General features: G+C 43.3%; 1 protein-coding gene and 3 long non-coding RNA genes across 5 annotated transcripts; 2 read left to right on the forward strand and 2 right to left on the reverse strand.

Annotated features, from left to right (window-relative positions):
* The first annotated feature begins 1,120 nt into the window (after positions 1 to 1,120).
* On the forward strand, positions 1,121 to 6,227 carry LOC115385323 (uncharacterized). Its single transcript, XR_003931117.1, has 2 exons — positions 1,121 to 5,573; positions 5,780 to 6,227. It is a non-coding gene; the product is annotated as an uncharacterized LOC115385323 (long non-coding RNA).
* A 7,570-nt stretch (positions 6,228 to 13,797) lies between these two features.
* Positions 13,798 to 15,339, forward strand: LOC115385322 (uncharacterized). The gene is made up of 2 exons (XR_003931116.1): positions 13,798 to 15,045; positions 15,123 to 15,339. It is a non-coding gene; the product is annotated as an uncharacterized LOC115385322 (long non-coding RNA).
* A 2,139-nt stretch (positions 15,340 to 17,478) lies between these two features.
* On the reverse strand, positions 17,479 to 20,302 carry LOC115385320 (uncharacterized). Of its 2 annotated transcripts, none has more exons than XR_003931113.1 (3): positions 20,075 to 20,302; positions 19,754 to 19,873; positions 17,479 to 17,872 (listed from the first exon to the last, which is right to left on the reverse strand). It is a non-coding gene; the product is annotated as an uncharacterized LOC115385320 (long non-coding RNA). The 2 variants fall into 2 exon arrangements; XR_003931112.1 differs by having other exon boundaries at positions 17,481 to 17,875.
* Positions 20,303 to 33,591: 13,289 nt separating this feature from the next.
* Positions 33,592 to 41,472, reverse strand: LOC115385315 (GTPase IMAP family member 7-like). Its single transcript, XM_030087293.1, has 3 exons — positions 41,370 to 41,472; positions 40,761 to 40,899; positions 33,592 to 34,695 (listed from the first exon to the last, which is right to left on the reverse strand). Exons 2-3 carry the CDS (start codon positions 40,804 to 40,806, stop codon positions 33,704 to 33,706), a joined length of 1,038 nt encoding a protein of 345 aa, XP_029943153.1. The 5' UTR covers positions 40,807 to 40,899; positions 41,370 to 41,472; the 3' UTR covers positions 33,592 to 33,703.
* Positions 41,473 to 72,089: the final 30,617 nt, after the last annotated feature.

The raw sequence follows: 72,089 nt of genomic DNA on the forward strand, positions 1-72,089 counted from the left end.
TTCGCGGATCACATGCCGGTCACATGATCTGGTCACATGACCAGACAGCCGCTCGCGCTGTGCGCTCGTAGCTAAGCTACTCGGTTCAAACAGGACGTCAACCATGAAGCTCCAGGTCCATTCTCCACCTCTAACCTGTCAGTCACCATAACCACACAGTTTGTCCTCCAGTCCCCTGCCTGCTACGTGAGGAGAAGCGGCGCTGCCGGCACGAAAAAAACTGCAAATCGTCGCGGCGCAGCCGGCATCGCTGCACTACGATTCCCAGAATGCCTTGGGACCGGTCACATGACCAGACAGCCGCTAAGCGCTGCGCGCTTGTAGCTAAGCTACTCGGACGTCAAACATGAAGCTCCCAGGTACATTATCCACCATCGTGATTGAAAAAAAAGAAAGACGCTTTTGGCCAAGTTGGTAAGCAGCTTACAGTCAAGTCCGCACCGACCAACTCGGTCACTCGAGAGCCCCCCCTCCCGTGAGGCCGACTTGGCTTGATGCCGACTTGGCTTGATGCCGAGTTGGCTTGATGCCGAGTTGACTGTATCCCGGGGCGGTGCCGAGTTGGCCGGGGCCGACTTGGAGTGGTGCCGACCTGACTGTATCCCCCCCTCCCGCACCCGTGAAAACTCTCTGCTTTCCCACGTTGACGTCACACAGTGAAGATGGCTCCGCTGAGCCCCCTCCCCCCCCCCGCAGGCATTCGGCAATCAGCGTTGCCGCTTTTTGTGACTCCGATCACAGAGATAAACTTTAACCATCGTCTGAAAGCAACAATCAAACAAGAGCAAGAGCCTGAAGGGTCTATGCTTGGTGAGTTTCTAACAGGAAAAGACGTTTTTGCGTGTCCTTGTGTGTAGAGAAGCGAGAGCTAAAGAGCTAAAGCTAGCCAGCGTATTTGTTTTGAAGCGCTGATTGATTGTAGTACGCTGTCAGTCAAAGTCCACAGGGGGAGAGGCGGGATTTTCAGTGAAACGGAGCGTTTTCTCTTCCGGGTTTCAGAATTAGCCCCAGAAAATCTTTTATTTCACACAAAATTACTTTAACTTAGCGCCAAAAATAAACTATTACCATGTTAATGCCATTTCTAGGGTTTGGACTTGCTAAAAAAGCATGATACAGCCCCTTTAATAAATATAATTTTTTGAATCATTTGTGTCGTTAGTGTTTAACAGTTATGAATGGAATGTCGATCTCTTCTGTCCAAGAACTCCAGAATCCTTCAGGTTTTACTGTTAAAATTTGGTAATTATTAATAATCTAATTATTAATCCAAATTAATAGTTGAACCAAGTTAATGAGACTGATTACAACAAAGTGACTATCTTTTCCTACGAGACGTAGGTGGTGCCCTGAGGTTTTCTGATGAAATCAGATCCAAAATTCTTTAATTATCTTTGATAAACATGAATTATTACTGATAGCCAAATTCATTAAGTTGAAATCACAACATTATTGGTGCGGCTTGTGTGAGCCAGAAGAACCTTAATGCTGTGAACCCCAACACCTGTTTAAAGGTCAAGTATGTGGAGAAATGCACCACACCCTCTTATGAAACAATAATTGTTTTGTTCAAGTCAGTAAACCAGTAAACCTATAAACCAAACAGAGTCTGAGTAAAACAAAAGCTGCAAGTCACACTGACTTGAGCAACCAGGAAACACAGAAGGGATTTTCTTTCAATCTCAACAACTGAAATCTCTTTTTGACAACGTACATGGTCAGTTCTATTCTATTCTATTCTATTCTATTCTATTCTATTCTATTCTATTCTATTCTATTCTATTCTATTCCATATCTGCAATAATGCTCAAATGAAAGACAAAGCTTCTAATGTGTCAGTCTTAAAAAAATGAAAGTCATTCTTCACTGGGTTAAAATATCTGATAGCAAACATGCATCAGTGAACATTTACTTCAAACTGCTAAATGTTCGCCTCCATTATAAGACCAGAGCACAATTAATCCTCTAGTTCTGTTACAAAAACGAGCTGTGCGGATCATCCACAAGGTGGGTTTTTTAGAACACACACATCATTTGTTTACTCAATCAAAGTTGTTTAAATTCAATGATCTCGTAAAATATAACACATCAATCATTATTTTTAAAGCTTTCAATAAATTATTACCAACCAATCTTCAACGCTTCTTTATAATTCGAGAGCAAACACATGATTTGAGAGGTTATGCTAATTTTACATTACCCAAAGTTCGAACTACTCGTAAAAGATTTTGTGTGTCTGTGTGTGGGGTGGAACTCTGGAACAGTTTGAACTTACAGCACAAGCAATGCCAAAATATTAATAGATTTAAACTGTATCATAAACACCAGATCTGGTCTAAATATAGGTACAGCATGTTGTAACTCACCTTGTCATTTACAGTTATTGATCACTGTGTTATTCTGTACCATAATACGTTCTCCTTCTGTCGTTTTACATGCCGGCCATTTTCCATGCTGGTTTATTGTCTATATTAATGTTCCATTACCTTCAACTGTATTCTGTTCTTTCACCTTGCTCAATTTCTGGAAGCCTGTCCATTCTAGTATCTGTCCAGTTCTGCTATTAGTCCATTACCATTGCTGGTATTTGTCCATTCTGGTATTCTGTCCATCACAATTGCTGGTTTTTGTCAATTACCATTGCTGGTATTGTCTAATTGTTTGTCTATTGTTTATTATGTTTTGTCTTGTAACATAACTATGCTGCTCATAGTGTTTCCATAGATGAGCTTGGGGGTATTAAATAAGTTTTCTTCCTCCTACTCCCTTTTTCAGGCATTCTATGTTTATGTTATCATATTGGAATTTTTTCATTTTTTCATTGTTATAAATCACCTGAAATGAATGAATAAAAAAAAAAATAAATAAATCATGGATGACGGAGGTCATTGTGGGCAGTGATAAGTTGGCGGTTGTAACTTTCCATTACAAAATATTACGAAATCATCACTTTCTTTACTGAAATACTTGGAAACTGCAAAAACACCTAAGTAGTCACAACATTTACTTTAACTTCAGCTGCTTTTCGAATTCAGTAAAATTATATTTTCATTTTCATCGTAAAAACACTGCTCTTTACTGATGTACTACAATTTAACATGTCATTGGCAACAATCTGAATATGACTTTTGAGATGGATTGCATCTGAAAGTAGACATCGTGTAACTTGGTGTTTGTGTGAAGCAGATGTCTTATCTCTTCAATCCATCGTCCCAAATTCTGGATGTCCTGGATAAACTTGCCTTGTCAGTGGTTAAGTAGAAGCAAACATACACTTTGGTAAATACACTGAATCAACTCTATTTTTAAATAAAAGTGGAAAGCAATGAAATGTACGCAGAATTTTTCACTTTATTTCTTGTGCTTTTTAAAATATATCTTGAACTTGGTTTTGTAATGAGAATTGTGAAGGAAATGTTATTTGAACACACACACACCAACACAAAATGTCTATTTTCAAACGGCGTATATTGTGGGAAAGAAGGACTCATAAGTTAAGATTTGCCAGAAATATTGTAGAACATTTATAAAATTTGAAAGATAAATTACACATTACAAAACAAAAGGAAAGCTACAAATGTATCTATGGTTCTATGAATCCCGGATGACGGCCAGAGCGCTCTGTCACTCAGAAACTTTCTACTTCATCCCTCCCTCCAGGAGGCGGTGTTAAAAGCACTGAATTCATAGTCAGGAGGAAACCCAGAGACCAATCTCACTGAGAAGCCTCTGCAGAGCCAAGGACCACGGTGGATGGGGAGTGGCGGCATTCATGCTCTTACAACCCAGAAAAAAAAGTGCTGGTGTTCCCCAGGAGGCAGCAGCATATATGTCGTCTTTGATTGGAGTGTGGGCACCGCTCCAGTGGGGTGACAGCACAGACCCGATGGTAGAGAGAAGTTCGCCACCTGATAAGAATGGTGAAAGGTATCCAGAATTCAGTGGGATAAACAGTGCTTGAAAAGGGCAGAGTCTCCATCAGGGCCTCCATAACAGCCCAAAAGCTGTTTGGAGGCACCAATTCGTGTGGTACGGTCAATATAGCATCCCAGGCCTCTGGCTGGTCACAAGAGTTCCTCCAGGTCTCCAGCAACCCTTGATGGAGAGCCATGTCATGGCAGAGCAGGATTACTATTGCAACAACACATCATCAGTAGGGTCAAACTAACCTGTCTCACGACGGTCTAAACCCAGCTCACCTTCCCTATTAGTGGGTGAACAATCCAACGCCTGGTGAATTCTGATAGGAAGAGCCGACATCGAAGGATCAAAAAGCGACGTCACTATGAACGCTTGGCCGCCACAACCCAGTTATCCCTGTGGCATTTTACAGGCTGAATAGACTGTAGACCAGACACCACCTTTGTGAAAAGGGCAACGTTCGGTCTTATGCTGCGTTCACACCGGATGCGAGTAGCGCGGCGAGTGCGGCCGATTTACATAGAAAATATATGGTTTTCGCGCGGTAAGGAAGCGGCGAGCGGTGACGCGGCGAGAATTCAGCGAATTGAGCGGCGGCCGCTCCGCCGCTCTACTCACGCGGATCGCGCGGCGGCCGCGCAAACCGCTCTACTCGCGCCGCTCAAAGTTGGAAAAGCTGAACTTTTGAGGGAATTCGCGAGCGGCGAACCAATCACATTGCCGCTCTATATGACGTCGTTTATGACGAACCGGAGCACCCGCGAAACACCAGAAATGGATGATAAACTGATTACAGCGGTCTGCGCTCGCCCTGAGCTTTACGACCCTTCGTCGTATTTTTATCGGGACAGGAATAAAAAGGAGCTTGCTTGGAGGAAGATTAGTGAGGAGGTCGGGTCCCCGGGTAAGTTTTGTTCACTTTTTACGTGAGTGCGCCTTGTAAATGTGTGTAGCTACTCAAAATCTGGTTAGCACAATGTTAGCTACAATGCTACTGCTCGTTCTCCGTTCACTAGTCAATGTGTGTTTATTCAGCTGAAGTATACAAAAAGCGGTGGAAAAACCTGAGGGACACGTACACCAAAGAGAGCAGGAAGGAGAAAGAGAGGAGGAGAAGCGGTGCAGCAGCAGAGTCAGCACAGAGGTGGAAGTACCTTGCTGTCCTGTCTTTCCTCGAGCCCTTCATCACCCCCCGGGAAACATCGGGCAACATGTCCCAGGGAGGGGCCGAGGGGGGTCAGGCAGCAGGGTACAGCCCAGAGCCGCAGGAAGAAGCAGCAGCAGCAGCAGCAGGGCTGTCAGGTGCAGGTCGGTGGTAATGACAAGGAAAAAGAGCAGATATGAAATGGTAGAGAAAAAAAATGCTTTGTCTGCCCAGTTTGCTGCCTTTTTTTTAATAATAATTGTCGGAATTATCATTATTTCTGTCTTTATTATTATTTTTAATTCGTTATTGATGATATTGGTAGTAGTATAACAGTAATTTTAGTAATTTAAGTATAGAAGTGCACATTGCATGTGGCGTGAAATCATTTTAACTTTTTTCATGACAGAATCAGACACTGAGCCTGATGCCCTGCCTGGCCCAGAGTCCCCCGCTGCTGCTGCTGCTTCCACCTCTGTGCTGACTGACCCCGCTGCTGCAGCTGCAGGTGAGCATGCATCCAAAGAAATGTTTCATTACTTGAATTTAGGTATTTTACCAAACTTCTCATCTGCCTTCTTGATTTTGCTTGTGATTTGCTAAAGAAGTCCTTAACAACTTTATAAACAGAATGTGTGCAGGTTTATTGTTTATTTCGTATTTTTGTGAAGCTTGTTTCTGCTTTTAACATTCTCATTGCTTTGTTTTTTTTAGGCCCACCAAAGAAGAGGCAAAGAAGGAGGCCCCAGTTCTCTCCAGGGCCGTCCGAGTATGAATGCCGGATCATGGAGGAACTGAGGGCCAGCAGGGAGGCGCGATTGTCTAGTCCAATGACACCTGATGACCACTTCCTGCTTTCTTTGGGGCCTCTCCTGCAAAAAGTGCCACCTCATCTCAAAGACTTTGTAAAATTTCAAATTCACAAATTACTTTATGAGAACAGCACTGTAACGCTGAATTTGGAACCATTGGAGCCGTCAGAGTGATTTTTCACTAAACGAGGTGACATCTTTTGCAGGAGAGGAAAGACTTCTTTACGTGTCTCTCATTTTTTCCACCGCACCTCCTCCAAGCAAGCTCCTTTTCATTCCTGTCCCATGTTTAAATATGTAAATAGTTTTCTGTGTAATAATAATTCAAATTAAATATTCTTTTGTATCAAGACTTGGTTTGGTACTTCAAGAACAGCATTTTTATGGTTGGTTTAAAAGGTTTACCTTTCAAAATACTAATCTTTTAAACACAAAGGAAGGATGGACAAAAGGTAAAGTTGCTTTGAATGTTTTATTAATTTCACCTTATTAGACGTGATGATCTTGAAGACAGCAGTGGAGTCAGTAATTACCTGCAAAAAGGAAGAGACGTGAAAAGAACAACGGTACATGCAGCATAACCATGTGCTTAGAAAACATGACATTATAGCTTTTTATGTCAAATATTAATTAGTGAATATACATTTTTAAAGTCAGACAGCAATAAATAGACAGAGACTGCCTGCTCTTTATTTGTTTTGGGTGGCTCTTAAAAGAACCGTTGTGGGTCAGTCGTGTGGAGGACTGACTACTCCGCTGGCTGCCACGGCACAGATCCCTCCTGGCTGAAGTGGGCCATGAACACCTCCCTCGTTGCCATCGCCTCTCTGGTGGAATTGTTGGCTCCCACCCGCCTCACACCTGGGAGTGGTTCTTCACCTTGGGCTGGAGCTCTCCTCAAAGCAGGTGTTGGCCCACGCATCCTCATGAAGTTGTGGAGAACACATGTGGCCTTCACGCACTTCTCCACAACTTCTGGGAGGACCTCCAGTTCACGGCGAAACATCCTCCACTGTGCAGACCAAATCCCGAAAGCATCCTCCACCATCAGCCTGGCCCGGGAGAGACGATAATTGAAGATGCGCTGCTCACGGGAAAGGTCGCCACGTCCAGGGAAGGGGCGCATTAAATTCCTGCGCAGCGGAAAGGCCTCATCTGCGACAAAGACATGTGGCTGGGGTCCTCTGTGTTCAGCTCCAGGTAGGGGCCGGTCACCAGGCAGATCCAGCGTGCCCTCACGCAGAGCCTGACCAAAGGCAGAGTTGGCCAGGGTCCCTCCATCGCTCGATCTGCCGTACCCACCAACATCGATGACTCTGAATCTGTAATGGGCGTCCACTACAGCGAGGAGGACTATGGAGTAGCCCCCCTTGGAGTTATAAAAGAGCGACCCTGAGTTGGGAGGTGCCTTTATTTTGACATGCTTCCCATCCAGAGCGCCACAGCACAGAGGGAAGTTCCACCGCACCTCGAACTCCTCTGCAATGGACCTCCACTCCTCAGCTCCAGGCACAGCCATGAACTCCTCCACCAGGCCGTCCCAGATGGCTGCCACCACATCTGGGACGATGGTGGAGACAGTGGAGACCCCCACCCTGAAGCTGTCAGCGATGGTCCGGTAGGAGTCACCAGTGGAGAGGAACCTGGAAGTAAACAACAGATTCATTATAACAAACTGATAGAAATAATAAAATATGTTTCATCTTGGGCCTGTGTAGCAACTGAGACCTAGTTTAAATGTAATTTAAAATCCAATAGGTGGCGGTGTTGCACTGTATGTAATTTTATCTTGCGTTTATTTGTATGCTGTATTTAGAAAGAGTCACGGTAAATATTGTTTGTTTTTGCATATTAATTGAAGTATTTTGATAAGAATTAAATTTATACTTGTATTTATTTATTTGAAAGGGGGAAAATTGTATTTAACCGTTCGAGTTTCACTTTCGGGTGATGACATGTCAGCGGAGTGTCCGCATCTGATCAGCTGATGGCGGAAGATTGCCTCACGGTGGAAAGTTTATTATTATTATTTTTAGTAGGGATGTGCGATACCACTTTTTTTCAGACCGATACCAAGTACGAGTACTTCATCTTCAGTACTCACCGATACCGATACTTGCATACCGATACTTTATATACATAAAATGTAAAATAATGCAATGAGATTATTTTTGAAAATGAATTTTATTTCCAATAAAAAGGCAGCCCAGCCACTACGTTTAAGTCCAAAATAATAGTCTGAAAAATAAAACAAGCAACTCTGAGTTTGCACTTATTTAAATGAAATTAAGTGCAAGATAAAACAATTTCTCTGAGTTTTACACTTTACATAAACTAAGGTTTTTAAATGTACTAATTTTAATGATTTTTTTATGAACTAAAGTCAAAGATAGAAAAACCCCTGAGTTTAAAGAGTCGCTCGTGTTCTTTGTGCTGCTCTCGGATCTCTGCTCTTCAGTTTCTCGGTCTTCTGCAGTTTTCCGTCGAGTTGCTGCCGGAGTTTTCTTTTTTTCCAGCACAACAGCGTCAGACTCTCGTCCACAAGCTTCGCCCTGAGGTGTTTAAACAAATTACTAGTGCTAAATGAACAACATCGCGCACCTCCTTTAGCAATTTTAGCATTGCAGAGTTAGCATTCTGCAAAGCTCGGCTCGTTTTCACTTGTATAAAAGAATTTTCACACCGGCGGAGTTTTGGTGAGACGAGCAGCCGTTCTGGATTCATCCTGTTGTCTCTGCTCTGGATGAGACTCATGGAGAAGTCAGCCCGCTGCAGTGTAGCCCTGCGCCTGTCAGCGCTCCAGAGAGGAGCTTCTTCCTCCTTCATGTTTGTCGGCAGCTTGCATCCCATTCGGTTGCACTACCGCCAACTGCTGGTGAGGAGGGCTTACTACGCGTGGGGTTTTCTTGCCGTGAGTATCGGCGGCTGGCATCGGTAGCCTTCACGAGTACCCGATACCTTGAAATAAGGCCAGTATCGGCCCGATACCGATACCTGGTATCGGTACTCGCACATCCCTAATTTTTAGTATAAACTATTTGTGTTAAAAGCACATTTTTCAGAAAAAAAATATATTAAACACAACGCAGGAAATTTCTCAGTTGAAAGGAATCAGACTTTTGACAAAAGACACATCAAAAGGCTCAAATATGAACGTATTAAGAGCAGAATTGGGACTTTTCATGTAGTGAATGGTTTAAATTATACTTTGATCTCTGAACTGTATTTCAAAGCAATTAAATAATAACCTGGTTTAATCCTGGTTTTGCGCACTTACCGCAGACAGATGGAAAGGCGCTCATCAGGTGGAATAGAGCGCCTGTAGTTGGTGTCCTGGTACGTGATGCGAGCGCCGATGCGGGACAGCAGCTCGTCAAACTGGGCCCGGGAGAGACGGAAGTACCGCTGAAAGCGTCCTTCATCCTGGCGCAGCTCCTGGAGTAAATGGTGAAACTCACCATACTCTGAACGCCTTTCCAAAATATGATGAATCCAGACACGTCGCCTGGACTCACGACGACGACGTTGTCGGGCTTTATTTAGCAAATAAAGAAAAGCCAATGTCTCGATCTCATCCGCCATTGTCGAAAAGACCGCCGGCAACAGAGACGCGAATTCAGTGGCAGCCGCTGTTGGGTCACAAAATGCACACGCGGCCAACCAGGGGCGGATCGCGCGGATCTCGCCGCGCTACTCGCTGCCGGTGTGAACGAAGCATTAGAGTAAATGATTATGATTACGTTGTTTTCGCGAGCTCAGCTGGCATGAAGTGCTTCGGCTGTGGACAGGAGGGACACACCATCAGGGCCTGCCCGGCCGCGTCTGCTCCATTTGGTTCAGCAGGACCTGGCTCTCCGGACTCCGGCTCTGCTGGGTTTGGCTCGGCGGAGGCGGGCCTGGCGGGACCGGGTTCCGGGGGACCCGGTGCTGCCGCCGCGGCCGCGGCCGCTCCGGCCCCGGCGCCGCGGGCCAACGCCTGGGGGGTCCCCCCACCGGCGGCGGCTCCGCGCTCCGGGCTCCCGGGGGACGCGGCGGCCGGGGCTCAGTCCGAGCGGCCGACTGCGGCTCCTCGGACCTTCCCGAGGAGGCGATCTGTCGTGGCCCCACAGGAGAGCACCGAGCACGGGGTGAGTAGTGTAAACACACCGGGTGAAGCTGCGGGTGGCGGCAGGGGGGAGGAGAGAGAGTCTGCCGGGTGGAGGGACACCGACAATAATGTAAATAACACTGCGGAGGTGGAGGGGAAAAAAGAAAAAATACAGGAAAAAATAGTGGGTGAGGGAGGGGAGGAGAAGCAAGGTGAGGTGGAGGGACAGGTGGAGGAGGCTCCGGGTGAGACAGTGGTGGAGGAGCGGGTGGAAAGGGAGAAGGGAGGAAAAGCGATGGAGGAGGAGGGGAAGCAGGCAGGAGCGCCTCCTGGGCTGAACAGGTGGAGGAGGCAGAGATGGAGGAGGATAGAACGGACAGGGTAAAACCATGTAAAAGAAAGAAAAAAGGCAATAATGCAGATGCGAAGAAAAGTTGTGTGGAGGAGCGGCTGTCAGACAGTGACAGTGAGTGTGTGTCAGACAGCAGTGACGTTTCTTTTAGCAGCTCACAGAAAAACAGGTCTTCATACAGCGCAGACAAACTTAAAATGTTTTTACACCAGACCAAAAACCAGCACAGGGTGAAGGTGGGGGATCATTTCCCTGACCTGAATGGTTTTATTTTATCAGCCAGGCTCCATATGAGCAACAGACAGGAGTCTGGCCTCACGGATCAAGAATGCTACCATTTAAAAAAGCTGGTGCCAAAAGCCAAGAAACAATTAAATGATGAAGGTGGTAGCCAAGCATTTTTTTAATTAATTTATTTGTTCTTATCCTGGTTTTAGACATCTCATTTATCATGGATGTTTTTAAGCTGGGTGTTTTAAACATAAATGGAGCCAGAGATCTGAGAAAGAGACAGTCAGTTTATGAGACAGCCACACTTAAGAAGATCGACGTCCTGTTCCTTCAAGAAACGCACAGTGATTTTAACATTGAGGCTGAATGGAGGAGGGAATGGAGGGGGGAGGCCATCTTAAGCCACCTTACTCCTCTCAGTGGAGGAGTGGGCCTCCTCTTCTCCAGGGCTTTTAACCCCAACTCCCTGGAGGTCCAGCATTGTGTACAGGGGAGGCTGCTTTTAGTTAAAGCTCAGTTCCACCATTTTAAACTTGTATTTATTAACATTTATGCTCCAACAGCTGGTGCAGAGAGGAAGCAGTTTTTCCTCAAACTGTCTGAGGTGGTAAGTGGGTGTGGGTCGGAGGACTATTTGTTTGTGGGGGGGGATTTTAACTGCACGGAAGACGCGACTTTGGATCGCAATCATGCAGAGCCTCATCCAGCCTCTCAGCACGTCTTGAAGCAGCTGGTCCACTCTCAGGGCGTTGTGGACGTTTGGAGAAGGATGCATCCTGACTGTCGGCAGTACACCTGGTCCCACTGTAGAGAGAGCAGGGTCTCCTCAGCCAGGCTGGATCGTATTTATTGTTTTAAGCATCATGTTAATGTTTTTAGGAGGTGTGATATTTTACCGGTTGGTTTTACTGATCATTGTCTACTTTTAAGCAGTATTTTTATCAGGGATGTCAGACCAAGGAGTGCTTACTGGCATTTTAACTCTGTTTTAACCTTTGATAGAAGTTTTAGGGAGGCTTTAATGTTTTTTTGGCAGGGTTTTAGACAGAGGAAGGGAGATTTTAGCAGTCTTAGGCAGTGGTGGGACCATGGTAAGACGCAGATCAAACTCCTGTGTCAACAGCACACCCTCAATGTCACAAGTGATATCACCAGGTCTATGAAGGATCTGGAGACCGAGATAGTGGAACTGGAACATTTAAGTGAGTCCACAGGAAATCGAGGTGACTTTGAAAACCTCAAAAGGAAAAAAATGGCTTTAGCCGACCTGCTGAACGTTAAAGTGCAGGGCGCACTGGTTCGGTCCCGGTACCAGACCATCACAGGGATGGATGCTCCCTCTAGCTTCTTCTTTAGCCTGGAGAAAAAGGCCGGACAGGGGAGAGTGATCCACGCACTGCTTTCAGACACGGGGGAGGAGATCACCGAACCAGGCCAGATACGGAGGACGGCGGTGGGCTTCTACTCCTCCCTGTATGGGAGTGAGTTCAAGGAGGAGCAGGAGCTCCTAGAGGGGTTCCTGAGGGGACTGCCTCGGGTCTCTGAGGAGACCAACACTGAACTGGAGGCCTGCCTGGACATGCAGGAGCTGCGGGCAGCGCTGCAGGCGATGCCAACGGGCAGGTCTCCTGGGATCGACGGGCTCACCGCCAAGTTCTACAAGGCCTTCTGGGACATCCTGGGTACGGATGTCCTGGACGTCCACAACGAGTGTCTGGCCTCTGGTTCCTTGCCAGTGTCCTGCAGGAGAGCAGTCCTCACACTGCTCCCCAAGAAGGGGAACCTGCAGGACATCAAGAACTGGCGCCCCGTGTCCTTGCTCTGTGTGGATTACAAACTCCTGTCCAAGGTCTTGGCCTCCAGGCTGGGGAGGGCTATGGAGCAGGTCATCCACCGGGATCAGACCAACTGTGTCCCCGGCAGGTCCATGGTGGACAACATCCACCTGATTCGGGATGTTTTGGAAGTCTCTAGTTCTTTGGACATCGATGCTGGTCAGATTTCAGTAGACCAGGAAAAGGCTTTTGACCGAGTTGAACACAGCTTCCTTTGGAGGGTCATGGAAAGTTTTGGGTTCAGCGCTGGTTTCATAGCTAAGATCCAGGTGCTGTACAGGGACATTGAGAGTGTGCTGAAGATCAACGGCAGTCTGTGTGCTCCTTTTAGGGTGTGTAGAGGTGTCAGGCAGGGCTGTGCTCTGTCTGGGATGCTCGATGCGCTCTCCCTGGAGCCCCTCCTCTCTAAGCTATGTTCCAGTCTGCAGGGTCTGCTTTTACCGGGTTTTAGTGAAAGCATGATTTTATCGGCCTATGCAGACGATCTTATTGTTTTTATAAGGAATCAAGGGGACGTAGATATTTTAGTTAATATTATTAAAGATTTTAATGTGGCATCCGCAGCAAGGGTCAGCTGGGGGAAGAGCGAGGCCCTTGCTGTCGGCAGGTGGCATGGCGGTCTCCCAGTTCTTCCCCAAAATTTAACATGGAGGAGGGAGGGCCTCAAATATCTGGGAATTTATGTTGGAAAGGAACATTTTGTTCAGAAGAACTGGGAGACCGTCATGGAAAAGGTGGAGGCTAAGCTCTCCAAGTGGAGGTGGCTCCTCCCGAAAATGTCACTTCGGGGCAGAGTCTTGGTTTTAAATAATCTGGTTTCATCCCAGCTGTGGCATCGGCTCACCAGTGCAGACCCTCCTCCAGGTCTCCTGGCTCAAATTCAAAGGAAAATGATCGATTTCTTCTGGGATGGTCTGCACTGGGTGCCACAGGGGGTGCTGTTTTTAGACAGAGAGGAGGGGGGCCAGGGCCTGGTCCACTTGGCCAGCCGGACCGCCACTTTTAGACTCCAGTTCCTGCAGAGGTACCTCGCAGGACCGGCGGATCTGGTGTGGAGAGGCGTGGCCAGCTGCATCCTGAGGCGGGCCAATAAGTTGGGGTTGGATAATGTTCTGTTTTTGACTGATCCCAAATTTCTAAATCTCAAGGGGCTGCCTCCGTTTTACCAGAGTTTATTTAAATGTTGGGCCTTATTTTCACGCAGAAGGTGCCTGAAAGCCGACTCTCTGCACTGGCTGTTGAAAGAACCTCTGATCCACGGATCCAGACTGGACATCAGCGGAGCCTCGACCCCCGGCCTCACCGGAAGGCTGATCCAGTCTGGGACCCTCACCGTGGGCTCGCTGCTGGGGATGCAGTCCATCCGGGTGTCCCAGGGGCTCCTGGAGAAGTGGAGGAGTGCACTGACGCCCAGAGACAGGAGCCTGCTGAGGAGGTACAGCCAAGGAGAACTCTCCCCGGATGCTGAGGACCCCTTCCCCGAGGTCCTGCTGAGCCTGGAGCTGGGGGACCTGTCCGGCCCCCTCCTGAAGACCACACAGCCTGAAAGACTGTCCTTGCACAAAGCAGACAAGAAAATTTTTTACAGGAACTGTGTGAAGAGCATCCACAAGGGTGGACTGAGCAACAGGCCCCCCACTGTGTGGTCACAGAGACCGGGACAGGCTGGACCTGCACCCGGCCCACAGTGGAGGATTTTATACAAGCCCCCCTTTGAGAAAACGGACTGGAGACCTCCAGTGGAGGATTTTACACGGTGCCATCGCCTCCAATGCTTTTATCTCTGTCCTCAACCCTGCTGTTTTAAACACATGCCCCTTCTGCCATCAGAGAGAGACTATTTATCACGTTTTTACTGAGTGCAAGAGGCTCACAGGCTTCTTCACTCTTTTAACGGCAGTTTTTAGTCTTTTTAGTGTTGCTTTTACTGAGAGAACTTTTATTATGGGAGCTGGCTACAAACAAAAAGAAAAAAACAAGTGGCAGCTCCTTAATTTTATCTCAGGGGAAGCTAAGATGGCGATTTATGTCAGCAGAAGGAACAAGGTTGAGGGCAGAGAAGGACAGGATGTCAGAGAGGTGTGGCAGGTCAACGTCAAATCCAGACTCTGGCTCGAATACCGGTTTTTTAAACAAAACAATGATTTAAATGCTTTTAAAGAGGTCTGGTGTTTTAAGGACATTCTGTGCTGTATGGACAACAATCAACTTCATTTTGCACATTTTTTAATTTGAAAGCATGAATGGTTTTTAAGAGTCTGACACACACTGTATTACTGTGAACTGTGCAAATAAAAGTGTCTTTAAAAATCAAAAAAAAAAATCTCTCTCTCTCTCTCTCTCTCTCTCTCTCTCTCTCTCTCTCTCTCTCTCTCTCTCTCTCTCTCTCTCTCTCTCTCTCTCTCTCTCTCTCTCTCTCTCTCTCTCTCTCTCTCTCTCTCTCTCTCTCTCTCTCTCTCTCTCTCTCTCTCTCTCTCTCTCTCTCTCTCTCTCTCTCTCTCTCCCCCTCCCCCCTTCTACCTGTCGGTGAGCAGGCTGTGTGGGCAGCTCCTCAGCTGATTGGAGTCTCCTGTCCAGAGTGGCTTCATCTGTTTCTCGTGCTCAGCTGTCTATTTAAGCTGGCTGCAGTCCACACTCTGACACTGGATCGCTGAACTCCCTGAGTCAGTTAGTACCAGAGTTTCTGTGTGTCTAGCCTTCTGTTCATGCTGCAACTGACTCCGTTCCTTCTCTGCTGCAGCCTGGACCTCCTCTGTCTATCCCCTTGCCTGCCACCTGCTCACCTGGCTGCCCTGGAGCTCGGTACCCCCCGGACTCGTCTCCCAGACTGTTACCCCACCAGGCTGCTAGAGTCTCAGAACCGTCCACAGCTGCTGGGAAAGCAGCACCTCGTCTCCTCGGCCTCGGAGTCGGCCCTCGGACCGGATCTGTTAATTAATAAACCTGATAAACCCTGACTTCCTGTTCTGGTTTGTCTTTCTGCATCTGAGCCTTCGTCTCACCCTCCGTGACATTTACAAATATGCTTTTCTGACAATGTTTATTTTGGCTCAAATAAACGTAGACAAAAGACAAAGCAATGCCTGGGGAGGACTGTTCATGCTGTGACCTGCACACATAGGAAATTGAAGTTTTTCACATCCTGACTCCATGTGGTACCATATCTCAATATCTCTTTTTAAAAGAATTGGAGGGCTTGAATTTCTCTTAAGTTAGGTTAGGTTAGATTAGGTTAAGATTTGTTTTCAAAGTTAGTCCTTGTGCATTCTGCGATGAATCAAATGAATCTTTAGAACACTGATTTTTTCCTGTCCTCTTTCTAAAACATTTTGGGATGATGTTAAAGATTGGATTTCTACGGTGGCCCTGAGGTGCAAAACACAACGGCAAATGAGAAAACACAACACAAAAAGACAAAACACAACGCCAAATCAGAAAACACAACACAAAAAGAGAAAACACCACACAAAAAGACAAAACACAACGCCAAATCAGAAAACACAACACAAAAAGACAAAACACAACACAAAAAGACAAAACACAACGCCAAATCAGAAAACACAACACAAAAAGACAAAACACAACACAAAAAGACAAAACACAACGCCAAATCAGAAAACACAACACAAAAAGAGAAAACACAACACAAAAAGAGAAAACACAACGCCAAATCATAAAACACAACACAAAAAGACAAAACACAACGCCAAATCAGAAAACACAACACAAAAACAGAAAACACAACGCCAAATCAGAAAACACAACACAAAAAGAGAAAACACAACGGCAAATCAGAAAACACAACGCCAAATCAGAAAACACAACACAAAAAGAGAAAACAACGGCAAAAGAGAAAACGGAAATCGGGTGACATCAGTCTTCTTCTTCTAATGATTTCCGGCGGGCTGTACGCTTGTTTAGTGCAATGCTGCCCCTTCAGGTTAAGTACTGGGTGACATCAGTCGTCGCTGATTGGACGAAAGAACTGGTCCGTCCTTTGAACCGGAAAGAGTCACAGTTCGCCACTAATCCAATGCCTCGGATCCTTAAGATGCAGTAAAAAACGCCTGTTTTTTTAATAAAATGCCGTAAAAAACGTGCGTTTTAAATCAGCAAGACGCGCAATTTTTACGTCGTTTTATAAGATGTTAATGAGCTCTGCCCTCTGAAAAACACAGCCAATAAGTCGAATTTTTCTGAAGCCAATCAGCAGAGAGCACAGCGACGCCAAAACAATGGATCCAAGACATTGCCAGCTCCTCTGCTAGAATAAATGACTGAAATTCAGAGGGTTAAAATATCGATTTGCACGAATTATAATCACCATGGCTGAAAACGCTGTGCTGAAAACGTGTGGGTAGTACAAAAAAACAAAACAACCCTTGATCATCACATTTTCAAAATGTATTAAGTCCATATCTGTACATACTTCTATATATTATAGCTCCAGTTATATTTTAGTAGTAGTTGTGTTATATTTTAGATCTGTTGTATATCAAGTTCAATGTTTTCTTCTTTTTGATTACGATTATTCTTTATTTGCAAATGTCCTCATTTATTTGCACCAGTTTGTTCTACGAGCCTCCATAACTAAATGTCTTCATGGTGAGATAAATACAGTCTATTCTGTTCTATATGAGGCACAGATCTGCTCATAACTGGGTAAAATTCATAAATTTTTTTTCTGACAGACAAAACAGTTTGCTGTTAAAGGTTTAGTTTCAAACCAGTCCTAGGAATTGTGCAGAGACTACATGCTTGTCAACATGAGGCCAGCTCAGAAGAGTTGGTTGATGACAGAATTGTTTTATAAGGCTGTACTTGGTGACAGTGTTGTTTAAAGCTGTAACAGGGTAATATTAAATCAGTATTGGCTTCTCCCTACATGTAGATGATACTGGCTCCACCTTACCTTTCGCTCTTCAACTGCAGTCAGACTGAAGTGTGTTTCCATAAAGCACCGTTACTGTAACGTGTCGCAGTGCAGAATTGTCTGGATTGAAGTTCATGATAATCACCATGTAAAATATTCAAAACACCACCCTGTGCATCCCTTACAAATTGAGTTATTTCATTTCCATTCAGCACCACTACTTAGAAAGAAATGCCAAATGCAAAAACACTGCTGTGCTTGTGTTGAGCAAGAACCAGTGAATTCAGACACATATGGGTGTGAAAACAGTTTTTATTGGAAAGGACATCAACACCACTAGTTGTTGAGTTACTCCTGTGGGTTCTCGGGGTCTGGACCTGCAGAGAGACCCGCTGCAGGGACATCTGAATGCCTGGCTCTGCTGCTGCTGAGAGGCCAAATCAGCCTGATTCAGCCTCACTGCACTGCTTCATCTTCAAGGAACTGCAGGTTCAGACGCCGCTCCTCCTGCTGCTCCTCCTGATGGACATGCCGTTCATCACGCTGCAGCTCCCAGCTCACCTGAAGCCTGAATTTCTCTCAGGGGCTCCGTCAGGTCTGGGTGGTGCTCCAGCCTCCTCCTGGGTAAAAAGCAAAGGGGGAAATAGAGCAGTTCAGCAAGGCACTGCCACACACACCCTGCCTCCACCCATCAGACCCTGTGGTAGCAGGTGGTGGAGACGATTTTGGACAGTAAAGGCCTCAGTATACTCCCCCGTCGCCACCACGGCGTTCCTACGCCGGCAACCCTACGCCGCTACTGAACATATCTTGCTCCTGCGTCAAGGGAACGCCCTCCTCTGCCAAGCCGCTAGCAGTCACAACAACAATGCGGCTTCCGTAGCTCCGGCTTTACCTAGACATCGATCTATAGACATAGATTTCTAGACGTACGTATCTAGACATGCGTGCATTTACCGAACATATATCCGCATGTATGACATATCTGGTGACAACGGGCTGTGGTGGAGGAGAGGCTGAGCAGACCGTGATGAAATATTGGTAAAACTAATGAGCTTTTGGACGATTAAAGCCGTTTGAGGAGCGGCTATACACATAGCCCCGTCTGCTAACAGTGCTAACACTGCTAACAGTATGGGGATGTGCGCCACTCAATTTTGGATCTCAATTTCTCCCGAAGCACTGTTCGGATCAGAAAAGCATTTCGGGTGAGTTCTACTTTATTCTATAAACAACGCGAAAGCGGACCAATCACAGCCCTCGACGTTCACGTCACCACGCGTCGAAACGACGCGAAGTCACAATTTTCGGGAGGCGCACGTCAAGCCCCGACGTAGGCCGACGTAGCCCGTCGTAGGACTACGACGTCTACGTCGTAGGAACGACGTAGCGGCGACGGGGAAGTATACTGAGGCCTTAACATTGCTGGATGTAATTCCCAGGGTGTAAATGCAGAGTGTGGCCTATCAGCTGACTGCTCTGCACTTCTGTAATGGATTAAATATTATCTATTGTCGTTTGTCCAGCAGTTTTTGCTACTTCACCAGTTTGTGTTCACTGTAAAGGCCTCAGTATACTTCCCCGTCTCCGCTACGTCGTTCCTACGACGTAGACGTCGTAGCCCTACGACGGGCTACGTCGGGCTACGTCGGGGCTTGACGTGCGCCTCCCGATAATTGTGACTTCGCGTCGTTTCGACACGTGGTGACGTGAACGTCGAGGGCTGTGATTGGTCCGCTTTCGCGTTCTTTATAGAATAAAGTAGAACTCACCCGAAATGCTTTTCTGATCCGAACAGTGCTTCGGGAGAAATTGAGATCCAAAATTGAGCGGCGCACATCCCTATACTGTTAGCAGTGTTAGCACTGTTAGCAGACGGGGCTATGTGTATAGCCGCTCCTCAAACGGCTTTAATCGTCCAAAAGCTCATTAGTTTCACCAATATTTCATCACAGTCCGCTCATGCCTCTCCTCCACGACAGCTCGGTGTCGCCAGATATGTCATATATGCAGATATATGTTCGGTAAATGCATGCGTGTCTAGATACGTACGTCTAGAAATCTATTTCTATAGATCTATGTCTAGGTAAAGCCGGAGCTACGGAAGCCGCATTGTTGTTGTGACTGCTAGCGGCTTGGCAGAGGAGGGCGTTCCCTTGACGCAGGAGCAAGATATGTTCAGTAGCGGCGTAGGGTTGTCGGCGTAGGAACGCCGTAGCGGCGACGGGGGAGTATACTGAGGCTTTAACACTGGACGAGGAGAGCTGTTCAGCGTAAACATCCACAGTTCAGAGCAACTGGAGCTGCAGAAACAGCAGCATAGATTTATTTCACTACTCTGCATCAATAGTACTGCACACTGGGCCCTGTATCCAGCTGGAGCAGCAGTGGTGAACGTATCAATGTGATACTTGATAGAATTCTACTTGATAGAATACCAGTATAGATGCTGAATCGTTTCCTGCATTACCTACAGCATGAACAAGGCTGTTGCTCACCTCCCAGCTGCTGGGGTTTCATAACACAGGAGAGTCCGGCTGGAGGTGGATGCTCCATCCTGACAACGTTGCATCTCTCTCCTCCACCCCTGGGCCCAGAGGAGGACGACTCCTGTCCTCCTGCAGAAACGTTACACAAACCACATGAAACACCACAATGCTACATGGCTGGGTGCAAAGCTATCTAGCCTAGCCGCGTGCTAATGCTAACCAGCTAGCGCGCTGCGTGGATACACTTTTAAGACAAAAACCTCAGATTTCAGTGGTGGATAGCAGCATGGTAACACTGGTGGTTGTACAGTTCAGAGTATTAAAACTTACCATCAGCTCCATCTCAGCCGCAGTCCACACAGCCTCTCCTCCGTTTCTTGCATTTTGCGCGGTGCTGACCGGGTCTGGAGCCGATAGAGAGCAGCCGCTCGGAGACGACGGTGTTTTTTTCCCCTTTTTTCCCCATTTGCGGTGATTTCCCCCCCCCCCCTTTTTTTTCCATTTCTAACGGCACCGTTCGGTTCCGTTGAACCTCCTCTGCAGTGATGGAAAGCAGCCGCTGCTTCTCCGGGGAAGACCGGTGTTCAGTAGACTTTTTGGAAAGGTTTGCGTTGCTGTCGCGGTGAGACCGGTGGAACAGATCGTCACAGATGGCTCGCTGCGTCGCGGGCTAGAACGCCGCATATCCGATCCGAACTGACCAGACCTGAACCGTACCGAAGCTGTGGAAAAGGGGCTTCAGTGGCGAACTGTGACTCTTTCCGGTTCAAAGGACGGACCAGTTCTTTCGTCCAATCAGCGACGACTGATGTCACCCACTACTTAACCTGAAGGGGCAGCAATAGGTGCATTCGACATGAGAAAGCCAGAGGCAGACTTTTGAGACTTTCGAGCCGCCCCGCCCACATTTGGCCCGGCGTCACTGACACGTAGGACCTACGTAGGGCATCGAAAACTCGCGAGATCGGTCACAGAGGTAGCCGCTGTGAGCTGCTCCAGAGCAACTCACCACGGCTACCTGGCCCACCTCTCTGCTTCATACAGGCAGGGGATTGGACCCGAGCCCACTCGTCATCAGTTTGATGACAACACGCTTTATTTGCATAAATAAACACCCAGTCCCGGCTCCAGCCCAGTGTAGACGGGGGTCGGGGGGGCGGCGGCTTAAACCCCGGGGGGGGGGGGGGGGGCGACGCATCGGTGCCGAAAAAGTAACGGAGCAACACAAAAACAGAATCCACAGATCAGAGGCGCTGTATGATCATTAACCACACTGCTAAAAAGCACAAATAGTAAAAAAACAAATGATAAAATAAGCAGCTCTCACCTTCAGCAGAGCTGCAGTCTCCTCTTTTTTTGACTTTTGAATAGCACAACACTTCATATTGATCTGAGCAAGCCAGCAGAGTTTGCTGTTGTTTTTTAAGGACACAATAGACTGAAAACTTAATGTTTTTAATGAAATACTATATTTTGACTGAGGGGGCGAGGCAGTCTGCCCCCCCTTGACGCCTGGTCCGCACTTGCAGCAGCACGCAAGTGTCACATGTAACTTAAAATTATTTTGTTTTTTTAAATTTTATTTATTTCAGTTAACTGAATATGAATTAACACAATGTGACACACAAAAGAAATTATGAATTCTTTTGTTTTTAATAAGAAAAATAAATTACCCCTCTGACAGCCAGGGAGGGGTGTGGGGGGGGGGGCAAGGAGGCACAGGCGGCCCCCCTAATTGACACCCCGGACGACCGGCCTGTAAACACCCCCCACTGTGGGAGTCATGAGAAACACGACCATGGAGAACATCGCGTTGTCCGAGTTGGAGGCTGACTGATAACTCCGCCCCACGGCTGCGCCGTCTGCTTCGTCTAGCTCCGTCTACCTCTGGCTTTGCCATCGTGAACGCACCTATTGCGCTAAACAAGCGTACAGCCTGCCGGAAATCATTAGAAGAAGTCTGATGTCACCCGATTTCCGTTTTCTCTTTTGCCGTTGTGTTTTGTCTTTTTGTGTTGTGTTTTCTGATTTGGCGTTGTGTTTTGTCTTTTTGTGTTGTGTTTTCTGATTTGGCGTTGTGTTTTCTCTTTTTTTGTTGTGTTTTCTGATTTGGCGTTGTGTTTTCTGTTTTTGTGTTGTGTTTTCTGATTTGGCGTTGTGTTTTGTCTTTTTGTGTTGTGTTTTCTGATTTGGCGTTGTGTTTTCTGATTTGCTGTTGTGTTTTCTGATTTGCCGTTGTGTTTTGTCTTTTTGTGTTGTGTTTTGTCTTTTTGTGTTGTGTTTTCTGATTTGGCGTTGCGTTTTCTGTTTTTGTGTTGTGTTTTCTGATTTGGCGTTGTGTTTTGTCTTTTTGTGTTGTGTTTTCTGATTTGGCGTTGTGTTTTCTGATTTGCTGTTGGGTTTTCTGATTTGCCGTTGTGTTTTCTCTTTTTGTGTTGTGTTTTCTGATTTGGCGTTGTGTTTTATCTTTTTGTGTTGTGTTTTCTGATTTGCCGTTGTGTTTTCTCTTTTTGTGTTGTGTTTTCTGATTTGGCGTTGTGTTTTCTGTTTTTTTGTTGTGTTTTCTGATTTGGCGTTGTGTTTTCTGATTTGCTGTTGTGTTTTCTGATTTGCCGTTGTGTTTTGTCTTTTTGTGTTGTGTTTTCTGATTAGCTGTTGTGTTTTCTGTTTTTGTGTTGTGTTTTCTGATTTGGCGTTGTGTTTTGTCTTTTTGTGTTGTGTTTTCTGATTTGCTGTTGTGTTTTCTGATTTGCCGTTGTGTTTTCTCTTTTTGTGTTGTGTTTTCTGATTTGGCGTTGTGTTTTCTCTTTTTGTGTTGTGTTTTGTCTTTTTGTGTTGTGTTTTCTGATTTGGCGTTGTGTTTTGTCTTTTTGTGTTGTGTTTTGTCTTTTTGTGTTGTGTTTTCTGATTTGGCGTTGTGTTTTCTGATTTGCTGTTGTGTTTTCTGATTTGCCGTTGTGTTTTCTCTTTTTGTGTTGTGTTTTCTGATTTGGCGTTGTGTTTTCTGTTTTTGTGTTGTGTTTTCTGATTTAGCGTTGTGTTTTGTCTTTTTGTGTTGTGTTTTCTGATTTGGCGTTGTGTTTTCTGATTTGCTGTTGTGTTTTCTGATTTGCCGTTGTGTTTTCTCTTTTTGTGTTGTGTTTTCTGATTTGCCGTTGTGTTTTGTCTTTTTGTGTTGTGTTTTCTGATTTGGCGTTGTGTTTTGTCTTTTTGTGTTGTGTTTTGTCTTTTTGTGTTGTGTTTTCTGATTTGGCGTTGTGTTTTCTGATTTGCTGTTGTGTTTTCTGATTTGCCGTTGTGTTTTCTCTTTTTGTGTTGTGTTTTCTGATTTGGCGTTGTGTTTTATCTTTTTGTGTTGTGTTTTCTGATTTGCCGTTGTGTTTTCTCTTTTTGTGTTGTGTTTTCTGATTTTGCGTTGTGTTTTCTGATTTGCCGTTGTGTTTTGTCTTTTTGTGTTGTGTTTTCTGATTTGGCGTTGTGTTTTCTGTTTTTGTGTTGTGTTTTCTGATTTGGCGTTGTGTTTTCTGATTTGCTGTTGTGTTTTCTGATTTGCCGTTGTGTTTTGTCTTTTTGTGTTGTGTTTTCTGATTTGGCATTGTGTTTTCTGTTTTTGTGTTGTGTTTTCTGATTTGCCGTTGTGTTTTCTGATTTGGCGTTGTGTTTTCTGTTTTTGTGTTGTGTTTTCTGATTTGGCGTTGTGTTTTCTGATTTGCTGTTGTGTTTTCTGATTTGCCGTTGTGTTTTCTCTTTTTGTGTTGTGTTTTCTGATTTGGCGTTGTGTTTTCTGTTTTTGTGTTGTGTTTTCTGATTTAGCGTTGTGTTTTGTCTTTTTGTGTTGTGTTTTCTGATTTGGCATTGTGTTTTCTGATTTGCTGTTGTGTTTTCTGATTTGCCGTTGTGTTTTCTGTTTTTGTGTTGTGTTTTCTGATTTGCCGTTGTGTTTTGTCTTTTTGTGTTGTGTTTTCTGATTTGGCGTTGTGTTTTCTGTTTTTGTGTTGTGTTTTCTGATTTGGCGTTGTGTTTTGTCTTTTTGTGTTGTGTTTTCTGATTTGGCGTTGTGTTTTCTGATTTGCTGTTGTGTTTTCTGATTTGCCGTTGTGTTTTCTCTTTTTGTGTTGTGTTTTCTGATTTGGCGTTGTGTTTTCTCTTTTTGTGTTGTGTTTTCTGATTTGCGGTTGTGTTTTCTCTTTTTGAGTTGTGTTTTCTGATTTGGCGTTGTGTTTTCTGTTTTTGTGTTGTGTTTTCTGATTTAGCGTTGTGTTTTGTCTTTTTGTGTTGTGTTTTCTGATTTGGCGTTGTGTTTTCTGATTTGCTGTTGTGTTTTCTGATTTGCCGTTGTGTTTTCTCTTTTTGTGTTGTGTTTTCTGATTTGCATTCGTATTTTCTCATTTGCCGTTGTGTTTTGCACCTCAGGGCCACCGTAGATTTCTCTTAAGATTGATGACATTAAGAATTTGAACCTCACTGATATTTTATATGACAAAACGTATGCAGACACAGCTTGATCCACTGTTATTAATGTAATTCTTTTGTTGGGAAAATATCATTTACATTGTAATAAATTAAAGATCAAAAAACCCTAATTTCAAAAATCAGTTTGACCTTTATTTTTTGTATCTCAAAAGGATGTCGGGTGCTGTTTCCAAAAAAAATATGCCGAGATATGTCATGTTTTCTTCTGATTTAATTTCAACATAGAAGACCCAACAGTGTACATTTAACTGATGTTGACTTTTGTTGATTTGCTTGTGCCATGTCAGATTGTTTGCACCCCTACCCCCCCCCACCCCCCCACTTTGTAATTCTTATCTCTTTGCTTGTGTTCCTTTCTTGATTGTTTTAGCGATTGCCTCCACAAGAGTTTGTACATGTTTGTTTTTTTGATTAAAAAGATAAAATAAAACACTGCAAATTCTTGTCCAGTTAGTGGTGGTATACACCTTAAAGCTGTTTGTAATCCACCAAAATAAAAGAAGCAGTTTGAAAAAGGTGTTTCAGGTGTACCAATCTGCAGCAGTGAAAGCAGCACCGCAGAGAGGAATAAGGAGGCTGTGCCATAGTCTTCCTTTATGAAAGCTTCACTGAATTCTCTTCTATTACTGACCAAAAGGACTTGCTGGTTCAGGTGTCTGTTCCTGATGCATGAGCTCAATCAGTTTGTGTTGAAAAATGTTTGTAAAACTGGAAATGTATTTGGTTGGACACTGCATGGTCAGGTTATTACCAAATGATGCTCCATACAGGTCAAAATGCCCGTCCAGCCTATTTTTTTTGAGCCTGTAGAATGTTTGAGGTTATGTGGAGATTATTCTGGACAGTATTTGATATTGTGGCAACAACAATAAATATGTATTTATATAAAGCAAGCATATTTGTCCACTCCCATGTTGAAGAGAGTGTTAAGAACTTGAACATTTTCCCTTTAATGTACATTTAGAATAGATTAAAAAAAACACACAGAGAGAACAACAGCATAGCAGGCAGCTGTTTGTGGGATAAAACATTCTTAAAAAAGTCAACATGTTTGAGCTCAATTTTATTTTATATTTTAAAATATTGAGAGTATGAGCAGAGACAGAATACACCATGACCATCATACAAGTCATTGTATCCATTTACAGTACATACTTGTGTATCTGTGTGTTTATTTACACAGAATAAGATGATGACATGAAAAGCCAACAGCATTGTACATTCTGAAAATATTCCCTCATGTTTCTCAAATACCATGCCATTTTACCTTTCAGTTTTATCAAAATGTGTTTTTATTGTCACATTGAGCAAAAACAAAAAAACAACACAATATTTGATTTAAAAAAAAATAAACCTTACACATTTCCTTCTCAAAAAAAAAAAAAAGAAAGAAAAAGCAAAACCATACTAAAAAACAAGACAACATAATATTGTTTAACATTCACACATATATTTCTACTGTTGGAATTGTGCAAATTAATTTTATTTCTAATGTTCTTATTCTAATACTTGCTTGTTAAAATATGATATTCGAGGGGAAAAGTACAATAACATGAATGCAATAAGCGTGCTTGTGTAGGTTTTGATAAACTCTAATCATAACACTGAGAACAGCACACGGAGTCCTGGGAAGTGTTTTCGTCTGAGCTCTTGCAGATAACACCTGGGGGAGTGAAGGACGGAATGTCGGAGCCTGAGATGCAGAAGCTGGGACTGACTGACCTACGAGCCTGGGAGTGAGAATGGCATGATGGGACGAACTACGGAAAACTACTGAGAGCCACAGCTTGAGAACCCCACCTGTGAGTGAGGGATCAAAAATACACACACAGACACACACAGACAGCGCCTTTTGCCTGCTGGATGCTACTTTCAGGTAGATCAGGGACTCAAAGACCAGAATTCTGTCTCAGGGAAACAACATCTTGCTGTAAGAAACTCACACAGTAAAAGCCAGAAGTCATAAGGTCATTATTGTGCACCTTGGTTTTGGGATCTTAAAAGGCTCTGTGGAATCGAGGCCTGATTGGAGGGGAAGCCTCAGCCGGAGCGGCACCGTGGAGACAAGCAGAAGATTTTCACCTCGACAGATGTTGGTAAATTGTCATGAACGCTGTGCTGTTAGACCCAGATGCAGAGGGACCAGAACCAGGGACGACGTTTGCACAGGTTTATTTAGTACAGGAGATCCAAGAGAGCTGCAGCCTGGCAGCAGCAAAGCAGGTTGGCTCGAGGTGAGGTCAAAGCGAGAAAATATCCTTCACAGAGCTTGATGGAGCAGGAAGGCCCTTCTGCAGCAGCACAGGGGCCTGGAGAAGATAACAATCTGGCACAGAGCAGGTCGCAGGGAGAGGTTTATATAGGCAGGCGGAGTGGCAGTCCCCAGGTGAAGGCAATCAGCCATCAGATGGACCCAGGGAGACTGAGACTGCCCGCTGCCTGCCTGAACAGAATCCTGACATAAATGTGGTTATCTGCCACCGTTTGGCTTCTCTGTAATGATTTTCAGAGATCAGAGAATTCCTTTGTCCTTCAGACATTATTCTCAATCGAGGCTCTGAGCTCCTACTGTTGATCAATGATGTGTGATTCACATCTGGACAGCTGTGGTGTTCTGTGAGCCAAACCAAACTCAGCTCTGCTCAGCATATTAAATGATTTTGAAAGATTCTTTCATGATCTGCTTCTGTCAAATTCAAGTTATTTCCATCTAACATTAATTGAAACTGTGATCCTTGATAACTGTAATTTACTCCACAGAGTCAGTACAGTTTGAGCTTCTACATCAATATTTCTATATTCAGTTTGAGGCTGTGAGCTGTGACTGAACACAGTGAAAACTGCTGAAGCTAAGGCCACAAGCACTGTTCAGAAGAGAAAAGTGAAGTCATGTATTACATTCATAAAGCAGTAGAGAGAGATGTTGAAAAGATCAGTCTGGTCTGGACCTGCGGACTGAGTGACGACTACGTTTCTGGAGAAAGTGTTCACCTAGTTTCAGGGTCTTAATCAGGTAAACACCAAAAAAGAATCTATATTTCTATTTCTTTCTATTTTTTATCTTCTGTTTTTTCTTGCTCATTTGTAATATGTCATCTTGAATCTGTGGGAGACTGTTTCCGGACCTTGTCCATTGTTTTCAGCATGGCCTCCCCCGGGCTTTCAGCTTCCTCGGCTGCTTCACATCCTGGCCTAACTCCTCTCATCAATCCCTGTGCAGCAGCCATGGCCATTGAGCGTCGTCCTCTGGCTGTCGAGGTCAGAGCTGGAAGCTGTTCTGAATCAGCTGTGAGCAGATCGAGCACACCCAGGAATGCTCCAGTCAACATACCTGCTCCAATACCTGCAAACAGGATCAGCAACCTGTCAGACCTTCAGCCCTGCCTCGAATCTCTTCCTGTGACAAACTGACTGATGAACTCATGATCATTATTTCTTCTTTCTGGATTTCTCTGTGCACATTTTGCAGCATCTCATTGGTGTAGCACCCTCCGTTGTTTGCCTCAAAAATCTGATCTATGGTCTTGAGTATCTCTGCCACTTGGATCTGGTTGCTCCTGCAGTTGCCCTCTTCCCCTCTTTTCCAGTATTTATTGTCCACAACGTGACACCGGCCTCTGCATTTCATCACCAGGTTGTTCAGAGCCACATTTTTACAGACAAAGTCATCAATCTCCTCCCCCTCTGGGAGCTGGTCGCCATGAGTGAAGACGACTGAAGAGTACTGCAGAGCCTCTTCAGAGAAGTGTTGGCAGATGTCTCTGATGAGCTCTTCCTCCTGCTTGGTGAATCTCTCCACCTTCATCAAAATGAGAAACACATGAGGTCCAGGAGCACACTGTGTGATACAGCTGATCACGGCGGCCTTCATCTGGTCCTCGGAGCTTTCAGTCCCAAAGAAACCAGGGGTTTCTATCAGAGTGATGCTTCTGCCGTCCACACATTTGGTTTTTTCTTGACATTGTTTTGTCCCAGAGGAGGAAAAGTGACTCGGGGGGGAAACATTCTTCTCCCTAAATGGTGATAGCCACGCTGCTTTTCCCAGCGCCCGTTTTTCCCAGCAGGACAATCCTCCTTGAAGTCATCACTTTAAGTTAAAAGAAAAAAAAAAAAAACCAAAACAAAACATTGATTTGTTTTGCTGTATGTTTTTTTCTGAATTTTTTTCTGGAAACAACTTACTGTGTTAGTGTAATGTGGAGCTGCTATAAAAACCAAGGCCCCGTTTAGAGTTTCTCAACTGACACTGAAGCATTTTTATCTTTCTTTGTCAACATCAGTGTAGCGTTATAAAATAATACAATATAATATAATATAATATAATATAATATAATATAATATAATATAATATAATATAAAGGCTGTGACTTTAACGCGTTAGTTACGATTAATTAATTACAGAAATTTTAACGCGACAAAAAAATTATCGCAAATTGTCGCGGAACGTTTGTCACCGGACGAGTTTCACCCGGACATATTTCGCTGTGACACAACAACGAAACAGCTCCCGACTTGGTGACTTTCTCGTTAAATCTGGCGACTTTCCAAAGCCCCCTGGCGACTTTTTTTGTCAAAAGCGACTAGCAACATATTTAGCGACTTTTTCTGGTGCTCTGGAGACGTGACAGGACGTCTCGTTCTGCAGCTGCTGTCCTCAATGAGCTGCGGGTGCTGCGTGAGCCCCTCCCCCGTCCCAAAGCACTCACAGGCGGCCAGTCTCACGCAGCACTCCCTGCTGCAGTCAGAGCAGAGAGGAGACCCACACCACTCCTCCACACTTTAAATGAATCGCGTGTGCGCAAATACGCCACCGCTCACTTGCTGACAAACCAAGAATCAACAGAAGAAAATTCATTTGTAGTTCTAAACATATTTAGGGTGTTTTTTTTAACTCACATTTTGCTTCTCCCATGACGTTATTCCTCTCTCCTACAGCGTCCATTACAATTACATGCAAATTGCAAATTAGGTAAACGACCTCATCTAGCGACTTCTGGCGACTTTTAGGACAGCCAATAGTGACTTTCCTTACTGGGGAGTTGGCAACACTGCTCCCGATGACAGCGCACTACTTGGTCTCGTGCACAGAAAATTTAGATTTAAAAAGCCAGCAGATGGCAGCGTGGATAAAACCAAAGCTGTATGCACATTGTGCAGCAAAGAATTTGCATACCATTGCAGCACATCGAGCCAGCTACATCATCTGAATGCTAAGCATGTCGCAGCAGCGGCCAACACGCAAGTCTGGCATACAGCTAGAGTTGAAGAGGACGTCACTCCGACTACTTCAAGGACCCTCGCCCAGCCCAACAAAAGTTGCACTAATCAATGTGTATTGGTTTAATTGTCTTGGTTAAATTCCTCCTTCCTTGCTGAAAAAATGAAGTGTTTTGTTGCTTAAGCTTATGTATCACTATATTGATTCACAATACCAAAATCCATTAGAAAAAGAAAGGTTCTCACTGATCTCGGGTCAAATATCGATATGCGATTAATTGAGATTAATTAATTACAAAGGCCCTAATTAATTAGATTAATTTTTTTAATCGAGTCCCACCCCTATATAATATAATATAATATAATATAATATAATATAATATAATATAATATAATATAACTGACAGTGCATGTTGTCAAAAACAGATTTCAGTGACTGACTAGTGAATTTTCAGTGACGAATAGAGAACAACTGAAACATTTTTGGAAATGCAAACAGTTTCAGTTAGTTTGATTACAAAGTGGCTTTGCTTCATCTGACATGACTAATGTAACTGTTGAAAATAACATAACCAAGAAACATAGAAATGATTTCAGCTGATTTATTGATTTTATTTTGAAAAGGTTTGGATGTGAGCTTTACATTTTGTAAAGCTGAAACTTTACATTTTAAATGAGAAACAACAGATCACAATGTTGCAATGCTCTTTTATGCATGTGTGAAAATAACATCATTATGGTACAACAAGAAGAAAATAAAATAAAAATATTCCTCATGTCAAATGTCTAACTTATTTCCATCATTTAATTCATTCAGAGATTTCTTATTTACAGTTTCAGAAAACTAGAAAATGAAATCAAATGATTTGTAGATAAACCCAAGTTGACACAATCGATACACAAAGTAAATGAAAACATTCATCTGTTACATTTACAAAGCAGTTTCCATGAAAAAGAATTAAACAAAAAGCTGAATTCAAACAAAATATCCTTTGCTCAAATCTGTCAGGACAATGATCAGTATTGATATTTAAAATAAACAACAGCAATTGATTGAAATAATGTACAACAATAGATATTGACAGAAGTTTTTGGAACATGCTCAGCTAACTTCTGATGTAGACATTTAAACATTTTCAGAAATGAGCTAGTAAAGCAAGACTGGAAAGCTGTATATGATGAGAATGATGTTGACAAATCATATGAAACATTCTTACAAATATTTAAAATATTATATGATAAACACTGTCCAGTAACACAATGTAAAATAAAAAAAAAATATGCTGGATGAGCGTGGATGACAAAAGGCCTACAAAATGCCTGCAAAAAAAAAGAATACCCTTTATCGAGAATTTATAAAACATAGAACTATTGAATCTGAAAAGAAGTATAAAACATATAAAAATAAACTAACTAATATCATGAGACCTTGTAAAAAAGAATACTTTTGTAAAAAGCTAGAATATAATAAAAATAACACAAAACGTTTTTGGAGTACTCTAAACAGTGTAATTAAAAATGGAACAAAGAAAAAGTCAATATCCTCAGTATTTTATAGACAAAGGATGCAGTGTTAAAGAAATGAAGGAGGTAGCCAATGGATTCTATTCATTTTTTGTAAATATAGGACCAAAAATGGCCGAGGAAATAGAAGTGGATGGGACAGAAATAGGTCCAACTAATTATACAGAAGGAACTAGAAGCTCAATGTTTTTTAACGGCTGTGGAAGAAAAAGAAACTTATTAAATAGTCAAAGGATTTAAGAACAAAACCAGTACAGACTGGGATGATATTGACATGGTAACTGTGAAGAAAGTCATTGATGGGATTGCAAAACCACTAACGTATGTTTTCAACCTGTCTTTCCAAAAAGGAATATTCCCAAATAAGATGAAAATTGCAAAAGTTATTCCGATATTCAAAGAAGGCGACAAACATAACTTCAGTAATTACAGACCAATTTCAATACTCTCCCAGTTTTCCAAAATACTAGAAAAAATTATTCATAAAACTATTTGATGGTTTTGTTGAGAAACACAAGTTGCTAACTGATAGTCAGTATGGTTTCAGAAACAATAGATCAAGTTTTTTTGTTTTTTTTTTGGTAAAGGTTCATACTGTCTTCGATTGATTTAGAATCTAAAAGTTCCTTCAAAGAACTTTTAGCTTTTAAAACAATAGATCAACAACAATGGCCCTCATAGAACTGGTAGAAGAAATAACAGACTGTATCGACACAAAGAGGTACGCACTGGGAGTGTTTTTAGATCTCAAGAAAGCATTTGACACAGTTAATCACGATATACTAATAAGAAAATTAGAGAAATATGGTATTCACGGTCATGTTTTGCATTGGTTGAAGAGCTATATACAAAACCATCAACACTTTGTACATGTTAATCAGATTACATTGAATCTTATGGACATTACTTGTGGGGTCCCTCAAGGATCAGTCTTGGGACCAAAACTATTTATAATGTACATAAATGACATTTGCCATGTGTCCAGTGTATTAAAATTTGTGTTATTTGCAGATGACACAAATATTTTTTACTGTGGTGTGGAATTACAGCAGCTTTTGGATGTAATTATAAAGGAAATAAACAATGTTAACAGATGGTTTAAAGCAAATAAGCTGTTTTGAAATCTGAATAAAACAAATTTCATGTTACTTGGACATCGAAGCAAAAATATAAATGTAAAATTAAATATTGACAATGTTAACATAGAAAGAGTAAATGAAATCAAATTCCTTGGTGTAATTCTTGACCATAAAATCTGCTGGAAGCCACATATTAAATACGTTCAGGGGAAGTTGGCACAGAGCATTGCCGTACTGGGAAAAACAAAGGAAATTTTCAGCCAGAGAGCACTTTATATTTTATATTGTGCATTAATTTTGCCACATCTGTCTTACTGCCTAGAGGTATGGGGAAATACATACAAAAGTAATCTCCAAACACTGATTAAAATGCAGAAAAGAGCCATCAGATTCATCCAAAGCAGGATTTAGAGACCACACAAACGGATTTTTCCTAGAATTACAAACTCTAAAACTTCAAGATGTGATCCAGTTTAAAACAGCAAAAATAATATTCAAAGCAAGAAATAATTTACTTCCAGACAACATAAGAGAAATGTTTACAGAAAGAGAAGGTGGTTATAGTTTAAGAGGGGAGCTGAACTTTAAAATACACCAGGCTAGAACCACATTAAAAAGTATGTGTTTGTCAATATCAGGGGTTAAAATATGGAACAGTTTAACAGATGAATTAAAGAAAAGTAAAACCATAGGCATATTTAAAAGAATATTTAAAACACAACTTTTAAATAAATACAGGAATGAAGAACAGCAGTTTGACCCAGGGCGGCAATGACAGAGTCAATTAAAAATAAACAAACAAGCAAACAAACAAAAAAGTGGATATGTGTATGTATGTGTATGAACATATGTGTGTGTGTGTGTGTGTGTGTGTGTGTGTGTGTGTGTGTGTGTGTGTGTGTGTGTGTGTGTGTGTGTGTGTGGTGTGTGTCTGTGTGTGTGTGTGGTGTGTGTGTGTGTGTATGTGTATATGTATATATGTATGTGAATGTATATATATATATATATATATATATATATATATATATAAAGAGAGAGAGATAGATAGATAGATAGACAGATAGATAGATAGATAGATAGATAGATATACATGTATTTATGTATGTTAAAATATGCGCGAAAAACACTTCAAAATGTTTATCGTCGTCTCCTATGATTGAGTAGAGGTAGATTATATACATAAATTAAGTATTATATAAGGGAAATGTTACGCTGTGACAAATAAGTTTAACTTCTTCCTCCTCCTTTTGGAGCATGTCGATCTGTAACACATGCAGGTTTTTGCTGCAGTCTTCATTTTCTTTTAATTTTATTATGCATGTGTGTGTTTATGGTGACGACCTATTTTCCACTTTCTTTTGGATGTTCAAAATAAAATTCATTCATTCATTCATTAGAGAGGGAGTTCTCTATATAGTCAAGAACCCAAATGAAAATACTTGTCATACTCATACTGAGTCTTACATTGGGGACAAACGTTACATTTTCTTTCCTTTTTTCAGACTATTTCCATCATTGAATAATTTCAAAAGTTGTTACCTTAAAAGATGTTTCATCCACCATTAGAGAAAAAAGTATATCTGCAGTCTAAAAAAATATTATTCCACAATGTGTCTGTGACATGGTGGAATTTTTGTTGTTTTTGTCTCTATCTCATGTCTCCAATTTATTCATCCTTTGGCTTCATCCACCCCCCAGCTATATAACCTCCCACAGCCCCTGCAACACCTCCAACAGTTGCCCCTGCAGCAGCTCCAGTTTTTGCCCCTGCAGCAGCTCCAGCAGCAGCCCCTGCAGGACCTGCAACTGCTCCAACTGCTGCTCCAACTGCTGCTCCAAGAACTGCCCCTGCAGTAGCACAAGTGAGACCAAAAACTACTGAAAGAACCTTTTTAACATTTTCTGGTCTGCCAAGTGAAGCTCCCAGTAAATCTTCTGGGTCAATACCAGCTGATTTCTTGAAGAAAAAGTCGGTGACATTTTTCTTTGCCAACTCTCTGGATCCGGTTCGCTCCTCCTCTTCTCTGATTTGTTTCTCCACTGCAAGCAGCATCTCATTGGTGTAGCAGCGTCCTCCGTTTTGCTTCACCATTTCATTGATCGTGTAGAGCAGCTGTCTGATCTGGAACTGGTTGTTTCTGTAAGGATCTTCCTGGCTTTTGTTCCAATACTTATTATCAACAACATGACAGCGGCCACCACATTTATCTGAAAGCTCTTTCAGGTCCTTATTTTTACTGACAAACTCTTCGATCGTTTCGCCCTCATCAAGCTGGTCACCATGAGTGAAGATCAGTACAGCATATTTAAAAGCCTCTTCAGAAAATAACTCTCTTATTTTTGTAATAATCTGCTTCTCTTGCTCAGTGAATTTCTCCACCTTGAGTACAATGAGAAAAGCATGAGGTCCAGGTGAGCACTCTGTGATACTCTTCACTATCTCAGGTTTGACATCTACTTTATCTCTGCGGTTGTCAAAGAAACCAGGAGTATCAACCACTGTGATTTCTCCATTAAATGTAGTGGCTGCCTGACATCTACTTGAACCAGAGTTTGCTGAACCGTCCACCTGAAACACACTTTTTCCAATGATCATATTGCCAAACTTGCTTTTTCCTGATCCGGTTTTTCCCAGCAGGACGACTCTCAAAGGTTTTTCTAGAAGAAAACAACAAACCAACATCAGTATTAATAAACATGTGGATAATTATTTCATACATTTGTTTCATTACAAAATATGTTTTCAATTAGAAATGCCAAAGCATCCCAGAATTCCTTGTGTCTTGTTCTTTATATGAACTCATGTTTAAGTCACTGAAATGTATTTGATAACTTCCACATATTTCAGTGTTTTCTAAAACATACTGTTTTTGTAGACTCCCTGGAAATTATATGATAAAGGATGACTTTATGATTGTCATCATAAAGAAGAGCAAATTAAATTAAAGCCATCGCCGTTAGTGCTTCGCTTCCTGCTAATGCTGTCGACGTCTCGCGCTCGCTAAATTGACATTAGCACCACACACTACAGCCTCAAAAACATTACCACCGACTTTATTTGCTGTCACTCAATCATGCACAAAATCACATGAATTTATGGAGTTATAATCTATCATGTCTGTCTGTGTGCTCCTGTAGGTGGTGCTGCAGCATCTATCACAGTCTTTCATATATCAATGTAACCAGCATCATGCATTATATAAATGATCAGAAAGTCAAGTCAGTCGGACAAAGTGTGTGGATGTAGGGAATATATAATTTGTTGGGATCTTTGCGCCCCTGATGGAAATGAATTGAAATTGGTCAAAGATATTATAGACATTGTTTATTAGTGTCCACTGCCAGAATTTCAGATAGAGTTTGAAGTGTGTATGTCAAAGTCAGGAGATTGAGGATGGGGGTAAGAGGAGGCGGAGGGAGTGGGGGGTAAGAGGAGGGGGCTTGCAGTTCAGGCAGCCCAGAGTGGACTGGTGTGGCAGGAAAAGAAGGCATTTTTGAGGGCTTGTTATGGGGAGACTGAGCGACAGATCAAAAAAAGATGGCTGATTATTGAAGGTCAATGTGTCTAGATGCAGCATGCTGACTTTGGGCTCATTTGGTCCAAACACCTAGGAGTTCAGTTCATTTGAATAATTGGAAGCCAAACGACATTTCCACATAGACAATGAATGGGTTATAAAGAAGCCTGTAGAGTCAAAACCATGGAAGCTACAGGAAAGATCTGATTGACTTTTCTGATCAGGAGGCCACAAAGGAATTTTTCTGTCAAATATGAAAAAGATTGGTAAAAGTAATTTTTTTAATTGCATTGTAATATTTGCACACTCCCATAGGTGGCGCTGTCGCATCTATCACAGTCATTCATACATCAATATAATCAGCATCATGTTGTGTATAATTGATCAAAATTTCAAGACGGTCGGACAAAGTATGTGCTTGTAAGAAATTTTTATGTATTTTTCGGGGGGGTCTTTGCTGGCCAACGGTTCTAAATGTATCAAAATGGTAATATAATTTTTTGCTTGTCTTCAGGCATAGAATTTTACTGCACAGTTTGGTTACTGTGGAAGAATGTTAATGTTTTAGTTCTATGGTAGGGGGCGCTATAGAGTTGAGTTGTATTAAACTTTATAATGCATTACAGGAGGACCATTATGGCACATAACTGACTGCAATCTGAGTGTTCTAGGACAATGCCTGAGCTCGTGAAGGGCTGTTAAAATAACAGGAAATGAAGGCATTTTTCAACGGCGTGCTGTGAGGAGACCGAGCAACGTATAAAAAAAAGCTGGCTGATTATTGAAAGTCAATGTGTCTCGATGCAGTGTGCTGAGTTTGGGCTCATTTGGAAAAAATGAAGTAAGAGTTCAGTTCTTTTGAAAAATGAAAAGCGAAATGGCGGCGAATTTTGTATCCAAGATGGCCGCCTTCCTGTTGGTCCCACAGATTTTAGCCAAGAGTGTCTTCTGTTGTCCCTTCATGCTCTGTCATTGGCGTGAATTTTGTGTTCCTACGTCAAAAATATGCCCACTCTGTGGGCCATAGGGGTCTGATTGTAGGTGGCGCTGTTGAGCCAGTGTTGATCTGTCACTGTGGAGGTACAAATTTTATCGAATTTTTCGCCGGGCCGGTCATGTAGATACCAAAAAATGTCACATTCAGCTATGTTCAGGGGGTCAAAAATGCATTCTCGTGGGACAAAGAAAAATAATAATAATCATAATCCAGAAGAAACTGAGCAAGAACAATACCCTTCGCCGTTACACTACGTGTTACGGTGATGGCTAATTAAAGCTTCAAGCAGCGTTGGATGGGGTCCAATGGATTCACATAGAATCATAACCATGTGAACTGTTGCAGCATTGCTGAAGCATTTGGATCGACAGATCTCCTCTATCACAGAGATTGCTTGTAAATCCTGTCCGATGTACGCCCTTCCAACTAATAACTTTCAGAAATATTATGGTCAAAGGCAAATTGCAGATTTCCTGTTGGTTTTAGGTCAAGGGTGTCAGCGTGTGAATTGTTGGTCTTGATGAGACGAACGAGTGAGCGTTAGTTTGATCTGTGTACAACAGGGGTTTTCAAAGTATGGAAGAATGAGGCCCCCCGAGGGAGCACAATACCTGCTGCATCCCCACACATATGCACACGTGCACACACACACTTAGCACTGTGCTCCATTCATTTATACTTGGTGTCACTGGTTAAATCCGCTTTTTTTTTTTTTTTTTTTTTTTTTTGATTAAAACGATCGTATAACAGCCCTCCAGTCTATGTAACCTGTCTAGTTGTCGTGGCAGGTCACTGAAATCCATGTTCGGTGTATAAAATCCGTGGTAGTTGCTGTGGCAGATCTGAAGGCCCGGCACAAGTCCTTGGCAGTTGCCTCAAACAACAACTGCAAGTCGAGCTACGACATTCCTATGGACTGTGATGGTATTTTAAAAGGGAGAAGCTGATTGGGCGCAAGCACGTAGAACCGCCTTACGAAACCAGCTCGTCAGAATGATTGACAAACAGACCCACAAATTGTTTAGGTGATCCACCCGGAAATCAAAATCCTGTATTATACCTTTAACTTCCTGTTTCCAGCAGGTGGCACTATGGCCAATGGTCATTATTCTCATATGGGCCTGATCAGATATGGACTCTGATGCAACATATAAAGTTTGATGCCAATCGGACCATGCTCAGGCTACTTACACGGCACTTCGTGTTTCATGGTGAACATCAAAATTTGTGCCATTGTGGCAGCCACGCCCTCAGGCTGTTGTCAAAGATTTTCATTGCTCTTGCTGATTCTTTGTGCCTGCCCTCTAGCAAGGCACAAAGGTTACTATCCTAGCCATGGTCCCGGGTTTACTTTTATTTTTACTTAATCAACTTATTCTTCTGACGCAAATTTTGGCACGTAACTAGTTTCGTGCCGTTTATGGCAGAAGAGTGAATGTCACACCAGAACGTGCGCAATTTCTGTGAATGGTGTGCTATGACTTTTTGCAGCATCCCGTTTAAATATAACTGAGAAAATTAAAAAAAAAACGGCGATTTTTTCCTCATTGAAATGAATGGCGGAACCTTCTGGAAAGAAGATCAAAGCCACTTGGTTACCATGGCAACAGAGATCAAAGCTACTTGGTTGCCATGGCAACAGAGAGATGTGGCAGGCACAAAGCCACAATTCCACTGGGGACTCAAACGTGTAACGTTTCAGGAGGATCTGACCATGTTCAGGCTTTCTGCGCTGCATTTCCTGTATCATAGCGAAATATTGAACTTTGGTGCGTGGCCACGGCCACACCTTCCAACTTTGCAGAAGATTTCCATAACTTTTGCTCTCCAACCCCTTTTCTATCAACATGCCAAATTTGAGGTCATTTGGAGATATACCCAAGGAGGAGTTTGCTCTAGAAAATGTGTGAATTTGAGCCAAAATTGGCAAAAATCCACCATATTTTGCAAAATGGAGGACTTCCTGTTGAATTTTGGGGATGAGTTCTTGAGATTTTTTTGAGCATCTTGACCTGACACAGATGTGTACCAATTTTTGTAACTGTAGGTGAAAAGTGACATCAGCGCTGAATGGGCCATTTTCACAGCTCCACTACTTCCTGAAATTAACTGTGCACATTCATTTCCTGTCTTGCATTATTGGCCATAATGATTAATCCAGGTGTGTCTTGTTGCAGCAGTCTAAACTAGACACACCTGGATTAATCAGTTTGGCCAATAATGCAAGACAGGAAATGAATGTGCACAGCTATTTTCAGGAAGTAGTGAAGCTGTGAAAATACCCCATTTTCTCCATTTTGCAGGTGGTGCACTTATCCACAGGAGAAGTTATCGGTGAGATCTATGCATGTGCCAAGTCTTGCAAGTCTTTTCATGTATGTTTACCCCCTGGAAAAATGTGTCGACAGGTGGCAAAGAAAATAATAATAATAATTCTTGCAAATTCAAAAGGGTCCTACAAGAGGGTACGTTGCCCCTCGGACTCTGACTCGGACCCTAATTATTTGTATACAGTGTCGGTGATGACAGCTTGGATAAGATGTGACTCTTACTTCACCAACAGAATCTCTTGCTGTTTAAAATGTTAGAGCCAGTAAAACTGCTAGTCACAAGCTCTCTTCACTAACTCTGAGGAGACAACATTGAATCATAATTAACATGCTGCTGGATTCCACCCAAAGGATTTGGCATAATTTCTGAATGTTCCTCCATATCTCAGCATGTGGACTCTACACATTGAACACACACACACACACACACACGCACAGTCTTGTATTTCTATCCTTGTGGGGACCGTCCATTGACTCCCATTCATGTCTAGCCCCTAACCCTGACCCTTACCCTAACCCTAACCCACACCACAAGAAAGCCTAACCCTAAAGAAATGTTTTTGCATTTTTACTTTTTTCAGTAACAACAACATGGTCAAGAAAACACTGTTTCTCCTACTTAGGACCGGAAAAAGGTCCCCACAAGGCATGTCGTTCCACGTTTTGCTATCCTTGTGGGGACATTTGGCCCCGACAAGGATAGAAATACAAGAACACACACACACACACACACACACACACACACACACACACTAGTGACGTGTCGTTCGTGAACGTAACGGCTCTATGAGTCGGCTCTTTGAAGTGAACATGGGAGCCAGCTCCCCACCAATCAGGAGCCGGCTCCCTTCGAGACGCTTTTTTTCTCTCTCTCGCTTTTTTCTCTTGAAGGCGCACGTGATAGATCAATATGCATGGTGTCGTCTCTGTGTCTGCGCTGCTTACTGCGCTGAGCAGAGGGGGGAGGGGCTGCAGCCTGGCACACACACACACAGCAGCAGCACGGTGAGCACAGGAGGAACGGGTCAAGAGAGGAGAGAGAGAGTGCAATACCAGGACAAAAAGAAAGAAAGAAAGTAAGTAAAAAGGAAATGAGTCAAAGCAGGAAAAGGAGCAAACAGTTTTTGGAGAAGTCTTTGACCCCTGCAATACATGAAAAAATTGAGGAAGAGCTGGCTAAAATGATTGCACTAGATTTTAAAAGTTAGAAATTAAAAGTTGAATTGTAAATAGTTAAAAGTTCTTGTATTTTATAGTTTATTTATGGCACTGAAGAGTTAATATTTTTAATTTATATTTTGTTGTTTTGCATTTTTTTCAGGGATTCTGTGTTGTTTGACTTTAAATTTGTTGAGTGTATAAAAAGCTAAAATTGTTATGTATTTTATAATTTATTTTTTGTAGATCTGCATATTTTGTGTGTTTTTCAGGGATCCTGTGTTTCACTGTAAATTTGTTACTTATAAAAAAGCTAAAAGTTTATTCTTGTATTTCCTAGTTTATTTATTGTTGCACTGAAAAGTAAATATTTTTAATTTACATTTTGTTGTGTCATGTGTTTTTCAGGGATTCTGTGTTGCTTGACTTTAAAATTGCTTAATCTAAAAAAGTTAAAAGTTTAAATTAGTTAAAAGTTCACTGTAGAGTAAAAAAATAAAGGCTATTATAATATAGTAGTATAATACATTTTTTTTAATTAATTATTAATTCATTTTGTGCATAATGTTACATTATTATTAGTAATATATCGATTAAAGCAACAAAAAAGTCTGAAGAGCCGTTTGGGAGCCGAAAGAGCCGGTTCTCTAAAAAGAGCCGGAATTCCCATCACTAAACACACACACAAAAATAGTGTCAATTTTTGAGTGTGTTACCTACCTTCCTTTTTTTCCAAAAGAAGTGTGAATTTCGGTTGAGAAGACATCTTGATTGTACGTTTTCTTTCTCGTTCTCTTCTTTTGAGTTGCTTTCTCAGCTGTTGTGTTTGGTTTTTTTTAATCTTCTTGCTGGCTGCAGTCTAATCAAACAAACACAAAATGAAAAACACATTACTGTTACATAGATAGAATATGTTTTGATGCAAAACAGGACATGAAGTATGCCATGGTGCTGGATGAAAACAGCTGCCAGTAACTGAATGGAAAAAAATTCAGACCTGAAAGTTTTGAACAGGAAGTGCAGTACTAGACTGTTTTATGTCCTTGAATTCACTGGAGAACATTTATGTTTAATTTGCATTTTTTCACAGTAAAAACTGAAATAAATGCTACTTTCTCGGTTAACTGACAAAGTAGTGTTGTTTGATCGAGAGGAGAGGCATAAGCAGCAGCTCTGTTCAAAAATCTCTGGATCTTGGTGTGACGCACACACAGCTCCCATGATGATCACGAATTGTCTGAGATCTCAATGAGATGTGAATGTGAAGCTGAAATCTTTATTTTGAAAAAAAAAAAAAATAAGAAGAAGAACATAAATAATGTTTCCTACCTTGCAATCAGTCCCAAAGCGCAATCAGTGCAATTTTGAATGCAGGTTGCGAAAACGTCTTGATTGAAAGTTTTCTTCCTCCTCCTCTTGCCCTGATCTGCTGTCTGTGCTGTAGTGACTTGCTGGCTGCAGTCTTATATTCACTGCTCTGGATTTGCTTTTGGTTTCTGTTTCCTGCCAGGCCATTTCCAGTCAATCCTTCTGACAATCCAGCTTTTATAACCACATCATTACAAAGCAGTAGTTTTCTTCAAATAAAGGAACATGTTGAGTTCTAGAATATAAATGTCTGCAATAAACACTCTTTTGGCTGAAATGTAAAATAATGACATGAATGTTCTGAACACAAATCTGCTCTCAAATATTTATTTCACTGTTGAAAATGCCTTTTGTCTTTAAAATGCTCTGTTATTTTCTAAATATTTGTTTTATTTCATGTATTTCTTTACCTTTGTGAAGCACTTTGAATTGTCTTGTGGAAGAATGGTGCTGTACAAATAAATGTACCTTGAATAAGAACCACAAACTTCTCCCAATGGACCTTGAATGACTGACTGTAAATCACTTTGGGCTAGCGAGCAGTTAAATCAGTAGAACTTATCTGTGTACACTATTAACAGAAGTCTTTATTTGACGACTGAAGTAAATGAAATCCACCTTTGCAGAAAAATGAAAAAGAAATCAAACACTTGTGACACTGAAACATCTTTATTGTTGTTTAATACACTCATGGCCAAGTGACAAAAACATGCGGATATAGTTTGAAAAGCAAAAAAAAAAAAAAAAAAAAAGTTCTGGCTGGCTTTAAAATATAGAGAATAGAATAGATGTATGCATGATGTAATTAATTATTTAAAGTCAACGGACACTGTGGTGAGTCAACAGTTTCTACACATTTCACTGAAGTTATGACACATCATTTTTCAAGCGTTATGGACTAAAGTGTGATTTCTGATCAGTTCAGACCTGCAACAATAAACAGATCAAATTGAATTATTCCCTAGTCAACAGATATTGATCCCACTGAAAAAAAAATTACAATTTGAAAGGGTCATCCAGGCTTTCTGCTTTATTACTTCTTCAGTGCTCATTCTGTGGATCACATGTTCTTTAATATCAAGACTTCATCAGTATTGAACGAATCACACCAACGACAATTCCAAGTAACCCCGGTACGATATGGGGCACCACCCATCTGAGCATAAAAGATGAGCATTTGTGACGTTCCAGCCGCCTCTTAAAGACCTGCTCTCTGATCTCTTTCTCCACCATGTTTTCTGATGACTACACTCTCAAAAGCACTGGGTAGTTACGGTTACCTAAATCTTGGGTACTGCTAGTTGGGTGATGTAATTGGGTTATTTTTACGTTAAATGGGTCATTTGATAACCCAACTCTCAAGGTTGCTGTATTTGGACTGGGGTTATTAAGGGTTGGGTTCAATTTCCTATGGAATTTGTTGGGTTAACTCAGCCTACCCAACAATTGAAGTAACATTTGAACTTCGCACACGTGCAGTGTTGTTTAGTTTCTCACTATCCAGCGACTTCCAAAGCATCCTAATGACTTTTTTTGTCAAAAGCAACTAGCGACAAATCTAGTGAGTTTTTCTGCTGTTTTGGAGACTCTGAAAGGAAAACTCGGATCATTTAGCAGTTACTGTCCCTATCAAGCAACAGGTCCTGCTGTGAGCTTCTCCCCATCCCAAAGCACAGGATGTCAGTCCAGTAACCCCGCAGCAGTCTACTACTGTCATATTTATATTCACTGTATTTTTTCTTCTTCTTTCCTTTGCCCCTTCACTTCCCAACACTGGCACAGTAAAAATCTAGCTGAAGTAAAATCGAGCTCAAAAAAGTACAGTAAAAGTAAAATAACTTTGTTATGACCACCTTTAGCCAGAATTGTCATGTGATGGTTGAGTGACCCATCCAAGTCTGCTTACATGGATTTAGTTAAGTCCCTATTTAGACCTCGTCTAGTCTTCATTTAGTCCTGTCATTTGAGAATTTGTGAAATAACATTTACCTCTTACTCAGAAACTACTTTTAAAAGTGGATACTTTTGCTTCATAAGTAACTGAATCAGTTAACTTTAGTTTTACTTATGTACTTGTTCTAGTGACCGTGGGGGCCACAAGGAGTTGCTAGAGGGCCGCTGCCCAAGAACTGAGAGTTCCGCCGCAAGGGATTGTGGGAGGCGGGACTGTTTGGGCTGTTCCGGGCCATTTTATGTGTTCCGTGTGGTTTATTTGTGTTTCCTTTTATTGTGGTTGTGTTGTGTTTATTGTTGCCGTGTTTTCATTTACTTTTATTTTCATGTGTCGGACCGTGGGTCAGGGGGGTGGCTGGGGGAGTGAGCTGGGGCCTACAGGCTGCCACTATGTTTGACTCGGTGCAGTGTGTGAACTTGCTTTAGTTGTTGCCACAATAAAAGCGTGGTTGAGCAATAGAGCAATCCTCGCCTTGTCTTCTTGCCTACAAGTCACTACTCAACGCTACATTACATACAATTTTTAGGTGAAATGAAGTAGCCCAACTTGTTGGGTTAACAACCCAATTTTTGGGTGAAATGAACTAAAAAACCCATTTTTTGGGTGATATGAAGTAGGCCAACTTGTTGGGTTAAATAAACTAAACAACCCAATTTTTGGGTGAAATGAACTAGCCCAACTTGTTGGGTTAAAATAACCCAGCACGTGTTAGGTCCAATATGTAACCAGTGTTGGGTTGGGAAACTGCCCAATTTGGGTTGAAAACTACCCAGTGCTTTTGAGAGTGTAACACTGACAGTTCTGGGACCCCTCTTGCTCCTTCTTTATATGCTTCCTCTCGGTCAAGTAATCCAGAAATTCAGTGATGTCTCCCACCACCTATTTGCTGACGACCTGCAGCTGTACTGCTCCTTCAAGGCTTCTGAAGCTCACAAACTGAGCTCCTTAATTAACCGCTTGTCACACCCAAGCAGTGGTTAAGTGATAACAGCCTCAAACTAAATTCAGAAAAAACAGAGACGCTCGTCATTGCCTCAGACTGTGCCATCCCCACTATTAAGCAGCACCTAGGTGATCTGTGCCTCTCAGGAAAAACCAGAGTGAGGAACCTTGGGGTGATCAAATCAAAATCAAATCAAACTTTATTTGTATAGCACTTTTCATATTTATAAAAACAACGCAAAGTGCTGAACAGTAAAAACAGTCATAAAAACAAAAGAATAAAACCCGCACCATCAGTAAGTATACACCACACACACACACACACACACACACACACACACACACATTGAATCAATTGGCATGGCACTAAGCATCATGCAAAAACACGACCAGTGGGGCCCCTCACACCAGGAGAAGGCGAAGGTCACTAATACTGGGGCTGCAGCGCTCGACCCCCGACCCCGCCAGACCAAGGGGAACCCGCACACCAAGGTGTGGAGCCCCCCCGGCCAGCCAGGACCAGAGGACCAGAGCGCAGTGACCCCAGCAGAGGACCAGGACCAACTCCTGGTGTGAAGAACCCCCCTGAGGAAACACTGGAGTTAAAACAGCTAAAAACATAAAAAGACATGATACGAAGTTAATAGTAAGATAAGATTATAAAGTGAAAAAACCAAAAAAAAAAAATGAAAATAACTTAGAAGTACATAATAAAAATAGAACGAATAAGTAGGTTAAAATAAAAATGCTCGTAAAAATGAAAAAAAAAAAATAAAATAAAATAAAAATAAAAATAGAAATGATGGCGATAAGAACTATAAAAGATTAATTAAAAGCCAGATTAAAAAGGTGTGTTTTCAACCTCCCTTTAAAAATATCAACAGTCTCTGTGGTCCTGAGGTTCTCCAGCAGGCTGTTCCACAGGCGGGGGCCGTAGTGGCTGAAAGCCGCCTCACCATGGGTTTTGGTTCTGGCTTTAGGAACACACAATAAGGCACTGCCAGAGGACCTCAGGGCCCGCGAGGGTCGATAGGGTAAAAACAGATCAGCTAAATAAGAAGGCGCAAGGCCATTAAGACATTTATAAACTAATAAGAGAACTTTAAAATCGATCCTGAAGTGGACAGGGAGCCAATGCAGCGACTGTAAAACCGGTGTTATGTGGGCCCGCCCCCTGGTCCTCGTCAGCACGCGTGCGGCTGAATTTTGTAATAACTGGAGGTTTGAAATGTTCTTTTTGGGAAGACCAGAGAGCAAGGCATTACAGTAATCTAATCTACAGGAGAAAAAAGCTGCATTAGCACCTCTGTACTGGCCTGAGAGAGAAACGGGCGGACTGTGGCTATATTCTTAAGATGATAAAATCCAATCTTAGTTATGTTTTTAATGTGTGGGATAAAATTTAGCTCAGAGTCAAAAATCACGCCCAGGTTCTTAACTGATTGTGCTGGTTTAAAATCTAATAATTTTGGTAAAATTTTCTCTCTCTGACCTTCAGGACCGATAACTAAAACCTCAGTCTTGTCCTGGTTGAGCTGTAGGAAATTGACTGCCATCCATGACTTGATGTCTGAAATACAGTTAAAAAGGGTTTCTATTGGCCCTGAGTCATCAGGAGACACGGCGATGTACAGCTGAGTATCATCAGCGTAACTATGGAAACTGATGCCGTGTCTCCTGATGACGTCCCCAAGTGGAAGCATATAGAGATTAAAAAGTATAGGACCTAAAATTGAACCTTGGGGAACCCCACACCTAATTTCATGGGTTCCTGAGGAACGAGTATCCAAACTTACATAAAAACATCGATCTGTGAGATAAGAACTGAACCAGTTAAGAACAGTACCAGAGAGGCCCACCAGGTGACTCAATCTGTTTATTAAAATGTGATGGTCTACTGTGTCAAAGGCAGCACTCAAGTCCAGTAGAACCAACACTGTGAGTTTTTTATTATCTAAATTCCACCTGATATCATTTAAAATCTTTAAAAGGGCCGTCTCGGTACTGTGGTTCACTCTAAAACCAGACTGATGTCTTTCTAAAATGTTATTGATCATTAAAAAGTCATTGACTTGGTTAAAAACCAGTCTTTCTAAAACTTTACTTAAAAATGGTAAGTTGGATACTGGTCTGTAGTTATTAAAAACACCGGGGTCTAAATTGCTCTTCTTCAGAAGGGGCTTCACCACCGCCTTTTTAAAGGCAGTGGGTAAGACACCCGTCCGAAGAGAGCTGTTCACGATATTTAAAATCTGTTCCTCAAGGAATCCATAAAGTGATTTAAAAAGTGGTGTGGGGATGGGGTCTAAAAGGCAGGTTGTTGATTTTACTTGGGAGAAAACTCGACCAAGAGTCCTCGCATCAACCAGGTCAACCATTTCCCCACTCACGTCAAAGGACACACCCTGGACTTAATCTGCTGCTCCGGTCTCACCCCGTCTGACTGTTCTGCTGCTCAGCTTCATATCACGGACCATTTTCTTCTCTCATTTAATGTCTCCCTGCGTCTATCCATCTCCCAGATGTGTCATTTCATTCCGTAACATAAAGGATATTAACATGGACTCCCTCTCCTCCTGCATCTCCACCCTGATTTTTGACTCTTCCTCCACCCCAATGACCTTGTCTCCCTGTACAATAGTGAACTCACTCATATCCTCAACTCACTCGCTCCTGTAAAATCTCGCTCTTTTTTCTTCACCCGGTCCACTCCGTGGTTCATTCCTGATCTCCGTACCATGAAATCCAAAAATCATCAGTTTGAGAGACTCTTCTGTAAATCTGGACTCAACATTCACAAAGACATGTATACTGCTCATCTATCTCTTTATTAGGACTCCATTTCTCATGCGAAATCACAACATTACACCGGCCTCATCTGCTCTAATGCAGGCAGCAGTAAGACACTCTTTTCCATATTCAACAGCATTATCCAACCCCCTGACTCTTACCCCCCCCCCCCCCCCCCCCCCCCCCACCTGTACTCTGCAGAATCTTGTAACTCTCTCCTCCAGTTTTTTAATGACAAGGTCATGAAAATCCACCAACACCTCGGTTCCACTACCTCACCTCTTCTCTCCTCTGAACCTCTCCCGCCATCTCATCTACTCTCCACCTTTGATCTCCCTCCTCCCTCTGATATTTCTGACTTCATCACCAATTCCAAGCCTTCAACATGTCAGCTGGACCCCCTCCCCACAGTTCTGGGGCCTCACCTATAAAGCTTGCGGCGCACAAAACGAGCCCCAAACTTTGTGCAGCGGCTCCTCTGCGCCAAGCAGGTACCTACCGTATTTTCGGCACTATAAGGCTCACTGTATTGATAGGCGAACAGTCAATTAATGGCTTTTATTAAAAAAAAAATCATACATGGGGCGCACCACATTTTAAGGCGCATAGGATGTATAGAATAGTATGAGCGAAATACATATCGGCAGTCTAGGTGGTTACATTCTCAGTTGAAATGTGTGAGTAAAGCGACATATCAGAGCGACTTTGACTGAGGATCGCTCCTCTTCATGGATATGCAGCTCAGAGCGGCCACGACTGGTCTAACTCGCTTGGTCACCGGGTTCAGCCAGCTGCGGTGTCCTGAGTGAAGTGCCCCACCGACAGCTCAGCTGCAGCCGGCCAGCCGCTCCCGGCGTCCCGGCGAGTGGGCTGCCGGGCAGGGGCCGGCCGTTCTTGGAGTCGCAGCATGCAGGCTGCCGCCCGGTGTCCAGCTGCTCCCCACGTCGGCCGGGTATGCAGCTGCGTACCGTGCTCCGCGGTTGGGAGAGTGGAGAATGTGCCTGAAGCTTCGTGTGCCGCTTTGTATAAACTTAACCTTGCATAGCAGATGGGCCTGCCTGATTCAGTTCCTAAATCCTACAGATCCCATCTTGTAGCGCTCCATAGACCAGTGATTTCACCGGGTTAAAATGTTGCCGGCCCAATCAGGGGAAAGAGGCGGGAGCTATGGGAGGAGCGGAAGTGACGAGAAGACGTGACGACAGCGGGAAGCGCATGAAAGTTTGAAAACAATGGTGGCATGCGAAGCGATCTCCGTGGACACGGCAATATCTGCAGTTTTATAAGAAAGCGACTCAATTTCTTCTTTGAAAGAGGAGCACAGAACATCACTTAAAGTCTTTTTGTCAGGAAACGACGTCTCCTGCTTCTCAGCAGCAGCGCACGTAAGCTCCGTCAAACCGTGGCTTGATGTGGATTAGTCTGTGGTGAGTGTGTCGCGTCTCAATCAGAACGGTTGTCCAATCGTCAACTACGGATTGTTTTGAAGGTCCCGCCTCTGAAATCAAATCGGAAGAGCGGCTACCCAGATGGACTTGTGAAATATTTTCGTGGCGGACATATGAAACTGTCCATCTGGCGTGTCAGGTTAGTATAAACTAGCTAGCTTAGCAGCTTAGCAAGCAGGGGTTGTTTGCTCATGTGATCAGGGTGATTACCGTAATTGCCGCAAAAATGGCACATCGAATTTCAAGGCGCTCTGTTGGATTTTGAGAAAATTACAGGCTTTTACGTGCGCCTTATAGTGCGTAAAATACGGTATACACATTTTGCGAAGGGAAAAAAAGCGTATGACTTTGCGGTCCTCACCGCCAACAAAATAGCTGCCGTACAGGACCACACAATTCAGAAAAACTACATGGAGACGACAAAGCAGAAGGAAACGGAACTGAAAGTCCTTTATTTGTCCCGCATGGGGAAAATGCAGGGTTGCAGCAGCAAGAAACATAGAAAGAAAAGTAGAAAAATACAAAGCCCAAACATACAAGGGCAAGTTAAATATAATTTGTATGTAAAATTAGATGTAATTGCATAACAGGAATATACTGATTGACACAACTAATTATTCAAGTTAAATTAAATATAACGGAAATACAAATTGAAGACAAATAATTAAATAATAGATAGAAGCCGACAGATATAAATCAATCATAATTTACACCAAGATCCAAGGCAAATATAATGAAATAAATAACAGACATAAGTTCGATATAATTTAAATATACATTTAAGACAGACAGTGAGTGGGTGATGATGGGTGACTACATTTTTTGTTGTTTGTTTCTTTTTTTGTGTGTTTTTTTTTTTGTTTTGTTTTTTGTTTTAAGGTGTTTCTGCAATGTTGAGACACTATGAATTATGACAACTCACCTTCAAGTCGGACCACTTTTTTTCACTTCAGCCCAGGGGAGGATCTAGGATTCTAGGAGATCAGGGGCTTAGCCCTGAGGGTGGAGATACCGATCTATTTTTTCTGGCGTTTTTTGTGCCACCCATACTAAACTATCTTTATTTTAATTATTTATTTATTTATTTTACATCAACTTACCACCAATTGAAAGCTGAGAAAGGCACAGAGAACACTTAAAAATCAGACCCTTCAATGATGCAAATGTCTTACCACCAGAAGCCTTGAAGTCATTGTTTTATGCCTCATGTACACTGAAAGAAAACAATCTAAAATACAAAAGTTATTCAGACTGATCATAAACTAAAGAAACTAAATACCTTATTTCCTTACTGCAGGCGACCTGTGATCCTGGCTGGCACCTCTGCTGTCCTTCACTGCTCTGTTCTTCAATCCTGTCCTGAAGTCCTGTCTTCATTCCTCCTGTCTCTTCTCTCTTGCTTTCTCTGCACATTTTTTATGACTTCCTGTTCATTTCCCCCCTCACTCTTTCACTCCTTCCTCTCTTCTGTCTCTGTTACTCTTTAAATACAATATTTCAGAGCTGTTCTCATGTCTTGTCATACCTTTTTTGGAATGTTAAATGTGGGTCATCTCCTGTCTTCCTCTTCACTCACACATGAACTAAAATAAATAAAAATATTTAGAGATAAAACCTATGAAACATACTGATATATTGAGTTTAAATGTTTGAAATGTTCCTTGATGAGATTAGAAAATTCTCCCTATTCTTCAAATAAATGAACTGCTTTAAACTCCTTTGGATTAGTTGAAAAAAACATCATTAATTGTTGATTGAACCAACCAAAAGTGTAAATATTAGCTGAAATTAGGACAAGCTTAAACATCTGCCATAGTACAGTATAATAATCCAAAACATCCTATATAATGGCAAATCACTGACAGGGAGCACTTTTTCTGCACAATGAATACTTTAATCATTTTGCTATTAATACTTTTCATTCATATTTCATAAAGGGTTTTTAGTTTTATCCTAGAATATAACATTGATCTGCTGTCTTTCATTTTCAGTGCGGTTGTGTTGTTGTTGGTATTAGCTACTGATAGCCAGCCAGCAAAATCAGTCAGAGTTTCACAAACCGGGAACATCAATCTGTATTGCTGCTGCTGCTGCTGCTGCTGGTGGCGACATCCACTTTTTGAAAAAGCTTCAGATATCCATTATGAGTCGACTCTGGTTAGCAGTAGAATCAAGGAGCAGCGACTCGCGCGCATAGACGTGAACGCTTCTTTTTCTGGACAGGCAGCAGACTGCTGGCTGCTCTCCAGCGCATGCTGCCACTCTGGTGAATTCCAGTACTGCACATTATACTCAGACCAGCTCGGATCCACGATCCGGGGCTCTTGACAAAACATCCGGGGCTTGAGCCCAAGTAGCCACCCCCTAGATCCGCCTATGCTTCAGCCGTAGTGCGCCCGACGGCACTGACCACGTTGTGGTCACCTGCTCCCACTCAACGTGTCTCCGTTTGTCCCTCCACTGCTGTGTCCAAAAAGGACAGAAGACCGGCTCTCCACCTCATCACTAAGGGACCCAGCATCACCTCAATCCTCCACAGTGGCAGATCCACCGCCTGCATGCGGAGTCTCACCTGCCGGCCGACACTGTGTTCTGCCTGCAGCGAGACGCTGATCGCCCTTGAAAAGGAAAAGCTGCGTTGTACTCTGCTGGATGTGCGATTAAATTGTAAATGCCATGATTATGCACACTTTTGCTCGTTTGGCTGATCAAAAAGTGTTTTTCTATCGTTTTCGTTCGTTTCTTTATGTTTGGAATAAGATTGAAAATGTTGCTTTTTTTTTGAGTGCTTCAACCGCAACCCGCCCGAATGTCATTAAAATCTTAATTTCTTGACACTTCATCCGCCTGATCCGCTGTTATCTGCAGGCTTCGCGCGTGCGCCGCACCGTCTAATATACCCAAATTTCATTCATGAGTTCATTTGCATGCCCATATATGGTGCCAAGGGGTGGAGTTGGGGCGGGATTGTGGGTGTGATCGGCCACCCTCACGTTCTCCGCAGGATTTGAAACCGTGACTTGGAAATTGCGAACAGCTGTGCGGCGGACTTTTTTTTGGCTCCTGAACTTTTTTTTGCGGACAGAAGTTTGCGTTGCGTTCCCACGCACAATTATTGTCAGATTTTCCCGCAGAGTTTCATAGGTAAGGCCCCTGGTCAAATCCTGCCTCTCCTCTCTACTCCCCCTCATATCAGCCATCATTCACTCTTCGCTGTACTCTGGAATTGTTCGGCTCTTTTAAAATCTGCAGCTGTCAGCTCCACCCTGAAGAAATCTGGTTCAGATCCCAACAACTTCAATAACCTCTGCCCCATTTCTCACCTTCCCTTCGTCTCCAAAATCTTAGAGAAAATTGTCGCCTCTCAACTCTATTCTCATCTCACACACAACAGTCTTTATGAACGCTTCCAGTCCGGTTTCCGTCCCCGCCACAGCACTGAAACAGCACTCATAAAGATCACAGATGACCTTCAAATGGCAGCTGACTCCGGCCTCATCTCAATCCTCATCCTCGATCTGAGTTCAGCCTTCGACATCGTTTCTCATTCCATCCTGCTCAATAGACTCTCCTCCATTGGCATCACATACACCCCCCCTTCTCTGGTTTTCACTCTTAAGGCTGGTCCATGCTTCACATCTACGCGTTTCCGCGTCCGCTTTGGAAGGTCCGCGCACCACCGATGCGGACGCGCTTTCTCCCATACTACATTTTGAGCTCAGCTGTGCGCGTCTCATGCAGGCGCGATGATCCACGCAGCCTCGAGAAGCTTTTCCGGCACTACAGACTGTTTATCTGCTCCTTTATTACGGATTATTTAGAGAAAATTAAGCACATACATTGTCAGTACATTATCTTTAAGTATTAAAGTTTATTTAGCCTTTTTTTTCTGTTTCTGAATCGCGGGGCGGCGCCAGAGCGATTAGTTACTTTTTCACTTCTGTCTGCAGACCTTCTCCTCCCTCCAGACAGTCTGCTCTCTTTTTCCACGAGTTTTTCACTCTTTCCGTGTCTTTAAGTGGAGCCATCAGGCTGTATCTCTGTCTACTTTCACTTTTACCGCCATGTTTTGTTTGCTATGGCGCTCTGGCGCAGGCGCACACTTCCGCGACCTGCGCGCAATGCGCAATGCGGCCTCAAATTCTGGCTGCTGCGCAGACGTCCGCGGATCGGTCTGCGCGGACCCTAGCAGACAGGAATTCATGATGATTTTTACGTCACGGGGACCAACGCGCAACGTGCACCCACGCGGACACGTGAAGCATGGACGGGCCTTTACCTCACTGGCCGCACTCAGTTCATCCAGCTCAAGTCCTTCACCTCTCAGCCCTCCCCTGTCATTTCTGGCGTGCCCCAGGGCTCCAACCTGGGGCACCTCCTCTTCATCATACACCTCCTTCCCCTCGGTAACATTTTCCTGAAATTTGGTATTCATTTCCATTGCTATGTGGATGACACCCAGCTCTATCTCTCCAGTAAACCTGACTCTACTCTCCCACCCTCCTCCCTCACCCACTGCATCTCTGAAATCAAATCCTGGTTCACCTTAAAGCTCCCATATTATGCTATTTTTCAGTCACGTTATATCGGTCACAGAAGCCCAAAAACATAGTATATAAGTTTGTTTGCCCCAAAATCATCCTATGTTCGGAGTTTGAGCGGTCTAAAAAGTGGCTCTGAGGAGCCCTGATCAGAACAGCCTGTTTTTCACAGCCCACTTTCCGGGATGCACTTGAACGCATCTCAATGCATTTCAGCTTAAAGCTCGTTTCCGGAGTTTTAAAAGAGAGAGGTTTTTTCAATACAACGTCTTGAGGTTCCGCCCTCCCTCTGCTTTCATGAGCGACCAAGCCACACCCCTGTAATTGTGCATGCGCATTATCTGCATTATCTGCATGCGCACAAGATCTATGCATGTGCCAAGTCTTGCAATTTTTCATGTATGATTACCCCCCGGAAAAATGCGTCGGCAGGTGCCGAAGAAAATAATAATAATAATTCCTGCAAATTCAAGAGGGTCCTACAAGAGGGTGCGCTGCCCAACGGACTCTGACTCGGACCCTAATTATTTGTGTGCAGTGTCAGTAATGACAGCTTGGATAAGATGTGACTCTTACTTCACAAACAGAATCTCCAGCTGTTTAAAATGTTAGAACCAGTAAAACTTCTAGTCACAAGCTCTCTTCACTAACTCTGAGGAGATAACATTGAATAATAATTAATATTATGCTGCTGGATTCCACCCAAAGGATTTAACATAATTTCTCAATGTTCCTCCATATGAGCATTGCCGAGCGTTGCCGAGCAGTGCTCGGCCGCCAAGTTCACCTATGCCAAGAGCCGGCCCTGGATAGAATATGTTTTGATGCAAAACAGGACTTGTAGTATGCCATGGTGCTGGATGCGAACAGCTGCCAGTAACTGAATAGAAAAAAAATCCGGACCTGAAAGTAATTTTAAAGCGAGGGTTGGCGATTTGAATGAGATACATTTTTTTAAATACTGGTTAAAATGATCTTTATGACCCGATGGGAAACAATTCATAGCGTGTTCTTAAAGTAGTTTGGAAAATATCCGCTATCTACAGCAGGAGTAAAACGGGAAAAACAGCAACCAATCGTCTTGACGGGACACCTTTTTTTAAACCAATCAAATCCCTTCGCCGTTCGACCTGCCCCCTGCGCGTACATGTCAATGGCGTGCACTGACCCTGATTCAGTGCGCGCGTAGAAGGACGGAGCGTCGTTGCAGAATGGCGGAGAAGAATGTTTGGGGCTTTACTTACCGGTGAGTGCGCCGTACTTGGCATAGTGCAAATAAAGAAAAACGAAGAAACGAAGCGCTGAGGACAGGTTACGCCAGGAACGCACTGGACGCGGAAGTGCTGCGCGCACCGCGCGCGCGGAACGTCTCTGCGTCTCCGCTCCTAACGGAGCTCCTCCAATGGGGTGGGAGCTGGGCGGAGCCTTGGGGAGATGCTACATTCGTGCTACATGCTAGTTTTCCAAGATCGCCAACCCTAGCTTTAAAGGGGAAGTGTAGTACTAGACTGTTTTATGTCCTTGAAGTCACTGGATAATATTTCTGTTTCATTTGCATTTTTTCACTGTCAAAACTGAAATAAATGCTACTTTATGGGTTGGCTTACAAAGTTTGATTGTGAGAAAATACATCGGCAGCAGCTCTGTTAAAAAATCTCTGGATCTGGGTGTGACACATGCACACACACACACACACACACACACACACACACACACACACACACACACACACACACACACACACACACACAATTGCAATTTTCTCAAATTTGGTAGAAGGTAACTTTGCACTTGCAGCATTTTTTGGCAGTGTGAGTGTATAGAAAGCCAGAAGGCCTTCCTTCAGAATAATGTTTTTCAATGGCAAAATTTAAACCCAATAACATGGAGGATAGTAACATAATAACATACGATAATAACATAGAGGGTAAAAGTGTCCTAACTTCTATTCGGTCCCAAGAGGAATCTGAGCAAATATGAATGCATAGACAAAGTGTCTTGATTGTGAGCTTTGTGTACTCATCTTCTAGCTCTGACCTGCTGTTTCTGTTGCAGTTTGTTGTTTTAATCTTGTTCTTGATGCAATCCGATAAGAGCTGACCTCGGTGGTTCCAGATTCCATTTATCATAAACACTGCTTCATTTCCTGTCAGCTTTCAGGTGATTTCTATTAAGTCCTTTGCACAATTCTTTTTATGAGGGGCCATATAAGACATAATTCATTCTGACCCTCTCACACTCATATATTCTCCTCTCACATACATATATTTTCTCTTTCACACACATACACTACACTACCGGTCAAAAGCTGTAGAACACCCCAATTTTTCCAGTGTTTTTACTGAAAATTATGCCATTTAATGTCCCATTGCACTCAGACATGAAAGTATAGTACAAATAAGCAATTGGAGTCAAAAAAGAAAGTATGGAATCAATTTAGAGACCAAAATGTATTCTAAACGGTTGACTCATCAAAGTAGCCACCGTTGGCAGATATAACAGCTGAACACACACGTGGCATTCTTTCTACAATAGAAATCAAATATTCTTCAGAAAGTTCTTCCCATGTCTGTTGCAGAAGTTCCCATAAATGTGTGCACTCGTGGGTTGCTTTGCTTTCACTCTTCTGTCCATTTCATCCCAAACCAGCTCAATGGGGTTTAAGTCTGGAGACTGTGCTGGCCACTCCATGTTTTCAAGTTTACCAGCTTGTTCATTTTTCACAAGATAGTTCTGGCATAGCTTGGACTTATGTTTGGGGTCATTATCTTGCTGTAAGATGTAGGGCTGTCCCAAACGATTATTTTTCTCTCGATTAATCTATCGACTATCTTTACGATTAGTCGATTAGTCTAACGATTAATTTTTTCAGCTACTCTAGCGAATAGCGATTATTTTTTGGTTGACGATTATTAATTCACAAAAACACTTCTGAACAGTTATCCAAATACTTTGTTTATTAAAGCTTGTGTCCGGAGTTTTGAAAGAGAGAGGTTTTTTCCGCCCTCCCTCTGCTTTCATGAGCGACCAAGCCATGCCCCTTTAATCATGCACGCGAATTATCTGTCGGGTGAAAATGAGAGCCTCCGAGTCCTACAGCATCCTACATGTTGAGCTGTTTAAGGTGGATGTTCAGCAGACAGTGGATATATCCGAGGTAAGCTGCGTTGCTGACTCTCCTCTGCCTGGGCGAGCGGCCGTGCTCTCTGGCTGCTCGCACATGTTGACTGACAGCACGAGAATGCGGAAGCTCGCATTCTATAGGGTGACGCTGACCGGCGCTTTTTCAGATAACATGGGGGTCTATGAGACGAAGGCGGGGCTCATAAATAAATTTTTATATTGCTTTATGCTAATATTATAGTAAAGTATCAACCAGACTGACACATTTAAGCTCTGTTGAAAAATGATACATACGTTGGAAATGAACGGAAACTCCGGACACGAGCTTTAAAGTTAAAAAAAAAACAAACTTGAAATTGATTGAACAGTCATATCTTTTAGGCAGGCATCATCAAGTGTGAACATGAACAAGGTATTTCTGTATGCATTACAGTGAAACAATGTGTGAGTGCATGTTCAGCAGCCCAAGTAAAAATAAATAAATAAATCGCTCTTAAATAAACACAAAGTCCAAAGAAGTCAAATACTGAAGACATTGACTAACTCTTTTTAAGTGACTGTTGTTCAGTTTGCTTTAACCTGAAAAATAGACGGAGAAAGCAGAATGCATACTGAAATATTACCACAATGATTTTGAAAAGGCACACATTATATATTAGTGCAGTCACGGACTATGGTGAGCAAGTCAGTGTTTCCTGTCGTTTTTTTTTTTTTTTTTTTGTTTGTCTGTTTATTTTCTTAAAGCAGTGAGAGCAACACACCACCGTAAATAATATCTGCATGCTGTGCTGCGCCCGAGGTCTGCACAGACGGTGAGCCCGAGAGCTGTCCGGAGCAGCAGCGGAGTAGATGTATAAATAGATGCCACGTCTTACTGTTTATGGGCACATGAAGCAGCGGAACCAGTAACGTTACCTATAAGCACCAACACAATTTGACTGGAGGGTAATAGCTCCGCTAACGTTAGCTACATAATGCATAAAGCTGAAACACAACACTGTGTAACTTTGACTGCAACCGCTGCTTCGAGAAATGAAACTTAACGATGCACGTTAACACGTCTTATTAATTAGTTAGTTAGTTAGATGGACTTACGATCCTCCAGCTTTTTGCTTTCACTCATCCTCCGGCAGTACACCTGGGTGACGTCGCTTCAGGTGTTCGTTCATAGCTGCTGTGGTACGTCAACTCGGCTTTGCAAAGGCTATAAACCACCAACTCGTTTGATTTTTCTTTGAAATATGTCCATACTTTGGACTTTCTTGGCCGCTTTTTTAGCTTCGTCGTGGTGCCGCTCTCCTCTTTCCCGCTGGGACCCGGAGCCTCTGCCATTTCTGCTGCGCGCACTTGTTTACATGTGACGTTGTGCACGTGTCGACGTGTTTACGTCATTCGACGGTATAGTGTGCGTGCCGACGTATTTACGTCATCGACGACGTCGACTAATCGGGACAGCCCTAGTAAGATGAACCCCTGACCAACTAGATTCATACCAGAGGGTATTGCATGGCGCAGCAGGATGCTGTTGTAGCCGTTTTGGTTCAGGGTGCATCTTAGTCTGGACAAGTCACCAACCCTGGATCCAGCAAAACATCCCCAGACCATCACACTTCCTCCTCCATGTTTGACAGTTGAAGCCACACAATGTGGAAGCATCCTTTCACCTACTCTCCGCCGTACAAAGATCCTGCGTGATGAACTGAAGATTTTAAATTTTGATTCATCAGTCCATAATACTTTTTTCCAGTCTTCAGTAGTCCAATGGCAGTGTTTCTTGGCCCAGGCAAGCCCTCTTTGTCTTACGCTGACGTCATGGCAATGGTTTTCTTGCTGCAACTCATCCAGTCAAACCCGCAGTTCAAAGTCTTCTCTTCACAGTTGAAACAGAGACTTGCTTACTACGACCACTCTGAACTGTTGTCCTGTGAGCCGCCTATCACACAAACTGTTGACTCTCAGAAACTTGTCCTCTGATTCATTTGTGGCTTTAGGGCCTGCCAGACCTCTTCGTGTCAAAGTTTGCCCCAGTTTCTGACTTCCTTTTGATGGTGAAGGAAACTGTACTCACTGACACCTTGACTTTCTTTGCAATTTCCCTGTAGGAAAGACCTACATTTTTCAGTGTTATGATGGTCTGTCTCTCTTCCACTGTTAATTGCTTTTTTCTTGCCATTTCTGTAGCAACACACTACTTTCTGCAGTACAGTACTGTTCAATCGATGCTCACGAGGGTATGGTACCACACTGTGTTCAAACACTGCTTTTATGCTGACAGAGGGGCTTGTTCGTAATCAAGAAAACCTGGAACACCTGTAGGGATTAGTAGCAATAGCTTTTTAAGGCTTGGTCACCCTCCGCTGCTTCAGGACAGCTATTAATTGTTAACCTATTGTATTATTGTTCTGAAATGTACTCTGTTTTTCAGTTTTGTTTTGTCAGTTAGTTTATTTGAAAGAGCCGTTCAAAACACTGGTTCATTTTTTTATAATTCAAATTTTATTAAGCTTTCGATTTTATTATAACAAATATACAGAACTAGAAAACAAAAAGACAGAGGTTTTTGAAGGAAAAAAGAAAGAAAAAGAAAATGGGCGGTCAGTAAGTGATTAAATATATTTCTAAATATATATGCACATACTTCTATATGAAGGGCAGTCCATGATCCTGGGTACAGCACAGACAATGATGCAGCACATTTTTATATCACAACTGTCTTCATACATTGTAGCATTCTGTCTCTAATATAAATCTGCCAAAACCATTCCATTGTTCGTTCATTACATGAGTTTGATTGTTCAATCTCCCCAACATCTTCTCAAGTTACTCCTTCCATTACCTGAGTCTTCCACAAATTCAGAGTGGGGATTTTGGGATCTCTCCAACACTTCAGAATGGTCCTTTGCACAGGTTATGAGGCCAGTTTGTAATATTCTAAAGATATGTTTGTTTAAATGAGGTACCATAGTTTTCTCCTCTATAGGAGACAATCTTGACAATCTGGGAAGTTCACAGTTCAGCCATTTACCAAAACAATCGAAAATAGCATCCCAAAAGACTGGGTCCTTGATGAATGCCCCGTGACTCTATTACCCCTGACCCGCCAACTATCACGTTTTTAGACACCTTTCACACTACCTGCAGACCCGCGTCTCACCTCCTGCTGGCGAGCTGCGTCGTTGTGTTTTCCCACACTGATGGTGTCCCACGTTGATGACATCATCAGCGTGACGGAGCAAAACGAAAGTAAACAATACAGCGAAAAACAGTCCCTGTTACCTGTAGACGAATCTCCTCTTCCCCACGGATCAGGGGAAGCTCTCTGGTCTCACTATCTTGCCAATGCTGGGTCATGTTGACGAAGGATATCTCACGCTGGTGAGATCCACCTGGTGGATTGCAGGGTCAACGACCCGGGTCGAAATCCCGGGTCAAACCCTTTCCCACTGCCATGACTTAGTGGGTTTAAACGGGTTTTTTTTGGCCAGTGGGAAAGGGGTATATTAGAGACATCAACATCATCAGTGTGAAGTCAATCTGTTATTTTCTGACATCTGACACTGTTACTGTCAGTTAAGAGTTTTCATCTGGTGGTTTAATTTGTTTGATGACCCAGATTTAAGAGATGTTTTTCTGACACACTTTAAATTGTGTGTACGTGTCCTTTGACTGAGCATTTTATGATGTGGGTGTGTGTGTGTTCCATTGCTAAAATCTCTGATAACCTTTGGTCAATACAGTGTTAACAATTTACAGCTTTCCTTGTTAACTGGTGACCGACTTCCTTCTGCACTTGCTGCTGCTGCTAGTAGCAGCAGATGTTGAAATCAGACTCATAAAAGGTCTGACATGACGTTTTGTCTGGTTTTTAACATTTACCAGCAACAAGGGACGTGAAAGAAACACAGTTGCCAGTTAATAGGGAAACCATCCATCCATCCATCCATTTTCTAAACCGATCCTCCTTTTCAGGGTCGTGGGTGGCTGGAGCCGATCCCAGCTGCTGTGGGTGAAGGCGGGGTCACCCTGGACAAGTTGCCTGTCTGTCACAGGGCTAACACATGTAGACAAACAACCATTCACACTCCCATTCACACCGAGGGGCAATTTTTAGGGTGACCAATTAACCTGACATGCATTTTTTTAGACTATGGGAGGAAGCTGGAGTACCCGGAGGGAACCCACGCACACATGAGGAGAACATGCAAAGTCTACACAGAAAGGCCCCGAGCCCCGATAGGGAATAGGTGTCATGGTCGGTGTGCCGTTAGACCCAAACGCAGAGAGACAGAAGCAGGATTGATGATTGAACGGGTTCACTCAGTGCAGGAAACCACGAGGGCTGCAGCCTGGCAGCAGCACCACAGGTTGGCTCGACGCGAGATCGTGGCAAGGTCGTGGCGAGACCGTGGCAAGGTCGTGGCATGACGAGGTCCTGGCGAGACCGTGGTCGTGACATGACGTGGTGAGACAAGGCGAGAAAAGGCAAAACAGGGCAAGACAAGACAAAAACCTCCTCTCTGCTTGGCAGATAAGCCGAATCCCTCTGCAGCAGCAAGGGAGTCTGGAAAGGGTAACGATCCGGCAAGGAGCAGGTGGCAGGGGGAGGTTTATATAGGCAGGCAGGGTGGCAGTCCCGAGGTGAATGCAATCAGCACTCAGCAGGACCCAGGAAGACTGAGACTGCCTGCTGCCTGCCAGACCGGGGTCCTGACAATAGGGAAACCAGTTGTTCCAAAATACTGGCTCCACACTGGTTTCTAGACACTTCTCCTCCGCTAGTTAGCTGCTGCGTTCAGGAGACTGGAGCAGCAGAAAACTGAAACTCGGTTGTTCACATGAAGGCATCGGTGACAGCTCGAACTCATAAGGCACACAGAAGACATGTGAAGCAAGCGTGGATAATTTGCACATAGTAACGGCTCTCAGACAGCTGTGAACAGGCTCTCATTGTTCATTTACAAGAGCCGTCCAAACGAACGACTCGTTCATTGAACGTTACAGCTGAACAAGTGCTCATCAAACACCAAGGAGAGCAGTGGTGAATCAGTGTGTAAGGTGTGTTGAGTCTGACACCTCGGCTGCTGTGTTGGTCTGCATGTCCAGATGAAGACAGGGCGTGGCCCTGGGATGAAAACTGTGAGTATTCAAAGCAAATCTCCTCACCAACCAGCTTAAACAGACACTTAGAAGGTTTTCTTCTGACTGTTTAACCACAGCAAAGGCTAAGTATCCAAACCCTTGAAACACCAAGCTGGCAAGATTTTATTAGTTTTTTTGAGTTTGACGCCCAGCAATGACTGGAGATTCTGGAGTCCAGATGGAGCACACTCTTGAAAGTGGTGGTGAACGACCAAGCCAAGATCCTGTGGGACTTCTCGATTCAGACTGACAAACTGGTGAAGACCAATCAGCCTGACATAATGATGGTAGATAACCATGAGAAGGGAGCAGTAGTGATGGATGGAACAATCCCCAGTGACAGCAACATCAAACAGAAGGAACAGGAAATGCTGGAGAAATACCAAGGGTTGAAGGAACAGCTGGATAAGATATGGGGTGTGAAAGCAACAGAGATGCCAGTAGTGATCGGGGCACTTGGAGCAGTAACCCCTCAAGCTGGATGCTTGGTTCCAGGAATTACCAGGAACAACATCTGAGATCTCTGTCCAGAAGAGTGCAGTGCAAGAAACAGCTAACATCCAGCAGGACACTCAATCTCCCAGGCCTCTGGTTGAGGATCCAAGCTGGAAGGAGATGCCGCCCAGGAAGGGTGGGGTGAGAACACAGTTTATACATGTGTATATCATAAGTTCATGTCCTTTTTCAAAAAAAAAAAAAAAAATCCTGCTCCTCATTTTCATATTGTTGATAGTTTGTTTTTTCTGTTCAAACTAAATAAGAGAAAAAAATATGTAAGAACTCATATTATCATAAAAAATTAGAAAATGATAAAAGTGATCTTAAATTCGTATGTGTAGCGGAGTAAAAATTGATTCCACTTGCCATCTAATATTGTGCAGTATTATAATTTTCTCACAGTGACTGGATGTGACATACACTCGGGCCCCTGCAGACTTGGGGTGTTTCACCCCACATAACTTTCTCAGTCTGCTGTGTCCGGCACCGTGGTAAGTGGTGGAAATGAGATGCTAAACAAATTTAGCACGTTTTCTTTATTGTTATTATTTTCTTTTGTATTTTTAGCATGTTTTCAAACTTCACGTGCGTGACTGTGAGAGTACATGACGACGTGTGTTTTTACCAGAATTAAACGGCGGATCAATGCCAAAGAGATCGAGTGTCCTGGCTGGTTCCATCACAAGGCAAGAGAGAGTATAGAGCCGCTACAATGGTGCCGTGACTCCGTGAGACTCCGTGGGACTCCGCTATTCATCGCGGGACAGCTGTCTGTGTGTTGAAGCCAGAGGTGCTGCAGCGCATCGAGTCTGTGGCTCGCAGCCCCCAAAGAGGGCGTGGTTACGAGTACGAGGGACGAAAAAAAAAAGTCTTGAAAAGCTGGGAAATAAGGGATCGGGGAAAAATGTATTGAGTGCGAAAGTGAAGAAGATACATTTTGAAAAGTTTTCATTTAGTGAGCCAGTAATTTTGATATCAATTCTTCATTGTCTTTAGTGAGTTTATTCTATCATTGTATGAAATTTTGTGCTTCTTGGTACCCATGGATGATTTGAACTGGTCAACTGTTGGAAGAGGTCAGAAATTGTTCCTCAACCCCTCACTACATGCAGTTGGTGGTCTGTCAGTGGAAAAACCTCTAACATCTACTCCTCACCATGCAAAAGCAAATCAAACAGTGAGTGGGGATGTTTATGATGATACTGATGAGAGGTCTGGTAGTGCAGCTTCTCATTCTGTGGATCAAGATGGGGGACATGTTCCTGCTAATGTGCTCAGTGATCTGGTGAAACAAATTGGAGCCAGCATTGGTGAGAATATTGTCTCATGTCTTAAGTCCATTCCAGCTGGGGATACCAGTTTGTCTCGCTCTGCTATTACTGATTCCTCCAAGGTTAACCTGACAGTCACCCATGACAGTTATGAGCCTCATTCATTTTGGGGGGACAGCACTGACAGGATCTCAGTTACTGAATGGGAGGAGTCTGTGAAGGTGTATCTGCGTAAGAGGGACATTCGAGTGTGTGACCAAGCAGAGGAGGTTTTGAGTAAGTTACGAGGGCGAGTGCGTGATGTTGTGAGAGTGGGGCTGCGCAGCAATCCCTCCCTGAGTTTGGACCAAGGGCCTGGCCCCATCTTTGACATACTCAAATAGCACTTCAGTGACTCTGTGACATCTTTTATGCCTCTAGCTGATTTTTATGACACAAAACCCTCCCCTTCTGAGACTGCTGTCGACTATTGGATCAGGCTTCATAACGCAATAGATGCTGCTGAGGAGGAACTGAAAAGACGGGGCAAGACTCTTGACAACCCCTCCAGAGAAGTAACCATCATGTTCATTACACACTGTCCTGACCCTGAACTGTCAGTGGTCTTCAGCTGCAAACCACTTGAAGAGTGGACAGCTTCTGATGTTCAGGTGCGGCTGGACGAGCACCATAGGAGAAGACAACTCCAACAACGCCAGTCTGTTTGGACTGGAGAGGTTCTGCACAGCCATGTTCAAAGTACAGCGAGCCCCCCTGTTCCACAGCAACCTGTAGCTGATAAACCTCCAGCTAGTGAAGGTCAGTCTCTTAGCCATGTCATCACACTTCTGGTGCGTTTATTGCAGCAGGAGTCCTCTGTTCGTTCGAGACCACCCTGACCCAGGCAGGGTGCTCGATCAAGGTTCCGGGGTCCGTGTGTGATTTGTGATAATGGCGACCATGACACGGTAACTCATTGTCGAAATGAACAGTTGTGCTTCCGCTGCCATGCTGCTGGTCATCAGGCTGTGACCTGCAGTGCTACTCCAGCCCCTGATTCACCTCCTGCTCGATCTGGCACACCTGCCCAGCAGGAAAACTAGGTGGCCCGCACGTGGAGGGGACAAGTGAAGGGCCAGATAGCATGTCCCCATGTGATGATGTTGACCTGGAATCGGTTTACTCTCAGTTTTGTGCTTCAGAGGGGAGTGATCTCACGGTGATTTTACAGAACACACAGAAGCTGGCTGTAACTGACAACCTTTTCTATACTGATGCATTGGTTCAGAATGCTGTGAAACTGCATGCCATGCTCGACAGTGGTTTGATGTAGGGATGCACATGGTTAACCGTTTAACCATTAACTGATAACAGGAACTTTGACCGGTTAATACTATCGGTTAATTTTTTTTAAGCTCCAGCTGGAGCGGAGCTCTCCACAGAGCCCGTGCGTCTTCATGCACGCTGGCATTATATTACAGATATCAATGATGGCGCTGCAGATGACTCCTTAATTCACTAATTAATTCCAGGTGCCTTCATGTTGTACAGTCCGGGAGGGTGTGTATCTATGTGCACACTGACGCATGTGGCACAAAACCGGCGTTAAATTGAATATTATTTTTTTATCTCCAGACGCCGTGGGTCGTCCAGATTTACAGTGAAATGGTTCGGTGTGAAGCCGCATCATCCCGATAAACATTAAGCTCCATCAGAACTGTTTAAAAATCGGATTTCAGAAGCTAAAACTTTATTTAGGAAATTAATCAGAACAGTCAAAAAAAAAAAAAAAAATCACCAGCGCACTCACTCTCAACATAATTTAAAAAACAATAGGAGATGATTGAAGCCTACAGTGCTGTTAATTAGATCTAAATCTTTTAGCTTTTTTTACATTTTAGATGAGAATTTGCTGTCTTACTCATCCTGCTGGGTTTGCTTCCAGTATTTGTTATCAAAGACGTGGCAGCGCCCTCCACACTTCCTCACCAGCTCACTCAGAGCCTTGCTCTCAGCAACAAACTCACTGATCTTCACCCCTTCGGGCAGCTGGTCCCCCTTAGTGAAGACAACCGCTGCATATTTCAAGGCGTCTTCAGAAAAGAGTTTGCAGATTTGTGTGATGATGTCTTCCTCCTGCTCTGTGAATTTCTCCACTTTGAGCACGATGAGAAAAGCGTGCGGCCCCGGAGCGCACTCTATCATTGCGTCACAGACTGCATTTTTTTTTAAGAACGGAGTTTTGCTTTTTAACTAATTATTGCCGACAAATACTCCTCTTTGCATTAAACATCAACAAATTGTGTGATTATGGTGACTGACAGGTTAGAGGTGGATAATGTGCCTGCTTGCTGTTCTGTTTGAACTGGTTTGAACCGACATCAACCAGGCCGCAAGGTATTATGGGAATCGTAGTCAAAGCAACACCGGTGGTGCCACGCATAATAATCCACCACGTGCGTCTCATATGCACATTTGTTCTGCAGGTGTGTGTGCCAAATCATCCATGCTTCCACATCTGCCTGGGACGCTGCGCTAAAATCCTCTTTTAGACTGTCAATGGACAAAAACACACTGATTTTTGAGGGTATCGCGAGAACGCAAGATCTCGCGGGAATTGCAGCATCTACCAGTCACACAATCGCTGGCAAATCACAGAAATAAATCCAGAGCGATGAACTTCTTCAGACTCAATTCATCAGACACGCATTACACTTTACCAGCAGTACATGTTGAGGTGTTCATATGGTTTATTGGCGTTCATAAACTCAGAAACGTAACCCTACGTTCAAACCCCAGAAAGAACTACAAGATTCATGACGTCATCCATGCATTTGCATCACTATGCCTTTGGGAGTTATAGTTCTGTATTCAAAATACCCGTTTTCCCTAAATAGAAGAGTAAAATATAAAAAATCAGTAGGGGTTTAAAGTGACGAGGAACATGCTCCTTTGGATTATTTTTTCAAATGAAACTGATATACATAGGTGAAATTTAGTTTTTACCACATATCGTGATGCCCCCTGCTGGTGATAATATCAAGTCAAAGCTGACAGGATAGTGGAGTTCAAGAGCTTTGTAAAACAGTTGGTCCCATGATTCTAGCATTTTTCATTGTCGAAATAGAAGCTTTTAAAGAAGCACCAAAGTCAAAGTTCAAGGGTCAATATCTCTGAGCAGGAGCAAATTCAAACTTCCACTCTGGTGTAATCTTACTCCCCTGATCAAGTCCTTTACAATGATGTATCATACTTAGTCCTATGACACATTTTTAATTTTCCCTCCTCTTGACACAGGCTTGTTTGACATGTAGGTTTCAGGGACACATGTGAGGCTCAACAGGATGAAACGTGATTAAATTAAATTTATCTTAAATATAGTGGCCAAATTATTCATTGAGAACTTACTGGAACTCTTAACCCAAAATCTTTATTAGCTGATCCTCCAGATTGCTCATAAAGGCTTTGAGAGTGTAAAGGTCACATACTGTGACCCCCCAGTATCATCAGCTGATAAAGTTGCTTCCATTCAAGTTAAGAAGCCGATTTTATTTAAGATCTTGTCTTCCCTCAGAATCACATCTGTGGTAGTTTGACTCCACTAGGTCCTTTCTGCTGCCCGTACAGGGTGCAGCAGTGTCCAGTTAAAAGTATCAATTCAGCACCATCATTTGGTCAGATTTGCTCCAAATAAGGTGAGATTTGTGGGATGTGTTCACACCACTGCCAGATAGTCATATGCAGAATTTCAAAGCCTCGCCTCTTTCCTGAAACTACTTCTTGTTTGTCCAACAGGTCATGATTTTATAAAACCCAACAGGTCATAATTTTATCAAACCCAACAGGTCATAATTTTATCAAACCCAACAGGTCATGATGTTACAGCTCCCAGAGGCCTCGCAGTTCAGGTTTCAGGTCTGTTTCTGCTGTAGAGGTCAAATAAGAGCAATAGAGCAACAGAGGTCAAAGGTCAGAACAGGCTTCATGTCTCAGAGAAGGCCTCAGAGGGTTTAGTGACTTTATGGGGCACCTCTAAAGGACTGTCTTACAATAATCCAGCTCTCACAGCATGAAGGAAATAAACAGGCCTTGTAGTGTGTATTTTTCGTACATGGACCCACACTGACCTGGAGAGAAGCCTCTGCAGCTCCGTCTGGTGGATCTTTTGTTGAGACTGAATTTAAAATGAAATAAGGATGTTTGAAACCTCTAAGTCTCAGCAATGCACATCTATGTTAAGAGGTTCTCCTTCATGTTGGAGCACGCTACCATGCTGCGCACACGTATTTGGCTTGTCATGGTTGGTGCCACACAGACCGGCATAAACCGGTGGGAAGACAGTGGTGTGAAGGGAGCCAGAGCTTAAACTAATTATTCTTACAGAATACTCAAATATACCTGAATAAAGAGAAACATCAACCAAAAAGAAGTTTTCGTGAGCTAATCAAACACTAACCATGTTAGCAGCTCAGAAAAGTAAATTTTTTAGAGCTACTTTTCCTCTGCACACACACACGGCGCTGGTGGTGTTGTGCTGTTTTTAGATCGACATTTTCCTCAGGTACACACCAAAGGGATGAATTAAGTTCTATCTAAAAGAAATGAGTTGACTTATCACCCTTTTCTCCTTTGTTGTCGTAACGTCAATACTTCATAATCGACTGGAATACAATTAAAACAACTGAAAATGTATGATCTTAATGTACATGTACATATAATGTAATGTAATACATAAATGCAGACAGAAAGAGTTATCGATTTATTGATTGATTGATTGATTTATTGATTTATAACTAAGGCTGTGACTTTAACGCGTTAGTTACGATTAATTAATTACAGAAATTTTAACGCGACAAAAAAATTATCGCAAATTGTCGCGGAACGTTTGTCACCGGACGAGTTTCACCCGGACATATTTCGCTGTGACACAACAACGAAACAGCTCCCGACTTGGTGACTTTCTCGTTAAATCTGGCGACTTTCCAAAGCCTCCTGGCGACTTTTTTTGTCAAAAGCGACTAGCAACATATTTAGCGACTTTTTCTGGTGCTCTGGAGACGTGACAGGACGTCTCGTTCTGCAGCTGCTGTCCTCAATGAGCTGCGGGTGCTGCGTGAGCCCCTCCCCCGTCCCAAAGCACTCACAGGCGGCCAGCAGCACTCCCTGCTGCAGTCAGAGCAGAGAGGAGACCCACACCACTCCTCCACACTTTAAATGAATCGCGTGTGCGCAAATACGCCACCGCTCACTTGCTGACAAACCAAGAATCAACAGAAGAAAATTCATTTGTAGTTCTAAACATATTTAGGGTGTTTTTTTTAACTCACATTTTGCTTCTCCCATGACGTTATTCCTCTCTCCTACAGCGTCCATTACAATTACATGCAAATTGCAAATTAGGTAAACGACCTCATCTAGCGACTTCTGGCGACTTTTAGGACAGCCAATAGTGACTTTCCTTACTGGGGAGTTGGCAACACTGCTCCCGATGACAGCGCACTACTTGGTCTCGTGCACAGAAAATTTAGATTTAAAAAGCCAGCGGATGGCAGCGTGGATAAAACCAAAGCTGTATGCACATTGTGCAGCAAAGAATTTGCATACCATTGCAGCACATCGAGCCAGCTACATCATCTGAATGCTAAGCATGTCGCAGCAGCGGCCAACACGCAAGTCTGGCATACAGCTAGAGTTGAAGAGGACGTCACTCCGACTACTTCAAGGACCCTCGCCCAGCCCAACAAAAGTTGCACTAATCAATGTGTATTGGTTTAATTGTCTTGGTTAAATTCCTCCTTCCTTGCTGAAAAAATGAAGTGTTTTGTTGCTTAAGCTTATGTATCACTATATTGATTCACAATACCAAAATCCATTAGAAAAAGAAAGGTTCTCACTGATCTCGGGTCAAATATCGATATGCGATTAATTGAGATTAATTAATTACAAAGGCCCTAATTAATTAGATTAATTTTTTTAATCGAGTCCCACCCCTATTTATAACAAACTTTTTTCAGCAAATGTGTTCATGAAGATAAATACCCACATCTGATTCAAAATAAATATTATTTTTAAAATTCAGTAGAACTTGTTATATAATGCACAGAGGCATATTTGTAGACAAATATAATTAGTTTAAGAGCAAAAACTCGCTCCATTAAAAAAAAAAAAAAGCAGTCTATGACGCACATCAACTTCCTTCCGGTTCGGGGGTCAGAGTCCTTAGCAACAGCCTAACAACCAATCTGACGGCAGTTCAGCAGGCAAAATAGACAGATTATGCGTTGAAAAAAAAAAAAACAACAGATCACATCCAGAAACTGAGTGGAAAATATAAAGATAAAATGTACATTTATTAAAACTAACTACTTCTCAGAGCAACGCCCTCTGTAAAAAAAAAAAAAAAAAACAGAGCGAAAAGAAAAACACTCCTTCAGTCCGTGATGCTCCGTGGTAATATTTACATGACCAATGGGAGACACTTGATTTTAAAATGTAGCTCTTGATCATTTGGATCATGAATTCATATTTGTATATGAATTAATGAGCTATGGGGTCCTTTTTGAAGGACTTCTCGCGATGTGGAAGTAATGAGGAGCATGCCGCCCACTGCAAGGGTAAATACACATTTATTTTGTCAGAAATAAACAACAGCTAAGAACCATAATCATAATCATATCACTTCCAGATGATCCAGAATCGCGTCTTGGTTTCCATGGAGATCAAGACGTGCAGTGCAGCTTCGGAGAAGCTCCAGCTGTCTTCTCTGGTGGCAGATCATGTTGGAGCCACTCTAAAAAAAAAAAAAAAAAAAACACCCTGAAAAACAGGTATGTTAGAAATACATCAGGAGGGTATTATTAGCTCCAAAACAGCCCTCGTCTGAATCGGGGTGAAAACGGCGAGTGGCGAAGCCTTCCACTGGAGCCCATGGGTCCTCTCGAATAAAAAATATTTATTTCCTAGTTCCCGGTCATTATATAAAATCCTGGATTAAATGTGATGTTTGTGGGATTAAATGATCCGTTTTCGCGTTGAGAGTTTGAAGTTTGCCTCGCCGATCACTTTGTAAAGGTTGAGGGAAAAGCCAAACTAATTCCAAGTAGCATTATGTGACGTCATGCTCCAACCGTCCTGCACCGAGCGCGAGCGAGTAACAATCGGAGCAACAAACCATCAAACTCTCAACACGACAAATTATCATTTAATTCCACAAACATCATATGTGTAATTCAGAACATATAATGACCAGGACCGACCGGGAAATAAATGTTTCGCTCTCTTTCTGTCACCACCCTAAGCGGATATGCCGACAGTGTTACCTAGGCAACGAGAAACGCCAGTGTTTTTCAGATTTAAAAAAAAGAACATTTCACTCATTGAATTAGAAAGTGAAAAATCAATGTTGAAAATGAAAAGGACCAAGGGAATAAGATAAAAGCTCAATTTTTTTTTTTTTTTTTTGCAGGCTGGACCAATCAGACACGTCGCTGTTAAACATGAGGATTATGGGTATTGTAGTCCTTCTCCATGATGTTACATTGACAATAAAACGTGTTTTCTTAAAATAGAGGTGATATTTCACGGTGCTTTTTGACTCAGCAGAAGCACATACCATTGCTACACAGTCTGCCTCGGATGGCTGCACTGGTTTAGATAATAATCACATCTTTCTTCAGAATATCGATTAGTCTACATTTGCACTTCCGGGATCTCTGAAACGACACCCACGGAGCGACGTCGTTGAAGCCGAGAATGCGTGTCTCCACCACGCCACGGATTCTAATTGACTTTGAGTGGAGACTGAATGCGTGGTGACAGCACGCATTTTCAGCACTTTGCGTGAAATAAGCAGGCAATCTGGGACTTAGTAGTTACTGGATGTAACTCCAGTTCTACGAGTAAGTGCGTGCCCGCCTACGGGCTTCGCTAGTGGCACACCTCCAATCTCTGTCCAATCCACTGAGACTATACAAAGCTCGACGCACCAATCCCCCGCACGCGATGGCGCAGCGCCACGCCCCACACCGAGGGTACATAACCTCGGATGGCGCTAAGCAAACCCTTCTTCTGACGTAGCAAAAACAAGGGAAGCAGACAGCTGGGCCAGCAGGTAGGCGGGCACGCACTTACTCGTAGAACTGGAGTTACATCCAGTAACTACTAATTCTACTTCGTAAGTGCTTAGCCCGCCTACGGGCTTCGCTTGTGGTACTCACCAAGGCGAAGACTGTAGGTCGATGAATGTACTCTCAGCTGGCCTGCTGACGGGATTGGTGCGTAAGACGGAAGTAAACAAACCGTATGCCCAGAACGGCCGTAGAACTCCCGAAGGACGAGGCAGGCACCTAGCGACGTAGTACGGCCCACGACGTACAAAGCATCGCCACAGCGACACACACACACGCCGACCGGAAAACCACAGCGGCAGGCGGTGAAGGGGGGGACCCCTGGCCCACGTTCCACGCACGGGGAGCGGCAGCGAACCCAAAAACAGCAAGCAGCAGAACTCCTGCCCCTGCAACACCGTAAACAACATCCGCAGACCGCGGCAGAGCCGAGCGGCAGGCGGGGAACCCCTGGTCCGCGAGCCCACCCGGGATGCGGCAGCCAGGCCAGAAGGACCGAAACGGTTAGACGACCGAACTCCTGTTCTCGCCGAAAACCCACATGGCCACAGAGTCAGTGCACATATCCAACAGATACGAGCGCACGAAGGTGGACGCAGAGGCCCAGGAGGCAGCCTGGCAGATGTCACTCACCGTGACCCCTCTGCACAGGGCCGCAGAGGCAGCCACACGTCGTGTGGAATGAGCACGAATCACTGCTGGTGGCGAGAGATTCTGTGCCTCGTAGGCAGCTGCAATAGCGCCCCCCACCCAGTGGGCGAGACGCTGAGAGGTCAGCGGGGAACCACGCCCCCGGGCTCCAAACCTCACAAACAGCTGGTCCGTGGTGCGAAAGCCAGCTGTGCGCTGGACATAAAGACGCAGAGCCCT

Source organism: Salarias fasciatus, unplaced genomic scaffold (genome assembly GCF_902148845.1).
Source record: "Salarias fasciatus unplaced genomic scaffold, fSalaFa1.1, whole genome shotgun sequence".
Lineage (NCBI taxonomy): Eukaryota > Metazoa > Chordata > Actinopteri > Blenniiformes > Blenniidae > Salarias > Salarias fasciatus.

Bases quoted from the DNA above. Each gene is read 5' to 3' on its own strand.
- LOC115385315 (XM_030087293.1), bottom strand. From the start codon at position 40,806: ATGTCTTCTCAACCGAAATTCACACTTCTTTTGGAAAAAAAGGAAG. The intron at 34,696-40,760 runs GTAGGTAACACA...GTTTTCTTCTAG, and splicing joins TCTTTTGGAAAAAAAGGAAG to AAAAACCTTTGAGAGTCGTC.